General features: G+C 36.8%; 1 long non-coding RNA gene across 3 annotated transcripts; it reads left to right on the top strand.

Moving 5' to 3' along the window:
- Nucleotides 1-472: 472 nt before the first annotated feature.
- Nucleotides 473-35828, top strand: LOC139827297 (uncharacterized). 3 transcript variants are annotated; one of them, XR_011737781.1, is made up of 4 exons: nucleotides 473-623; nucleotides 28621-28732; nucleotides 30197-30394; nucleotides 33667-35828. It is a non-coding gene; the product is annotated as an uncharacterized lncRNA (long non-coding RNA). The 3 variants fall into 3 exon arrangements; XR_011737780.1 differs by lacking the exon at nucleotides 473-623 and having other exon boundaries at nucleotides 27308-28732; nucleotides 33667-34056; nucleotides 34201-35828; XR_011737779.1 differs by lacking the exon at nucleotides 473-623 and having other exon boundaries at nucleotides 27308-28732.
- The last annotated feature ends 25120 nt before the right edge of the window (nucleotides 35829-60948 follow it).

The raw sequence follows: 60948 nt of genomic DNA, 5'->3' as shown, positions 1-60948 counted from the left end.
AAATTATGGGTGTAGGTATTTAATCATCTGTGAAACTTTCTTCAAGTATTTTATTGCCAAAGGAATTCGAAGGGAATTTGAATGGAAAAGATTTTCAACTACTGAAATTCTGGTGACATTTTTTCAAAAGAAAAAAGTACAGGCTGCTCATTGCCTTGAAAGAAAAATTCTGACCCACTAAAATAGGATTGCAAGCATGTAGCAGCACTTTCTTGCACGCTGGGGTGGATTATTTAAACTCCACAGAGGCCATGAGATCTCTTTTCAGCATTTCTGTTGCCCACATCCAGGCAGTACCTTGCTCAGCTTCTTGTTTGTTTTGGGGGTACTGATCCTCCTAACACTTCCTATACCGTGCATTGGGAAGAATGTTCCAGAAATGGCAGGAAGTCTTAATGCTGGTCCAGACTCAGTCATAGACTGATGCTGACTTTCAGATATCTTTGTCCTTTACTAGATGTATCACTTAATGTTTGCTCTGTGTTATTCAGCTACAAAAAATCAAGAGTGTTTATTCTGTTCTGTCTGCAACACTCTGTCGTCAGTTTATAGATCCTATACTGTGAGTTGGTCTCCTAAGTCACTGCAGGTAAGGATGAGCTCCTGATGCATCATTTTAAAAGGTGAGATTTTTTTAAGAAACTAATAGTTTTCAGCTTATATTTCTTTACATTGTGGTTTCAAGACTCTGGATTTAATCCCTCTAGATATTTATCTCAGCTAGAAGGCTAGACATTTCTCTCTCACTTTCTTGCCTTTTATAAATTATCTTTTTTAATAGGGGCAGAGATATTTTGCTAAGCTAGAGGTGCAAGGAAAACATATTTTGTCCAAACACAAAGATCCTCTGATAACAGTGTTTGGTTATATATATATATGTATAAAAATTTGGGGAGTGTGTCTATACACTTACATTATGATATTGTATCTATTTTATATCTATATTTTCATTTGTCATATACATTTGAAAATTAGGAAGATCGAGGGTGTTACGTGCTAATTATTGCTCATCCAGAGAAAGTATCGCATGACTTTCTACATAGCTGTTAAGCCTCTATTGGAGTTTGGCAGCCTTTAGAGAACATAATGTGTTTGTTACACAACAGTATGCTTTATGTAATTTTTCCTTTGTCCCAGAGAGAAAACTAGGTTAAACTGAATATGATTTGTATGGAGATAGGTGTTAACAGATCACCACATTTCGAAACGGGATGTTGGGCAAGAGACCCTGAACTTCATTTGAAAGCAAAAAAACCTCTCACTCGGATAGCATTACACTCTGAGAACGTTAATTTCAACTTTTAAAAATTCTTTGTAAAGCAGAAGGAAAGTCAGATTCCTTCTTCCTTCCTGAATTAGAAACACAAAACACTGGCAATTCAGCTGGCTGGAGAAGTATAATGACATCAATTCATGAGTCATTCTGAACTGCTATTGCATATAGTAGCAGTCACTCCAGTTGTTATATGAGGATTACAACATTGCTTACAAGTAGCAACTACATCTTACACCACCTATCTTACACAGTGTAATACACACTAATATGAAGATGAGAAAAATGAAGCTCAAAATCAAAAGAACCCAAGTTTTTGAGCTCTTAGAAATCTTAACAATAAGTATCAGTTCTTGCCTTTCTATACTGGTGAAGTAACTGTTATTCTTGAATTATCTTCTAGCAAGATATAGGTGGAAAAAATCGGTCTGATTATCAAAAATATTCAAAATTGTTATTGCAGAAAACAAATGAATCCACCACAGAAAATGTACAGCACTGTCTTTCATTGTGAATTTATCCTCTCCAGAAGGACCTAAAGACTTGTCATTTTTTGATCCCCATTCAGATTACATTAGTCCACCTTTCAATGTAAAAACTAAAGACAGAAAGAGTTTATTCTTTATACCATTAATGGAGTAACTACTTTCTGAAAGATCGCTTAACTTCACCATCCCCAAAGCTAAAGAGGCAACCTAAAAATGGAAAGTAAAATGGTGTAAAAGTTGTCATTATATAGTTAATATCTAAAGAGTTCTATATTATTGATGCTCTGCATTGTTCTGCTGTGGTATATCAAATAATATTGTCATGCATCTCCCTTATTATCAGGAAACTTCAAGTCACATCTCACTTACTAGCAAGAGTTCCAGATGCAGCTTGAGTTAATAAAATGCTTGCATAAAATTATAATTGAAAAATTAATATTATCTGATTTGATCACTGACTATAGAGACTGAAAATCCATAAATTCAAAGTAATGACATATCAACATTTCACACAGGGAGGAGGCAGACAACTGGGGGATACCTAAATTATTGTTTGATCTGCTACAGCTGAAGCCTTTAACAACTGAGTAAGACAAAGAGAATATTAAATCCTTAAAAGGAATATTCTTTCCACTAACTGACTGCACATCCTTTATCATCAGTCCCACCATACTAGGAAAGCACAAACTAACTTAGTTTTGATTTTAAAAAAAAAAAAAAAAAAAAAAAAAAGAAAGAAAAGTCCATTCTCTATCAGTTAGTGAAATGAGTGACTATTTGGTGACTTAACAGGACGGGCTAGCCAAGAACTGTTTAGTAGGATTTTAAAGATAGCTTAAGGAAGACTACATGTGGCTAAAAATTACTACCAAGATTATTATTATGCTTCTGAACACATCAGCAGTCAAAAGTACATTGACAAATCAGAATATATTTGGGCAAGGCCCTAACAATTTAAATTCACTGGAATGGCTCCAAATGTAACTTGATCAGATGGTGACTAATGATATCTTAAACATCTACAAGTATTTGTAGGTTATAAGTAGAACCATTTATAGGTAGCTTAAGGAGTGAATTAATGAAACATGAGTTCAGAAAAACATAGGTATAACATAAAGAATCCAGTGTTAGGGGTATCCTTACCTCAGTGTAACGAGGTCTTTTACATTATTAAGTATACTATAGGGGAAAATACAAAGTTTAGAGTACATGGGCCTGATACTGCTTTCTACCAAAAAGCAATAGACTACCTTAAAAGGAAATGTGGTATCCCTGGCAGTCAGGGGCAAATGTCTTTTGTACAATAGAAATGCACACTTTTAGTGGAGAATTGAAAGGTTACTTTTGTAAAACAGACTACATTATTGTAATGCAAAACCCGAGTTATACTTAGTCAAAAACAGCTGTAGCTTGGTTTTGGTCTTGTATTCCCTGAGTTTTGTGAATAATAAAAATATCTCACGCAGATCATTGGATTACCTGCTTGGCTGCTGCAGCCAGTTTAACCCTCCTTATGAAGAAAAATGACCCATACAAATCACCACAAGGAGTCACTGACTGAACCTCTATGGTAGATGCTACATGTTGAATATGATGTTATAAGGTCCAGGATAAGTTTGGACCACTGTCCTTTTCTCTTTTCTGACAAAGACATGAAGATGGCATGTTATTACTTAGTTAAAGAAAATACAACCTAAATGACACATGGCAAGGACAAATGAGACCTACTGAGAAGCAAATATTCTTTCAGCTTCTTTCATGACAGGTCACTATGGTTGACCCTGGGTGTTGTAGAGCCGCTTTAACTATTGCTGTCCCTCTCCTGTCTGGTCTCTGACAGAGTGCTCAGTGGAGAGGAGTCTGGCATGCAGAGGAGTCTGTCATGCCTGAAACTAAAGCCTCTCCTCCAGACTCCTGCCCACCTGTGCCCACCTATGCCTTTACAGTCCACGTCTAATGCCTGTAGTTGGCACATGTAATAAGTTCCCTTGTGCTTCATTTTGTTTTTATAATAGCTAATTTCCCATCAGAGAAAGATGTATTCCCTGTCTTCTTTGTTTGTAATCATCCTGAGAAGTTTCTGATCTCATGTTCTGCTATTCCAAGGTTTTTTCCTACCAATACAAACAACAATATTTCAATAGTCACTCTTTCAGCTCTCCCTACCAAAGAGGAGGATTGGCATCCTTAGCCCTTGTCCACTGGGGAATACAGTGGAATGCGATAAGGACAGCTATAGAATGCACTTCCTTCATGTCATGCTTGCTGAAGGGTACTTCTTGTTGGTGTGAAGGGATTTTTTTATTCTTGCTTTTGGAATGGGACACATGAAGATGGCAGTCATGCTGTCATATATTGGTGCACTCAAGCCTATGAGCTAAGCCATACAGTAGGACCTTACTAGCTTGGCCACAGTTCTCGAATGATGTAGCTATACGGTACCAGGTATGGTGCTGGCAACCTTAGAATAGAAGAGCAAGCTCACTCATACAAACCAGTAGTCTGGTTGTAAAACAGTGTATAGACATAGTCATTTTAGAAAAAAAAAAAAAAAAAAGCAATGTAAAAGTCCAGCATACCAGTGACAATTACAAAATAAGCACTGCCTAAACATCATGGCTATTTCAATCAGAAGTTCATTTGGGAATCAGTTAGTTGCCATCCTCCCTGTATAATCTAAATTTTAAGATAGTCATTTTGAATTATTATCAGCTCACAAATCTTGAAGAAATAAGGAAAGGGAAGGGTGGCACTACACTTCCCTTTCTCCTCTGCTGTGGTTAAAAGGAGGAGGAAACCCAGTAGTTTGTACACCACCCTTATTCCCTGTGAATAGGAATCAAATTACAGAATTTGAAGGAAGCAGCTTTAGGAGCCTTACTTGTATTACCTATGTAAAATTACAGTCAAACGTGTTTTAATCATAGTATAGGAATCTTTTTTTTTTTTCTTTTTTAATGGAGACCTTTAATTCAACCCACTTTATGGTGAGCAGAGTTCAGTTGCTATCATGCGAGTCTACATTTTTCCATTAGCATTTCATTATTCATTCAAGCTCAGTCACAGTGAATGTTCACTGGGCATTTCCCTGGGGCCAGTATAACTACCTAAGTGAATTGCATATGCAAACACTGGACATAATGAAGTGCATATTGAAAATAGTAGCCACAAACCAGGAATCCATTTTGAAGAATCTGGCCCATAAAGGTATAAGGGGAGTCATCTACGTTGACAATTGTATGAGCTGGAAAAAAGATTGCCACAAAAGCAACAACCTAGCTTAATATTACATCATTTTTCACTTCATGCTAACCTTGTTTTCCATGCTCTTTATATCTTTTTGTCATGTGTTAACACCATGTGAGATTTTACTGCAAGAATATGGGCATCATAGTATTTTTTTAAAGTGTGTCTTAGCAGCAGACAAATAAATTATGGCCAAGGGAAAAGTAATGGAGTCAGGCTACAGAGGAATAAATTTTGCTTTAAGGCCTATTAGCTTTTTCCTCTGGGAAAGAGAAAAAAAATTCCCATCCAACTAAATGTTGTTAGAAAACAACAATTATCAATATTTTATGCCTGAATCAGGAATATGGGCATCATACCAACACTCTGGTGACATTAGAGTAGCAAAATCTTATATTTTGTGTTTGGCTTTGGTATTTGTCTTACATTAGCAGTGCATGAGCTGAACTCCTTAGCTCTGAAGCTTGAGAACATGTCACCTGCCTTAGCAGAAAATGAGCAGGGCAGTATTTTGAGTCAGAAACATCATAATTGCTCATCTTTTGAAAAGTACTTTTTAGCTCAAAATCTTACGACATGTTACAGAAGTAATGACTCCTATTTCCTCCATACGGGTGGGAAGATAAAGAATGCACAGTGGTGAGTGACGAGCCGAAGTCATTTAGCAAACTAATGTTGAAATTGAGATCATAAATTCCTCATGGGTGGTACTTTGAGCGCTGACAGAACTCAAATGACTTACAAGGATTTCTGATGCCTGCAGATATGTGTTTGTGTTGAATAGCTTGGAGGATACAGTTTATAAATTTCTATTGAGCTAAAAAAAATTGCTTGTTCTGGGTTTATGCTGTAGTACAGTCTCCTTCCTAGAATGTATCAGTACTTCTCCTTATTGTCTGCTAATGCTCATCCATTAGCAAATAACTGATAAAGCTCCACAGTTCATGACTCATTTCTGTTTATCATGAGGGCATATGTGTGAATTATGACACAGCTATTCCTTCACACACACCTTTGGGCAAAAGAATCAGATCTCCATTTGCTATGACAATGAAATAATTGGACAACAGAGTAGTCATAGATATTTCAGTCATCAGATCATTAAAACAAGATGCAAGTTAAGGGTTGTATTCTGCTGAGCCAACCTGAGCTGTCTACAACTTATCTAAACTTAATTAGTCCTCTGTGCTCTTCTTAAGTCACTGGAAAGAGATAGGCAGCTGCTGAGAACGATCTTTGACTCCTATCTTATACACCTTTTTTAATGTGCAAATAAACATTTTCCAGACGTACCTGTCTTTCCTGACAATAGAGGACATATAGGCAACTAATTTAGAAAATATGTAAAATACATAAATGTACATGGTTAAAATTTGTCCTACACTAGTTAAAATATTCCATCAGCTAGACTGTTCAGGTGTCACTCATACAGAATTCTACATTGTCAGATAAATCCTACTTGCAGTAGTCTGAGATCCCACCTTAAATAAATAATTGTGTCTTATTTTATTTTTCTACCTTGTTTGTTATTATCTTCCCCCTGCTTTCTGCTGTCTCTTGATCAATTATAAGACCGTAATCTTTCTGAAGGCTATGACCATACTGCCATATCATCTCTTCAAGAACCCTGTGCCAAAACTACGAGTATTTCTGCAAAACCACAAAACACAAAGACAATGAAAAACACAGTATCATATCATGTTATTAATTATGAAAACTATAATCAATATTAATTTCAATATTACTTCACTTTATTATATTATTACTTGTATTACAATAACAAAATATTCTACAATGGCTTAACAGTGACAGATTCTGAGCCAGTATGGCAAATCTCTAATGCATGTTCTCAATTCAAAGTATGGAAAACAAGTGTTAAAATGTCTTGCTGAATCAATGCTTCAAATTATGGGCAGTTCCTAGCCCAATAAAGGCTGATAATATAATAACTTGATTTTACAGGGGTATTTTGAAAATTCCTTCATAATCTATATTAAACACTGATGTGCCTACACAACATTTATGCTCAAAATTGTGTGCTACACTTACTATTAGAAATACTAACAAATAAGTTTATATCGATAATAAAAAAAATCTGCTTGAATATTTGCAAACACGAGAAAGGCTAGGGAGATTTTGCATATAAGCAGAATAATACGTTTTTTTTCTTTTTCTCTGAACACTGAAGTGGAAACAAAACCAAACCTATTAATCAGGAGTAAACAGTTTGCACAAGAGGTTCCACAGTCTGTCTGGGACTAAGAAACAAACTGCAAATTGTCAGCTCAGTCATTGTAATTCAGTGTCTTTTTAACTTTGCATTTTTAAGGATTTTTTTTAGGTCAATCCAGAGTGCTGAAGTAAATTAAACAAACTGTGAATGAATTTTGTGTTGGCAGATCTAAATTGGTAGCTAAGTACAAAATCCATGTGATAGCCAATGGAAGATATTGATCTCTATTTTTTTTCCTCCTTTAAATAAATTCGAGTGGGTGACTTTTTTAAAGAGTTTGTCTTGTTCCTAACAGCATTGTAACTTGGGTATAATTGGAGACTGTATGTGTCTTAATTCCACCAGTCAATACTATGCACTGTTCCACTGCCTGTTATTACGCACAGTAACACTTTGAACTTTCACATGCCTGTATTTATTCAACAGATGGCAGAGCTTGTGAGAGGATCAAACATCTTCCTGACAAGAGAGCAGTTCATTTTGTGCAAGGAAACCACCAGATATCTTTACTGGATGGTAAACAAACTGATGGCCTGCTTCTTTTCCCAGGAGGAATTAGCTGCATGCAGCAGCCATAAAGAGGGCAGAAAGGCATGAGCTACTGAATCTTGCAAGCCTTATTTCAGTGTCTGGTAAGGAGACACTGAAGGAACCTTGCAGCAGGGTGCAAATTTATGTCAAGATCAAAAGTTCACCGTAGAACTCTTTTATCTGAATAATAAACACTCGTGGAAACACTGTCTTAAATGTAATAGAGAATGAGAATCTTTCTACAGTTTCCTATAAGAGTCTATATATTAAGAGTCTTCGTTAAAATAGTTCCTTAAACAACTTCATCATGGCTTTATGGTGTTATCAGAACATGAATGCTAAATAATGAGAACTACAACAGTCCTCTGAATTCAAAATATCTGCTTTAAGATAGCCAAGAAGCACCATTGAAAACTGGTTTTGGAACTATATGATTTTAATTGTACAGTATTTTTTATAGAAGCTTCTTTCCATTAGAGCATATTGTTTTCGTTTCTGACAGCTTCTCTGGGACTCTTCATAACAGACGAAGCCCCAGCATGAACTTCTCACCAAAATTTTCAAAAGACAGCAGACCTAGCTCTGTAGTTCCTTGTTCCAACTTTAAAGCAGGGTAGCACACAATTCACTGATTTACACCTCCTAAGAAAAGATTTCAAGTCTAGTGAAATAAAGCTGAAAATAGAAGAATATGAATTACTGGAACCAGCATGAGTTGGTGGAACACAGAAGCAGCAGAAAGTCCAGTAGGAAGTCCTTTATAACAGCAGCAGAGTCTCTCTTCTGAAGTGCCTTTGGAAAAAGAAATATGTGCGCTGTTGCCCAGGTGACAAAATCCATGTACATGGTGCCTACTGTGAACAAAACAACTGATAGTGCCTGTTCATTGTAGAGTGGCTAATATTAGTGACTCCAAGAGCTATCACTTTAAGTGAACATAAGAAAATAAAAGCCTATTTTTGTGGATATGTGTTAATCATTTTCTGGACTAGGCAGTTATAAAGGTACAGTTTCTTCAATGGAGACGTTTTTAAACAGGACTCAACTTACTGTCTACAAAAACATATGTTAGTTCCATTATTTCTTTCTCCTATTTTTTGCAATGCCAAAGAAAATACATAAGGAATTTCTCAGGTTAGACCTTATTTTAACTTGGTGATGAGGTCCCTGAAATTGTTCAAATGGAATTTGTTCTCTTAAACTGTCTCTTGGTTTTGTTAAAAACAAGACCAGTTTCTCTTTTAGTGAATTTTCCTTTCAGCCAAGTTCTTCTAAGTAACTGCACTTTTCTGAATTTGGCTGCATGTTTTTGCAGACAGGAGTTGATAAACAGAAGCAATGGTATGCAAGGTCACTGATAAAATTTCACACGTCCCACAAGTGAGGGGGTGTATTTGCAAGAAGTGGAGAACAGGTGACTAAAATTGACCAACTAAGTATTCCATCCCATCCACATCACACACCCTATAAAAGTGGGAGATCAGGAGGGTCTCCCTCTCTTTGACCATGGCCAGCATCTAAAGAGGACCCTGCCTGTCATCCCTGCAATCTGAGACCTGGTTCCAGATCCTGCATCCCTGAATCCAGTTCGCTGTGGAGTCCAGCCCAGGACTTTGGGGAGCTGGCCCTGCAGCCTCTGGAGGCTCTGGCTCCTCTGCTGAGCTGCGCCGGGAAATTCAAGATTGGTTTTGTATATTTTGTATTATTTCTCTATTTTATTAGTAGCATTAGTAAAACATTTTTAACTTTCTTCCAACTTGCAAGTCTCTCACTCTTTTCCTCCTATTCCCTTTCCTTAGTGGTGAGACTGTGTGCGTGTCGGGGAGGTGGGGGGATGTTAACGGAGAGCATCTGTTATGGTTTATTGTCGCCCTGCAGTAAACGGTGACAAACTGATTTTTAATTTCTCTGGTTCTTTAAGACTCTTACACTGCACTTAAAACATCATAGATGCATTGTACGGTTCTTCAAAAACACATAAAACTGACACCTTAAAGGTGAATTGTTTTCTCCTTCTTCTCCTTCTCCTTCTCCTTCTATTCATATGTCCTAACTTATTCTGCAAAGTATTTTTCCCAATTAAATCTTCATTAAAATCTGCTTGGCAATTGAGAACTAATATTTCCCTTTGGTATTCTCATGGAGTTGCTAGACACTTACCTCTCTTGCTGAAATGTTCAACCCTAGCTAGTTGGTTTGCATTTTCACTTTAGTTAACAGCCAACTTGGCTGCTAGTTACTATTTCTCTGACTTTGTTCTCTATGGGTCATACCCATAACTCATTGTCTAGCATGAAAGAGGAAAATGACAAGAGAAACAAAAAGCAAATTCACAAAGTGCCATATCTTCTGTCCTTGTTCAGGCTTTAAGAGGTACAAAGCTCCCACATCACACTCTCTCATGATCATATCTGCTCTTTTTATAGAGATATGTGCTCTATGAAAAGAAGTAAAAACAGATCAAAACTGGTGATAATGTTTATCTGCAATCCCCACTTATCTGAACAGAAGATACTAGTAGAAGAGTCGATGATACTGCATAGATCTATTTCATATCTCTCCACAATAGCTATCTCATACAAACAAAACAAAACACAACAAAACTATTTAAGTGGTTTTCTCTCTCATATAAGTCCAGAGTCTACTGCATTCACCACCATTGACTTTCTCTGCTTTTCATGTTCTTTAAAATCACAGGTATGATTCAAACAGCAACTACAGATAAAGACAGAACTAGAGAACAGAAGAGAGTCAATAAGATTTGTTTCGGCTTGTTGTGTTTGGGGTTGGTTTGTTTGTTTGTTTGTTTTTTCATAGGTGATTACAACTTTAATGGAGCACAGGTCGTGTGTTTTGTTGCACACAGCTCTGAGAAATACTTTTTCTTTTTTTTTATACAGAAAATTTTCACTGAAGCTGGAAAATGTGTGTCTCTTGTCTTTCAAGAAAAAAATGCAACTGGAAGACAGGGAAAAATTCAGTTTTGCTGCAATAGCTTGATATTCCACCTGGAAAGCTAAAATAAATACTTAGGGAGGGTCAACTCTCATTCACAGCTAAATGAAAATGTGAAATCCTAGCCTGTTGCTTCCATAGATGAGGTCTTGAAAATTAGGACACACCAAAATTTTGTTCAGGAAAAGATGGTAGGTAAAAGTTCAGGGAAGGTATAGAGAAAGGAATATATTTGATTGTTCCCACTCAGCTCCTTGGAGGACCTTTTTTTTTCCTCTTCTCATCTGTATTTACTTGAATGTCACAGCCTAAAGTTGTATAGATGATTCACAGTTGCTCATGTTATAATAATGTAGAAAAGTATAGCTTTCTTCCACGTATTAGAATAAAATTTTCTTTCACTTTTGAGAGGAAATGATTCACCTTCTATGGGAAGTGTAATTCAGTGAATACAGACATGCATTTGTTTAGATATTCTACTTAACTGCACTGGTTCTTTTTCGCTGTTCACCAGAGGCTTACTAATGCAATTGACTTCTTGACTAATACCAGAGAGGTGAGGGGCTGCTCAGTTGAAGATGCACACATATAGGTATCAATGAATAACAGCTGGATCACTTTACTTACAGTAGTCCCTGGGACTACAAAAAAGCAAAATAACAATTCAGAACAATGTGACAGAGTACACTCCATACACTTTATTTTGTAGTTTACACCTGAGAGTAGCCTCGTGTTTTCTTGGAGCGGTTGTCCAGTATGAACCTGAATTGTCTCCTCATAACTGTGTGATCTAAAGCCTAAAGAATAAAATAACTGTTTGCCTTAGAAAATATTTTAATGGTGGCAACCACAGAGGTAATATTTTTCATCTCAAGATTTGAATTAAATTTTTTGAGAAAAGAGTTCTCACCCCATTTTCAAAAGGCCTTTCCTTTTAAGCCATCTCGTTTAGTTGTTGATATGCAATTGTCTGAACTATAAAGATACCTGAAATTAGAAATCCCTCATTAGCATCTAGGATAATTGTGAGACCTCCATCACTGACATTGTTGAAAACTGGTTTACCAAACATCTGTCAGGAACAGTTGAGGTAAAGTCAGTCTTGTCTTCAGGAAGCAGGGTTACCAGGCTGACCACCTGCCTTCCCTCCTTCCTTCCTTCCTTCCTTCCTTCCTTCCTTCCTTCCTTCCTTCCTTCCTTCCTTCCTCCCTTCCTCCCTTCCTCCCTTCCTCCCTTCCTCCCTTCCTCCCTTCCTCCCTTCCTCCCTTCCTCCCTCCCTCCCTCCCTCCCTTCCTCCCTCCCTTCCTCCCTTCCTCCCTTCCTCCCTTCCTCCCTTCCTCCCTTCCTCCCTTCCTATGACTATATTACTGAGACAAAGATGAAAATACTTTTTTAGTCAATTTACTTTAAAAGGCTTTAAGAATTTAATTACAATGGTAAACAGCATCTTCCAGTTTCACAGCTTAAGACAGCCTTTATGTCTGCAAGAAAGCTTAAATACCTCAATCATAAACACAATCCATGGGTCATCAAAAATTATTTTTAAAAAAATCCTATAACTTGTATTAACCTACCAATAGAATGTAGTATTTCAAACCTCAAAATGCTTAGGACAGAGATAATTTACCAGCACTGTTACCATCTTTGGGACAGCTATCACAGCTGAATATAGAAAAATAGAGCTTTGGGCCAAGATGGAACTCGGCTATATACCCACCTACCAGATAGAGCGAATAAGTATTGGTGGCAGCAGTGATAAGAAAGTTGTGAAGATTGCTGCAGAAAGTTCAGTGGACATTCACACTATTAGAAGAGGCTGTTAAACAGGAAAACAGTGTAAGTCACAAAGCATCACACCCAGAGCAGATGATGTCCTAAATTGGCTGGGATTATTGACAGTTTGTATAGAATATAAAGTTATCTTGAGGATGAGACTAAATAAAAAGTCAAATACATTTGAATCAATGACATTCTTTTAATCATCTCTTCTTTTGCAAACACAGTAGACACATATACATTTCCAGATGTTTTTAACAGGAAGTTCAGTGTCTGAAATTCCAAGCAATAGTAGTTTTCTAAGAAATTTATTCTGGACCATATAGAATTAGGATAGCCATGATCATATTGTCTGACCTCTGTTATAACACAGGCAATAGGACACCAGAGGATGGAAAGAGAATATCAGATGGAACGTGGAGGCACCACAGTCCTTCATCCTGCCCTGAAAATCCCTAAACCACTTTTAAGATGTGTTTATATAACCTGTACTTATAAACCACTGCTAATAGTGTTTCTCATACCTTTTGGCTCCATTTATTTCCATGTTATAAAGCTTCTCCTGAGTCTTTATTGCTACACTTTAAACCAGCTAGTTTCTGTCCTCACAGATGCAGTGAAAGTTTGTTTTCTACCTTTCTATTGCATTTACATTTCACATTTGAAGCTTGTTAGCCTGCTTCCTTTCAGTATTTTTACTTTCACAACTGAAAACTTACTTTTACTAAATCCACATTTAAATAAAGAGTTCAGTCTTGGTTAGTTACTCCAGTAGTTCTTTATTCTTCTAGTGAAAAATTGTCGTATTTCCTATAATCAGATGTAGAAAGCTTTTAAGCTCTCTCAGCTTCCAGTTGTGGTTATATTACAGACAGTAATTCTGATTTTCACACACCCTTCTAAGGATGAGCCTATTGAGAAAATAAACTCTTCAGCAGGGCAGAAAATGATGTTAGAATAGGTCTCTGGACATCCTTGTGATGCAAACTTTAACAACAGCATTCCCTTTTAACCCGGGCTGGGATGAACAAACACTGAACAGCTCCCAGCCATTAAGATGCTGTCATCAGTCACCAGGTATCATGCTGGTAACAGGCAGAATCTCAGTTGCTGCAAACCAGTATAACTCTTATTAGACATCACACTCAGCAGCTTTCACCCTTTTTATGAAATTATGCTTTCTGACTACCATAGGCTTTTATCAGCAGCATGCTTTGCTTTATGTGTCTGAGATCTGTAAAGGCACATTGAGCAATACAATAGGTATCTTGTAAGGCTATCTGATCTTTTAAGGTCTGGACTGAGTTGTAACATCCCTGAAGCATTCAAGCTCTTTTAATTAGTGAGTCATTTCTGTCTTAGTTACCTACTGAAAGACATATACCTAGCTCTCCCTTTCTCAAGCTCCTTCCTGTTTTCGCTTATCTGTTATCATAATAAAGATTCATCTCAGTTATTGGAGACACAGTCTTCTCATTAAGAAACTCATAAGAACAGTACCCATCTCACACTCAGTGGAAGCATACACCCAAAAACTCTGTATAACCTCTGGAAACCTCCATGTTGTTCCTGTTGTTCCAGTAAACAGTTCTGCAGTAGAGGATGCCATACTTCAGTATGAATATGTGCTTAAAATTAGTTACATTTAATGTTCTTATTTTACACGTGCAGGTAGTCCATGGACTTCAGTGGGAAATTTGAGTGTTCAAGAAATACCATTTGGAGTAGACATGGCTTTTATTGCTTCTAAAAGATGTCTGCTCTTGTGTTCATATAAAATGTGGGGATACTATATGCACATGTTGTGTTAAAGGTTCTGTTCTTGCTTCATTTTAGACAATGACTGGGCAACACTCCAAATTGTTCCTTATGAAAATGTATTAAATGTAAGGGTTTTGAAAGAAAGGTATTGCATAGGGTCTGATAAATGTAAAACAGTTCCACTGGGTACCAGAGCAGTAGGAATAAAGTGTGAATTAATTTTTCTTTGGCAGCTAATGCTATTCCGTGCAAAATTTGCTCAGGGTTTGTTGCACAGCTTAAATATTTGAGCTTTTGAGGATTCAGATGAAATATATGTTTGTTTTTTTCTAAAGTTGTCAGGGGCATATAAGTGTCAGTTTTCATTAAGAATAATTTCCCTCAGGATCTTTGGCTTAAGTTACCCTTCAGACCTCCACTGACCCCTTCCAAATCATCAGGGTTTCTTTCTGTGTGTTGTTCTATGGAAAAATGTACCTGCCAAAACCTAAGTGCTTTCAGAGGATGATGTTGACTGAATGTCTGAGCAGTTCTCAAATCTAAGAAATGTGCCCTGCAAACTACAGCAGGAAATCCTCCTCCTTTTCCCTGAAATGATCCATTTCCCCAGTACTAATAAAACAAATACTTAGGTAAGTGTATATAGTAGAGACATTTCGAAATTAGTGTCCTCTAAATTAAAGCTTCTTTCTGGAATACCTACATTGTGCTGTATATATCTAAGCCCAATTCCAACCACGAAATTTATGCCTGCAAACTAACAATAAAGCACAGCCCCGGCAATTCCAGTTAGCTGACAGAACATTATAACAGTAATACACAGCTAAGGTAGCTCTTCTGGACAAAATGCTGCTTTTTCACTGGTCAGAAGGACTTCACAAAGACTATAAGCCCTGATGGTGCAGCAGTCAGGACACACACCCAAGTCCTGTTCCATTCTTTGCTAATGGTATAGGCCACCCATTTTTTTAAGAGTTAAATTTGTTCCCTGTTCAAATGTAGCAAATAATTTCGGAGTTAGGTCACTGTTGGCAAGCAGAGGAAGGCTGTTGAAAGCAAGGAAGTTTCCAGAGAAAAGTAGAGACTGAAATATTATTCAAGGATCCCTCTGCCTAAAAATCATGAGGTTATTGTAACATAGCGTTCTGGTTCACACGATCCACTGATGTTAGTAAGTAAGGAATGCTGAAATGTTTTGATTTGAAGGCTGTGTTGGAAATGAATAATTCACTTCAGTTCTGCACCCATGAGTTGAGAAATACATTTGCAATATGCATTTCTCTTACAGAATGTTTTAATGAAAGACTTATTTTCTTTCCCTTAGATTAAATCCCATGATTAGTTCTTTGTAAGTAGCTATCAAAAAGTGCTTTTCCTGCAGGACCAGGGCAAGGGATTAGCTCAATGATTTGAAATAAACCACAATAGTAACTGATTTTTTTAATGGCTAACGGTTAGCAATATGAAACCTAAAAATAGATTTTTTTAATACATATCACTCGTAGTGAAGTTTATCTATTTAGACTCCAAAGGTATTACTATGTAATAAAACATTTTTCATTTGTGCATTTACTAGTTGCAGAACCTACTGAAAGTGTAAACTAAGTTATATACATTGAACTTTGTGTTAGGTTATTGGAAAAAAAAAAAAATCCGAGTCTGTATGTATTCAGTGCTATATGTTTCTCTCTCCCCAACTCCATTTGCCTTTGGATAGCCTGGATAGACTGCAACACACAGGTGGGTGAAATCTGGCACTTAATACTCAGTTTCCACACCAGGGATAAGCTGAAACCATTCTTAGGAGGATACTGTTTCTCTTAACCATTATTTACTCTTAAATTTGCCATATTGGTGATGTTGCAGCTTCTGCCTTTATCCGTGTTTCAAAGGCTCTGTATACCATGTAGTGTGATGTGGCAACAGCCAGACCAGAGCCAAACGAACTCCCTCAGGAACACGAACAGGTCTAGTCATGACAGCAAAATGCGCCATGGTAATTACATATATTACTGAGTTTAAATGAAGACTCTGTCTTAGATGTGTTCAAAGTAAAAACCATGTTCATGAAAGTTCTATACAAATGGTCTAAAACTGACTACCCACTCAGCCTTGGTCTGCCAGTTACCGATTTGTATATAGGGTGACCTTGTCTGGAAAAACTCGTAAGGGAAAGAATAGAGAACATCTATGTCATTAGAAGATGGATGTAATTCCCTTGCTCTGTCCATGGCTTGGGGTCATTCCAGATACTGTTCCACCAGGCTCAGGGCCAGATCTTCCTTGCGTACCTTGTCCAAAAGAGATTTCAGACAGATCTCAGTTCTCCAATATTCACCCTGCTTCCCTGATTTCATATATGTCTGTCACATGGACCTCATTAGAAATTCAGGAACAAGATCAGTGACTTCAAATAAACCTTTACATAAGTATTGAAAAATAATGGCCCTCAGTACAGTATTCTGGACTCCATTTCCCAGTCACCACGGATTTCTGTGAAGCATTGTCTATTAAATAGCCAGGCAGTTTCCTCTGAAGCAATTTTATTAGAGTCATTGCAAAATTACTTGGAGCTCTCTTTAGCTGAAATTTGGCTCTGAACTAACAGTTAACCTCAAAAATAATCTCTCCCTTCTGGAAGAATTCAAAATGAGACCAATGAGCACTGTTTGGTGCTAGTTTTTTTCTCCAGCTGTTGCTAATTATTGCATAGCATCTATTTTTAACTTGCAATCCCCTGTCTACACCTCTCCTCACACCTTTACTGGTCATTATTTTTCATATTATAGGATTCTCTCAGCCTAATGTTGTAAAATGTATCATCTGATATAGGTTAGCTGCCAAGGCTCCTTACAGAGTGAATGAAGACAATCAAATATCTCCATAAATTTATACATTACTCCTATATTATTTAGCTGTCTCTGTCTCCTGGAGAAGACTATCTTCATCAACTTTAAGGGAAATTCAGACTATCAGCCTAGGTTAGACACCTGACTTTCAGGTGGCTAAAATCCATTAATATAAATCCCACTCTTTGTGTCCAGAGAAGGCACTGTATAATAACGATCATAACCTAAAACTACGGAGATACATTTTTTCAGAATCCACCTATGAAAGTAAACTAAATTTCACCCTAATTCAGCTTGTCTAAAATGATCAAATATGTTTAGCATTGTATTATCTATCATTAAGCATTACTTGCAGGTGTTCAGTGCTACGAATGTTAATCTATGTCTGGTAATATGAGGGGGAACTGTGAGTGCTCCTCATCTGAAATGATGTTTATTTTGTCTTGAGTTTAATATGCACAAGATTTCACCAGGGTCTTTTTGTATCGTTTGCTGGGCCAGTCATACCCTGTTAAATGTAACCGAAGTCATAATGGAAAAAGCATCACAGGTCTCCTAAATTCAGGGAGTTTGGCTCAGAGGGATTGGACTGCAATACTTGAAAGGATTTCAAATTGTGATGAATGGTGACTAAATGAATAACTACTCCCTAAACAAAAACCTCAGCTTCACTCAGTCCTTTTGGAGTATTGCCCTTAGCATAATCTGCAGAGGACTATGAGGAAGTGTCCTACTTCCTTGCTGTGAGAACAGAGGTGTGTGAAACAAAATGACACTGGTTCATGACATGTATCAGGTGTCCCAGGAGCACATGTGCTTCACTGGTCCCCACTCTCCCTTCAGCTTCATTCACCTGATTTTTCATTTGGCACCCACACCACACTTTCAAATAATGAAGGTATTTTCCTTAGCCACACTAAGGAGTCTCCTTCCAAGATTTCCAGAGAGGCCTTACTGTTTTAGGACCTTAATTCAATGAGAATTGAGCAGCTATCTCTTCAGAGAGGATGCTCTTAGGGGTGCTACACCAGGCTGGGAATACCCTAATTTTAACCAGGATTATTTGATAGCTTCACAAATAAATTATTCTCAGAACCTTTAGGTGTCTGAACAAATGGAAACTGCTAACAATCTGTCTTCATATGCAAATCTGGCATGTTAGATATGGCTTAGCTGATTTGTACTCTTACACACTCAATAGGTGAGTAGAAGTATACCAAACTTTTTATGTGTGGATTGGATTCTAATTGAAGTGCCTCAGCAGCTTAATGCTGTCCAGAAAAGTGCTTCAAGAGAAATATAGAATGTAACAACCAATCTTATTTCACACTATTCTGGTTTAATGGGCAACTGCAGATTGCAGGGTGAGCCATGGGACTGCATTTGCAAGTTTGTTTACAGATACAGTATTGATTTCCTTGCTCACTAAGAGCATTTCTATACTGCCACTGCTTGCAATAACCAACCCTGCAAGAGCCTTCATGGTTGTGAACCCATATGCATTATTTAACAGGAGCTAATCAATATAAAACAAGCATTGCCTTTGTTACAGGAGTGCTATTGACAGAATGTTTCTCCCTTTTAATTTTTTATTATTTTGCATTGATTGCTGAAGCCCTGCATAGTCTTCAATAACATATACCGAGCCAGGTCTGGCCATAAATTTCACTTATTATATAAAAACAGATTGCCCCATTTTAGCACAGAATTAATTCGGAAGAACATCCAGCGTTCTAAGAAATCAATTTCAGTATAGCTTCAGTATTAACTTCAATGGCTGAAAAGTCAGGCTTTTGATCACATATAAAAATCAGTCCATTTAACTATATCTGAAATAAAAGATCAATGCCAAAAACAAACAAACAAACAAACAAACAAACAACAAAAAAAACCACAAACAATCTTCTTCCTGTTCCCAAATAAGTCCTTAATTTAAGACTTCACCTGGAAAGAATGCATGGAATTTGGATTTCTCAGCTAATTGAAGAGAAAGAATTTTGCCATCTCTAATTTAAAAAATAATATTCTCTGCTCTGTGTTTCAGATTTTACTTGCAATTCTACTAATGCCATGCCTGTAATACAATTCCAATAACAATATAGAAGTGCAAGACAAAGTTTTTAAATCTGCCTTGCACACATCTCATTTGTCCTCTCTTAAAAATCTTCAGTTGGTTCAGGTGGGAACAAGAGTGAATCAGGCAAAGAGGAACTTATTTGAAAATTCCGCTTCCATTTCTTGGACCTTAAATCATAGGAATATGTTTAATTAGTGAAGTGTTAGGATCTTCAAAATGAAACTCATATGCATTAATTGTCAGCTACTACTTTCCAGGCTCATACTTTCAACTAGCATTTACTGCCAATATGACGTTTAGAGAATCAGATGGTATGCCATACAAAGGTCTAAAAGATCCTAAACTAATTTGTTTGAGTATGTTTCATTTCAATCTTCAAATAGAAGATACAAGGATTTTTCTTCTAGCCTGAAGCTAAAACTTTACACTAACAACTGAACTCTAAAACTAACATATTCTGATTATTTTGACCCTTCATATGTATACTTCAGTGAGGGTTTTCAATATTACTTCAAGCTGGATAATAACTAATGTGTCATTCAAAACTGAAAATCTTTATGAGGAAATGTTATGTTTGACATTTTGGAAACTGATGAAAATTGTAAGTAAAATAAATATGAAACATATCATGGCAAGTCCAAAGTATGAAGCAGGCAGTTTTTTATCTCTTGCTCAGGGAAGATATTTCCCTATTCTCTGGAATTTATTTCAAAAAAAGATAGAATACACTGGGTGAAGGTATGTTTTGCAGTTAGAAAGGAGATATTGTGGGATGCTGCAATGGAGAAGATAGGAGCACAGCATTTCATACTGATTTTTACTATAAAATAGCCACTAGCCACTGCTGAATGGAGAATGTTTAATGATCTCAGGATGTCCCTTTCAAGTCACAGTTAAAGAAATCTTTACAAATTATAAATATCAAAGGTGGTTATCTAAACAGATTACAAATATTTCCTAATTGTTTAGAAGTATTCTATGTTAAACCATTATATTAGCAGACCAAAAACAAGGAGGTGAGAAAAGGAGGTATTTTGCAGAAACTCTAAGTTCATTGCTTCATAGAGCTTCATAGCTCATAGCAATGATCAGAGTGAAGACCATAGCTTGCCAAAGGCATTTCCTTTGCAATCTAGAAGACCATCTGTACAGTGTCATGAAATAATACAGCAAGCAGAAGCTTTCATACTGGTATCTGTGCCTATGTTGCTTATACACACCTCCTGCAAAAACTAAGTTGTCTTCTGCCCAGTGTACTGAGGGGAGAAGGCATCACTGGTGCTCACTTTATAAATTATGCACTAGATATTAGTCATGCAAAATTTAAAATGTGTCTCAGTCATCATCCTTCAATGTTCAGAAGTCTGCTTGTGTGGATGTACAGCCTGGCCACACCAAAGTTTCCGAATTCATGACAGTGACTTTTTGACAAATTGAGGGTTGTTTAGGAGGCACCAAGATTTGTCTCATGAGTACATGTGCGAAGTGATAAAGAGTATTTAACTAGGATTCTGGTCCCTGTCCAGTTTTAGTCACATTGTTGGGATTACAAGTGTTTTGGTTAGTGATGGAGACATCCTCTGGGGTCTGCAGACCAGAATGCTAGAAGCGTTGAGTGGGCTTAGGGGGTTTACATTATGGAGTGGAAAATTCAGTTGTTTCACCTCAGAGTTAAAGAATAGACATAACGCTGCGCAGCTCTTGAGAGGTGCAATATCACCTCTCTCAAGAAGGAGAAAGAAGAGATCACCTAGAGTTTGTGAAGCAGGATGGTAAACCCATAAAGGCTGGTTGCTCCTATAAGAGACAGGCACTTTGTAAGTGGCTGTACCTGGCAAGACTGAAGGGCAAAAGATACATAGTAAAACAAACCTCAGAGCTGCTAAAGCACTGAAACTCTGACAAGGAAACACTGCAATAACTTAAATACCTGCTGATGGCTTTAGAAAGGGAATTGACCTGCCTGAACAAGTTAATCTCAGCTAGAGATTTAATACAAAGCTTGTTTCACTTGTGCCAGCTTTGCCATTGCAAGATTCTGTCTTATCATGAACTAAAACAACTTCTTTTTTCATGGAGTCAGAAATTATGTACATATGTAAATTATTGATTTATTTATACTCTTTTCTATTTCTAAGAAAATTGATATTATTCTGGCAGGATTCTATACATTTTTTTTCCTTTGCTTACTGTAGGAGCCATTCAGTAAGGACTGTCGATACCACTATATATCTGAAAAGATAAACACTCGACAACTTGGCAACACTTAAGCATTCTTCATCCCTATTCTTTTATGTATCACAATGATCTGCTCAGAACACCCACATGCACGAAAAAACATCGTGTCATTCACGCATAATACACTCCTTTTTCCAACCACAGTTTTTCCTTTCCCAACAGTTCCAACTATAATTCACTGGCAGAGCAAACTCTTGGAATGAGCATTTTATTTATCACTGCACAAAGACAGGCCTTTACTTCTCCTCAACTCTCAAGGCCAAGGTAGAACTGGCTGCTTCTCCCTTGTTACAAAGTTTCCATAGATTAGTTATTTTATATCTGGGTATGTGGACTGTGACAGGCTGGAGCTTACTGCAGTGTTTTTTTCCACATTTTAGTCAGGACAGGGACAAAATTCACAGTTCTAAAGCTTCATTTTCACTGCTGAGCAAGTCTGATTTTATCCTGCCTGCAAGAACCAGTACTCTGGTTCAGAAGAACTCCCTGGGGTGCTCAAGCCAAGTAATTCAAGTAATTACAGTAACTTACCTAACATCCCTCATCAAGAAAATACATTTTTGCAGCAAGAAGAGGACTCTTGTTCCACTCACAGAGGAGACTAAGAAAAGAAAAATGTCAGTCTCCAGTACTAAACTGCCTGTAATCCATTTTACCTTACCAGCAACAACTAAGGGCATCAAAACACGTAAAAAAAAAAAGAAAAAAAAAAAAAAAGACACTATTAACACTATTATTTTTGTCTCAGTATGATGGAAACGAGTTTTCAGGAAGAGTTTACATAAGGATTGGTTAATGGCCGCTGAACAGCAGAGCTCCCTTACAAGCTATCTCACAGTTCCTCACTGCCAAATTCACAGGCTACCACCCAAGGAGGAATTGTGCCTGAGGCTTGCTCTTCTATTCTACAATTGCTTGGTACATGTAGATGCCTGTATAGGTTAGAAAAGCTGTTAAGTTTGTGCAAGTTGCTCCCTTTCTTCTGCCTCATCTCAGTCCTGATGCCTCAGATGGGGACACATCCATGACACTCTCTAAATGACACTCACCACTCACCGATCCATGAACAGCCCATGAAGTCCAACAAGGACCATTGGTGGACTCCAAGGGACCAAGCCTCTCAGGATGCCAGGCTAGAGTCAAAAAGAAGGATACAATGATATAAGTTCTTATTTATATGATGGGAGAATACTTAGTAAAACAGGAGTTATATCTCATGTAAGTTGAGACTGCTTTAACAGTTAAACAAACAAACAAACAAACAAACAAACAAATAAATATACTAAAACCATTCTTCCCCAGGCTATTTATTGGAAGGCAGAGTCAAGGGTTCTCCACTGGTGGAGGAGAGCTTTGTTCCTCCACCCCTTGGGCGAGTTCCCCAACTACTGGATTACTGGCTGCAAGATGGACTGCATTATCTACTGATTTTATGAATGATGTGCAAGTTTGGCATGCCATTTCTCTGGCTTTAGTTTTAGTGGAAATGTTAATATGTAAAATGAAAATACTGTATTTCATACACACACACACAAAAATAAAACAACCAACCTCATTTTGCCCAAGAAAACCACACTACTAACCAATATAATTTGTTTTCCAGGGCCAAATACTAGGACATGTTCAAGCCAAATTTATTTCCATTTTTTAAAGATCATTGGCATTTTAAAAGATAAAATATACCATACTGTGATCTTACTCCTATACAGTTCCTTTCTCTTTATGCTACAAGGCTTAATACATTAAAAACATTGACATTTTTACTGGAGTCCTTACATTTCCAGACCATTTCTTTTACCTGTGATGAGAAAGCTTATTCTTATGTATCTGATCTCTGTATTTGTAGTTCCAATTTTCAAGATGTATGCTTTCCTCCCTAGAAACTAACTGGGTTTGTTCCCCTCCCATTTTAATCTTTTTTCCTCAAGCTCAAGAATGCCAAGGTTGTGCTTAGTGCATAAGGCATTTGATTTTTTGAAAAAATAAAAATAAATTCCTTTCTTTTCTTGCTGAAGTGTACATTTAAGACTGAATAGACCATTTTAAAATTTCAACAACAGCACTTAGCCAAGAATGCAGAGATTGGTAGTTTCTCAAAAAATTAAGATTATTTTAGGACATATCTGGTTGACAAAATATCTCAGTTTTCCCACCCAGCCTCAGCAGTTGGCTCTTACTGTACTAACCACTGCTGTTAAATTATATAGTGCACACTATACTTATGATGGACATGGTTATAATGGACAATTGGTTATAGCGGACAAAAACAGATCTCCCAAACCAAACATATTACGTTCAAGACATTCCTCTCTAGTTATAACAGACAAAGTTGGCCGCAATGCCGATTTCTGGGCTTATTTTTCTGAACCCCATAAGTGGACTGAATAGAAATGGGAGCTGGTGAGGAAAGTTACAGGAATACTATGCTTCTAAAACAGATTGTGCCTTAAACCAAAGACTGATCAAGATGGTCATAGAGGCTATACCAGACTGGTCCTTTCTGTCAGCCTGATTGACCACTGCGTACCACATGAACCCAGAATTTTCTGTAATCTGCTCACTTCTGCTCTAACAGCCACCTCACTGGATGCATCACTGTGTAGATGTAAAAGGACTCTGATTCACCACTGCTTCGCAGGGCTCTTTATCAGATGACACAGCCTGTCCTGCCCATGCACAAAACCAGAAAATCCAGGGTAATCCAACCGACCTAATAATTTTCAAGGTAGCCTTTTATATCCTGTTTATATCAATATTTTCCAAGGGTACAAGGAGGTTTGGCGGGTGAGTTAAAATATACCCATTTCAAATAGAAAGAGGAGCCTGTGAGCTGTCAAGAAATGTGAAATATTTATGATCCGCAGCTCATGAACGGATTACATGTTAGGCTGAATCAAAACTTTTGCGAGATTTTCACAACATTCACCTAACCTCAACAGCTATTACAGATTAAAAAAAAAAAAAAAACAAAAAAAAAACAAACATTTAAGTGAGCATTCAGGTCCACTTCTTGCTTTTTCTGGTTGAATTTCAAAAACTAAACTACCAATGGTGGGTATAGACGGGAGAGTTATTTTTCAGGTCTGCTTGTGAAACAAACCCATCTACCTTGTTCTTAATTTCTATTAAAGTAAACACTTTGAATTTAAAACTTTTGTTCTGATGAAGAGTAACATAAGCAAGGTATCCTTGTCTCAAGTGTGGGCAAACTGCTCATTAGAGTTCCTCATTGCCTTAGTAGTCATGTACTTGTTATTAGGGACCCTGTGGCAGAACTTTCCTAGCCAGCATCTGTGCCACTAGCAGAGATAGCTCTACTGGATCCTTGCCTGCCTGAAGCTCATGAACTCCTACCCTGCTTTACCTCTTCAAGCAGTGAAACCAAATAGGACACAATTCAGGCTTACCCGTCCACAAGCATTCACTCACACTTACAAAACAGCCCTGGAAGAAACAGAGAGGCTTTGTATTTGCATGACTAAGGTCTTGCAAGAGGGCACCCCATCAAGTGATGCTAATGGAGCAGAAGAAACATATGTAATTCTGTATTTGAAAAAAAGCTTCATGTTATTCTATATGTTATTTGGGCTCGAAGTGTGTCAAGGAGCCATCTTGGCTTCCTGATGTCTAAAAGTATAAATGAACATCTACTACATTTGGTAATACAAACAACTAAAGTCAACAAATAACATTGTCCTGCAAAATAGAAATGAACATCCAAAGTCAGCACAAAGTATGTTCTCTAACTTAATGCCTACAAAGAAGCCCAACCACACATCTAAAAATAAATTATGGCTTTCTCAGAAATATGATGATAAAATATCTGTGATCCACAGTAGTCTTGTGTGACACCACACAAGTTTGAAAAGACTAGGGAGCTCACATAATGATTTTCCAGGCAGTGGAGTTCTGTTTCCACACGTCTCTTCCCTTCTTGTCATACAATAAGGTTATCACAACATTTTGTAATTTTCCAAAGATTGTTTCATTTCAACAGTAAAACAGGTGCCTCAACTCTCTTCCATACTGGAGGAAGTTTACTAACAAAATGTGATCAGTGAATGATCATTACGGCAAGTCCTGTGACTGGAAATCGTATAGGGAATATATACTGACAATTGTCATCTAGAGTTATAATTAAAAGTCTTTGCAAGGTGTATTCAAATGTACTACATTTTCCAAAACAGTAGAAAATATCTCTATTTAATTAGTTGATTCATTCACAGGATTTGGGATTTTGATTTCTTATTTTGTTCAGAGTTTCGGTATTTTAAGGTCTATTTTCCAGGTATTAGGTAGATGCTACTTGTACTCAGGCAGTGCTAATGCACAGAATTAGACAGACAACATGAAGTATCATCAAGAGATGTCGTTATCATACAGTTTTCTGTGCATTTAAACTATCATCTTTCTGCACAGCTTCATGTAACCACCAGACTTTCTCTTCAATGACTAACACCACAAGAATAAAATATAGATTTGTGAAAAATATATCAATTCCCTAGAGAGTGTCTCAAAAAATTTGGGGTGCATGTTGATCTCTTCTGTTTATCTATCTTCATTTCCTTGGTTAAAGATATAATACTCAACTGGAAAAAAAAAAATGAAAGTGCATTAAGATTACGTTTGGCATTTGAATACAACAAAAGGTACCTATAGTGCTGCTTTATTGTACAGCCTAGTAAATCCAACTGTCAACCCTGTAATCACTTCTTCAATAGGCAAAAAAGACTCAGTTCTAACCTGGCTACATGTTGCTTCTCACAAGGATAAGAACTGATATTTTCTTCATTATGAATTGCATTTACAGTTATTCTTTGGTTTTCAAGGAAAACTTTGAAAGAAAAAATGTGACTAGACTTCCTAAGTGAGAGGTTTGGTGGGTTTTTTTTGTTAAATAAAAAAGCTATATATCTGTTTTTATTAGAGCTGATATAAAACCTTTTGCCTGAGATGAAAACTTCTACAGGATGACTTGCAAAATCTTGTGGTCTTGTTAGTATTCTCCTATAATGTTCACATTAAAGAGCCCAAAATATGCTAAATATGACCTGTGCCTGGAGAGAGAGCAATGACTGCCTACATGGAGTCAGAGAAAATGCATTGCTGAAACTTTGATCACTTCTTTAAACGTGTCAGTAAGGAAAGAAATCCTGGCCTTGTTGAAGTGAATGGGAGTTTTGTCATTCACTTAGGCTGGACCAAGGCTTCAGTAGCTGTCTTCTGATAGGAATTTATAGATTTACTTTGAAATTTTGTTCCAGATCCGCACTTCAGAGGAAGAACAAGTGTAACTGAACAACAGAATTGGTTTAAAATGCTGAACAATATTTTTCTGAAAACTTTTTTAGAATCTTCTGCTTTAAATTTTCTGAAGAAAATTATGAAATCAGACTTCATTTTGAAAATCTTTTTCAGTCTTACTTGAAATGTTTGCTATTGTGTATTTTTTCTTCTGCCTTCTCCCTTTTTCTTCATTAATTTCTGTCTTTACTTCCCTTTCTTCTGAAATCTAAAGAATACAAAAGATTTTAAAAGGGAGAAGCAGGTGGGAGTGGGAAGAAAGAGGAGAAGAATTACAATTATTTGGGAAGAGAGATTACCTCTTTCCGTATTCCATTTCTTGCATTCAAAGTCAAAGACAACACAGAGACAAAGGACACAGTTTCAAAACTACAAAATTCCTTTTTTCCCAGAATGGTTTTCTACGTTGTTTTCAAAAGAATCCACTGTATTTAGAAAGCTAACTGCATATTGTATGTTGTTTATTTTATTAAATTATCTTCTTAATTTCTGAGTCCATTCTATTAACCAATCTGTCAGAAACTTATAAAAAAATGCCATTCCAGGTTGCTACATCATGTAGATAGGCAAAACAGCAGTCTGTGTAAGGCTCAGCAGCATATGGCCTTAAGCAAAAATTGGTCCTAAATAATTTCAAAAAAGTTATTTACAGTGTAATTTTACATTTGACAACCTATATTCCAGCAAATCAAAACATCAACAAATACTCAGTAAACAACACATTTTCAGCAAAATGCTCATCCAGCTGGCTGAATGCTTTGTTTTCAGTTCTGATCTCAGTCAGTTAACTAGTCTTTTTCAGTCTTCTCCAAAATCATCAACCTCAAGAGTTCATAAAATTGTCTCAATTTATTTTGTCATAATTTCTTTATCAATCAATAGTCTATGTGTTCATATGAAAATACTTTTTTTCAAATGTCTGAAATGTCTGAAGTGAAGGTTTGCTTTTGAAAATCCTTTCATCTGGCGTATCTGTTAAACACCTGTAAATATCTACAAACACCTGCCTACCTCCAGAGGACTCAGTACCCCACAGGTCTTCCCTCTTCTCTCCTAAGCTTCATCTAGCAGGGAACTGCGGCTATAGGCTCTTAGTTAAATGCTTAACTATTTAAATGACAAGCTCAAAGCATGATGTGAGATTTCTAAATCAGTTTTTTTGCTTCAACAGGAGCATTCTGGTTGCTTTATGATCCTTTTGAACCATTTTAATGTAAAAATGTACCAATGGAATAAAGAAATATGAGGAGTGGTGTTCCACAGAGGTTTTCTGTCCAAAATCCTCTATGTAATATAAAATAAACAAAACAAAAGAAAAAAAAATCCTACTAAATTGCATGGTAGATATATGAAGTTACTTATTCCCATTGTCAGCAATAGGTTGTCAACAGAAATTTGTAAAAAGAAACCACATAAGTATGAAGTGTTTTCTGAGAAAAAATTGTTTCCATTTTATCTAATACAAATTTAATCTTTTCAACTGTATGCTTGCTCTGTGTACACACTCCATCAATGAGGAGAGCAAGCTTCAAGTTCTCACACTTCATTATTCATGTCATACATTATCTGTATGACATAGAAAGACATACTGTTTGATATAGTGGGACAGAAAGTTTACCACAGATCCTACTAGAGTCCTGGCAAAAAGTATTTTGATAAGTTCACAAAGTTTCTGACAATGTAATCAGTAAGAATGGCATGGTAAAATGTTTGAAGAATTTGAGTTTAACATAGGTACCTGAGGATATTCTGTGTTAATCAGAAGTGAAGGTTTACTTTTGAAAATCCTTTCATCTGGCATATCTGTTAAACACCTGTAAATATCTACAAACACCTGCCTACCTCCAGAGGACTCAGTACCCCACAGGTCTTCCCTCTTCTCTCCTAAGCTTCATCTAGCAGGGAACTGCGGCTATACTTGACATCCAGAAGCATTCCCAGTTAAGAAACATAGCTATGTAACTTCTTCCAGAGTGAGTGAAAGAGTCCTAACAATTCCAGGTAAGATGGAAAAAATTCCTGTAACATGAGGTGTTTGTAAGGTGATGATAAAAATCTCATCAGAATTGATTACAAAGCCAAGTACATTAATTATACTGTGTTATGGAATGGTCAAGCCAGTTCAAGCCTTGCTGCAAACATTTACTTCCCTATCATTCCTCACCATAACATACCATACACTCCTTTCTTTACCCTTATTCATAGGCAACTGCCTATGAAAAAAATGAATTATTTCTTGAGTTGTTTACACCTAACTACCTCTTTAAAATGGCAAATCCAAAAAAACAGTGTCCCAGTTATTCATTCACTCACCATGCTGTTTGTGATATCAAGAACAACACTGCAGCAGGTATACTGAATATGGCTTTTACCCACCGGGATTGCTGTTACTGCACAGAACCTTCATATTCTCCAAAGTACTCCAAGAACCACAGCAATCTAAAGTTTTAAAACAAATCGGTTTTAATACCTGTCTCCTTACATCCCTTCCCTTCTAGAACTGAATTCCTTTCATTGGGTTTGTTTTATAAACACTCACAGAAAAAACCCTTCTATAAATAACTTACAGGCTGATGTTTGAAACAATGGGTGAAGTGAAAGCTATAATAATGTGCTGTGGTAATTCAACTCAATTTAAAAAAATAGATAGATGATAGATAGATAGATAGATAGATAGATAGATAGATAGATAGATAGATAGATAGAATAAAATGAACCACATTATATTGGTACTGAAGAACATATCAGAATGGAAACCAGAATATACGTGGGTAGCTGCACATGCAGATATGTTATGCTATTCCAAAGGATGGAAAATATTGCAGAAAAATTATAACCCTAGGTTTCAAAACTTCAGTGAACTGAATGTTTTGAATTACATTTTTCATTATTTCATATTAATATAAATATTTAAGAATACTCTAAATACATAACATGAATTTGAGTAACCAAGTAAAAGTAAATATCTATTTTGCCTAGGCACTTTCAAAACATCTCTTCAGGCAACCAAGATGTTTGAGCAATAGAAACAGTTATGGAAAATATTCTAAACAGACCCTTTAATATCCATAAGTACCATATTAAAATGTATTATACAGGTCAGCCACCGAAAGATGTCCAGACAGATATCCTGCTGGTGGAGATTTCCATGACCATGAATGCACTCTGTCACATTCTGCTGTTCAGAGTGCTTTTGTCTTTAATGCAGCTAGAAAGATTTAACAATTCAGGTTATCCTTAGTAGAGAAATATTGATGGTATTCTTACTGACGGTACTTTTACTACAGAGGTAAGAATTACTTATACTTTAGTAATACACAGAGTTTATGACCTTTTTTGGACAGATAGCAGCAAAACTAGCAATTTTAATTTTTTTTTTTTTTTTAAATGACATTTTAGTTCGATGCTGACTGTTCGAATATCAACACCATTTTGCACTCACTATTCCTGTTTGCTCCCCTCCAGGTGGGGAGAGAAAGCAGCCTTTCTGCAAAAAGGACACAGAACCTTCACATTTCTGTCACTGGTGTGTTCCAAGTCCATGCAGGAAACCACAGCCCATTTGGCAGGAATCTACCATTTTATTGGCTGGAGTAACAATCTCTCTATTTCTGGACTTCCTGCAATCACATGCTGACTCCCAGCAAAACAGTTTCTGCACAGGTACATTTCTCCATTTAATTAGTGTGTTATAAGAAATTCATTGTGCCCCCTGCTTTCAAACAGCTCTGTGGTGTTGGGGTTGCATACCAGCACCTCAGTGGGGACCCCAGCATCTCGGGGAGGACTGAGAGAGGGCCAGCACTTAGTTGGTGGGAGATCAAGACATCAATCCTGCTATAACATGGGTTCCCCAGCCACAGGAAGAACAGGTCCAGACACTGCCTGGAGTCACAGGAGGGAAAGAAGGGAACCAGCACCAAGAAGCTGGTGAACTGCTCTACACAACGAGATGCATGTGCTAAACCAGGGCCTGATCATGGCATGGAGGTGCTGGAACTGCACATCATCCAAGCCACCTGCAAACACGCATGCTTCTAGTGCCACACTGGTGGTGTCCTGCTGCCCTTAGTTTCTGCAGTAATTCAGCCCACAATAGATTAAAGCTGCTTGCTCTGTGTTCCCAAGTGAGGATCAAGCAAGTCCTTAAAAGTGGTATTTGGAGATTTTTTTCCCCTCTGTCTTTTGCTTAGATCAATACTTAGACCAAAGCATACATTTTCAATGGGATTTATTCAGTATAATTGGTGTTCAGTTATACTGAGGAGCCTCTACAAACCTATCCTCTAGATTTATGAAATTCTATTTTTTAAATACATCTGATAAAAATACCTACAGTCTAAATAAAGTAAGTTAAACAAAATCCCTTCAATATACATCTCTGAGTAGTAAACACTGGACATTCAGTTTCACGGCTGCAGCTCTGCAATTCATGCAGCCACTTCAGATAACAGAAAGCTTGCCTTTCTTTTGTCCTTTCTTCCTTCTTGCTGTGAAATCAGTACTCAGAAAACAGCAATATTCAGTCATCCCAGTTAGACGGTCTTGGCAAATACAATTGTTGCACACATACGGCTTGTGCAATTGCTCCATGTGAGGTCTGAAACTAAGGGAAATAATGGAACCATCTCCAAAATAAGGGAGATTGGTTTAAATCCAAAACAATTCACTGGGAAGTAGTTTTAGCTATAAAATCTCTGAAAGACTTATTCAGGTAGGTAGGATCAAGCTCTTCTCTTTGTTATAACTTTTGCCAAATAAAACTGAAATGTTTTACGTACCCGTTCTTTCATTATAGCAAATTACCTTTCTTTTAAAGGTTCTAGATCACCGCCAGACTTATACAGAGTTCATCTTCTGCTGTCCTGCCATTGTTTGGTTCCTCAGTCCCTCAGTTCTTGTATCAATGTCCGTGCATTGACACATCCAAAGAAATATAATGAAAGCTTCTTCATTTCTCAATATGATTACAGTAATCTACAATTTCTAAGACAGACTTTTTTTTTTTTTTTTAACATCTGAAATGGATTATTTTCAATTGAAAGCTGATTTATATCATTTTAATTCCAAAGTAGTTTCCTGTCGGTGGAATCAGAGCCAGCTTTGAATTTGCTCTAGTGTTTAAATAATGTTCATGGTTAAAATCATGTTCATGGTATTGAAAGTTACATCATTGAGAATATATGACAATACTCGCTGTCTCCTCAGACTGTTTTATGCAGCCATGACAGCTGTATCAGCCCATGAAGCCAAGAAGGGTTTGAAAACAAAAACCCAAAACGAGAGGATGAAGCCTTATTTACTTGCTGGATTTTAGCTTGATTGGTTGGTTGGTTGGTTGTTTTCTTTTTTTGTCTCATATACACTTGTTTTGGTTGAAAAGTGTTTCAATCAGTATAAATTATTTCTTATATTAACTGGTACTTAAGACCGGTATAATGTACTCAAGTACCTTCTAAATTCTTTTTAAGCAATTTATAAAGCCTTTAACAAGTAAAACTAAGATTAATTTTAATTTGAATCTCAGCCAAATCAGAATAGTATTTAGGAGGTTACTGCAAACTGTCCAAGTTGTGGAAGGAATAATTTTCACTATTCATTTGAGATAAGAATGAATATAATACCTCCTATGTGTTAAGAAGTAGAGAACTAAAATAAATTCTAGAATATTACATCATTATCTAATTTAAGACCGTGAAGCCCTCACAACTAATAGAATGGAAACTCCTATACGCAATATTCCTCATGTGATATCTCTCAGCTTTCAACAATATTTTGCTTTTTTACAAAATCAGTGTATTTTTTTAGAGGAAGTTAGCTAGAAGATATTAAGGCATTTCTGTGTGCTGAAATTATAGTGAGTGAGCAGGTGTTTAAGAATTAATACATCACACTGGAAATATGTCTTTTTATTTTTCCTGCTTTACTCTAATGTGTATTCAGTTCAGTCACATTTATGAGCAGAAAAACATCATCAATCTTTTTATAACTATACAGTAGCAACTTTTTTTAAAGAACTCTTACAGAAATGTGTTAGGCAGTTGTTAACTCATCCTTAATGTTTTTGTTATTAAGGATCTTAAAGAGTTTTAACTGATTGGTATTTACCTAATGTCCAAAGTCAGTTCTCATAGCTAAAAAAAAATAAAATAATTCCAACTTCAATCAGTATAAGTTGTGATTAAAGCGAGTCCTTAGAAATACTAAATGTGCCAAGCTGAAAAAAAATCTCTTCTGAAATTCTGATGTTATTTTATTCGACAATAAAAAAAAGGCAATTGAAAACTTATATTATGCAATATATTAGCAATCAAATAGCAATCTAATATATTGCAGCTTCTTATGTATTATGTACTTAGCTCTTGGCAAATACTCATTTTCATTTTACCTCCAAAAACAAAGATGATTCTCCTGAAATTACTGTTTACATTTTCAGCAGCAACATGTTATATCGAGTAATATAAAAACTGTTTATATGCGCAAATATTTTTACACAATTATACTGAAATCTTTAAAGTCCAGTACAGCTCAGTCTTTTTAGGTTGTGTAATAAGAAACACAAATCTTCCTATTATTTGAGTTATTAGTAATTGTGAAAGAGTACTTCTTTCACAGTCAATTTTCTCAAATAAAAGTGAGGTAATAAGTTGTTGCAAATGTGTGAAGTTTTGGTCCTGTAACAATAAATGTAGTTCTTCTGCATTTTAGTGGTGGCTGATTTTGATTTCATATTTCAGTTCACAAAGAAATGTAAATTCTTTGTTATTTTAGAAACAATCCTTAAGTGTAAGCAATCATTTTCTGGTCTTACTGTAGGTAGATCTCAGTCTTTAAACATTAGCATCATTTCAGGATAGAAGGGATTCCTTGATGAGGTTTACAGTCTCGTATGAAACCTCCATCCAGTGTAATTTCTCTTTCTTACACCTTCATAGCTCTGAAGTCCTTCCACCATCTCCTCAGCACCTTGGACCGACACAGTACCACACAACACTGAAGTCTCGTGCAGACAGAGATATCCTGCTCTGTTTATAGACTTTTCCACCTGGAGAACTATTTGCAGAGAACTCTGAGAATACCTCTACCTGTAATCTGCCAGGAGGAATTTGCTTGCAAATACATTTCAAAGCCCTGTCCAGAACTTTTGCAATAAAATATATCAGCATTTAGAGGCAGCAGATGCTTTCAGAATAATGAATGAAAAGTTCAGAATATGTTCATTTTTTCATCACATTACCCAATCTGGGTTGCAAACTCATGGTACAATAACTTATTTGCATGAAGAAAGTATAAAGCATTGAGACTCACACCTGTCACTTTACCAGGTGAGTACTTCACCTTAGATTAAGAACAGCACCAAATAAAGTTTTTCTTCAACAGTGTTTGATATTTTAAAATCTATTTTTATTCTGAAAACAGATTTAAATTAAAGTGACATTACTTAGTGTTGCTACGCTTCTCTTATTTAGGAAGGAGCTGCATGAACTACAAAACATGCCCTATGATCAATGCAGACAGGCATTATAGAGGACAAATCCAACAAATGAACCACAGCATATTCTCTCCTCTATGAAGACATTTCATTTTGTGTACCCATTATATTTTCTTTTTTTCTTGCCTAAATCTTATTCTGTGCCATGCAAATTAATTTCAGCAATTTTATGGATGTCATCACTATCTCAGAAAAGGCTGAGAAAATAAATTTGACATCCCAAATTTATAGACTCCAGTCTTATCATCAAGTCTTCTCTTACTTTCCATCAAAAACTATGCACACAGATGCACAGAAACCCAGAAGAAGTACATCTTTCAGCTTTCTTCCCAAGAACAGCTCCTTCTTTCCAACATCACTACCTCCTTCCATCTCCTCTAAACTCTTTGTCCAGCTTCTGTCTTCCAGTTCTGCTCAACTTGCAGGTCTGTGCTTTCTTCTATTCATTGGCAGTTTTGTTTCCAATAAGTATTTAGCTCACTTTCTTCTTCATTAAACCATGAATCGAAATGCAAGCAATCTGATGTAGAAGTTATTCCAACACCGAGTTATTCTGTAGGCATATTCCAGAGTGAGGGTCAGAGCCATAAAAACACTTGAGATTGGCAGAATTTGGGAAATTGAAGTCAAACTTGTGGCCCTTAAAATCCATAAGCAACTCTTCACTAATGATCAGAGCTCCTAAACTGTCTGAAGCTCTTTTGGCACCTGGAGAAATGTCTGAAAAGGCTCGCAGACCTGTGCTTTGAAGAATAGTTTTGGCTATACCTCCACTTATTAAAAATAGCTCATCTGTCCTCAGGGAAGCACTGGAAGCCAAGAAACTGAACTGAGAGAGAGAGACACCTCTTCCAGGCTGTAGGTTAGACACCTAAATCCAAGGGGCATGACCAAACCAGTCCTTTGCCCTCAGCAGCAGCTCTGGACTCAGTGTGTTGACTGCCCTTAAGCCTGTGATGACTCTTCCGCTTTGCACACACGGTGACCATGAGCATCCCTGCAGGGCCAAAGGCTGCAGGATGGGGGCTGTGCCACTGCTCTGCCTTCCTTGGTGGCTTCAGCAGTGAATCTTATCTGGAATCATGTGACTATAACTTAATGTATCTCTGTGTCAAACATTCCCTGATTCTTTCTAAAGTACCTTGACAGTGTTGTCCAGAGTTAGAAAACAAAGAATTTAAGCCTAGGATTTATCCAGACAGTCCAACTCTGACCAAAAACATCTCTGCAGATGTTTTTTAAGGGGTTAGAAATGGCATCATTGACACTTCTTACAGACTTCAGCTGGCACATAGCTCACTGAGCATTCCAATTTGCTATGTGATGTTTTTGTTTCTCCACTCTCTTATCAAAATTAATATTTTAATTTTTATATTTTGGTTCTGCTGAACACTTGAAGGCTCTATTGTTTTGTAGTCCCTAGGGCATCAGGCAAAACAAACAGAATTTCAAATTCTCACAACATAGCACTGCAACAACATTGTCAGTTTATCCTCATATTTTGAAGACTGTCTCAAATCATCAGGATTGACATCATGTGGTACACTTTTGTTTTACAAGATTTATTCACTGGCAAATTCTGTGTAGCTGAATGTTACCCAAAGTCCCCCAAACTGCAGATTATCATCTGTTTATAGCTCTTCATTATGTCTTTTGACTGAAAAATTTATTTACCTGATGAAAGGGATCTTAGTAGAAGAGTCAGGGTTTCCAGACAAGGTAAACAGTGAAGATACTTGCAAAAGCAACAGGAGATTGAGTATTAGCAATAGTGCTAGTATTAGTGTGGCTGCTTGTATTGACATTAAACAAACTGATTACCTTCGGAAACTTTTAGTTATTTCTGTCTCCAGCTTTATCACCTGGATTTTTTGCTCTATCCTCAAACAGCCTTCACTACGTGTCTGTCTTCTTATATTCCAGTTCTTGGGTGCTAGAATTGTTCTTTCTCTTGCATTTGGAAAGTTCCCAGGCCATTTTACACATACCCACAACATAAATAATTTTTATCCAGACTGCTGGAATGCCTACTCAGTGTGTTAGCTGCATGACTGCACGTTCAGTCACCTCTTGTTCTTTTCCAAGGATTGTCCCATATTTCCTGCAGTTTACTGCTAGCATCAGGGGAGCAATCAGATACCCAGTTTCAGAAAAGAAGATATTTCCCCCTTGTTTGTTTTTTGTGGGTTTTGTTGTTGTTGTTGTTGTTTTTTCCCCAGAAAATTAGTTAATGACCGTTCTAATGAACTTATTAAATGGGGGGAGCATCTACACAGAATACACCAGCAACGAGGTTGCGTGCATTACTCAGCAAGACACACTGCAAACACAAGTACAATAAGCTCTGCTGGAGGAGCCAGCCTGGTGAGCCTGTGGTGCAGCTGTGGAGGGCTGAGTTGCTGGCCAAGTGACCCCAATCGCAGAACAGTCACAGAATCCAGAAAGCTGAGCTCATAACAGTTATATGTTCATAGTCCAGGATAAAGAGTCAGAAAAGCAAATATTTCTTCTTGTTTTAACATGTGGGATTTAAAGTACAAGACCTGGGTTTAAATCACTGACCAGGTTCTCCAGCTCTCCAATGCACAAACTGCTTTGTGTTGGCATAAGTATTGCTCTACAAAGGTCAATGGGAGTTCCAGCTGACCTCCATGAAAGATCTGTTGAATAAAACACATCTAAGAATTGGATTCCGTGAACAATCATCTCTTCCTCAAGTTTCCCTGCTGTAAAGGAACAGATAATGTTCTTCAGTCTGTTGCATAAAGCTCTTTAAGAACTTCAACAGTAAAGCAAGACATTAATTCAGTGAGAAATTTTGGCATTTCTGCAGAACACGTACACCTCTAATTAAAGCAGAATTATTCCATTTGCAGTACTGTATATATGACTACATTATGTTCCTTGTGAATTAAAAGGTATGTAACTCATAATAATTAATTCATAATCAGATTAAGTTTGTATTTTTTATTTGAGAGATATGTAGACCATCTCTTGGAAAGCAAAATCTATTATTAGAACTTTCACAAAATGTGTGAAACTGTACATTTTGCACACTCCATAGATGAACCCACTCATTAATCTAATATTTACTAAGCAAATTTATCTACGAAAGTAATATGTATAAAATCTAAATAATGCTAATCTGAAAAAATAACAAATAATTATGAATTGTACATTTACACCTATCCAGATTATAATAATCACTAAGAATCTATTCTCATATATAACAGTAAAATTAATTTTGGACCACTCTCTGCTAATGTAGCTACATGAACAATTTCACCATTGTTTTACTGTCTGTCATTTTGTATTTAAAGATACCTTCCTATATAATGCAGGAGTAGTACAGTGCAGATATATACAGTATGTACAGATAGTGAGCCATCCAGCCATTCAACAATCATGCTAAATTTATGACTGTAAAGACACAGAGCAGAAATTGACTCTCTCTTTTTGTGACCCGTGTTTAGGTTGTGTTATCCACAGATCATTGTCAGATTTCTTCAAATTTCTGCAAATTAATACTTTTTTTGATAGCGTAGAGAACTTTCAGTTTCTCTCTGTTTTACTTCTTTGGCATGTCAGCTAGATTTCCGTGGCCCAAATTCACATCAAAAGTTCGTAGGATTTGCCTACAGTAAATAAATAAGCACCATTATCACCCTTGTAAGTATTGTGGAGGTGAAGAGATTTTGAAGTAAAATAATTAGAGAAGATATACATTTGCCTGTGTAGGTTACTGTATCAGGTTGCTCAATAAAGAACATTTTTAAGCATGTCTATGTTAGGTAATGGAATAATTGAGTTTTCTTGCACAATTCACCTCAGTAAAACACATGCATTATGAGACAATCTTTAATTGAGTTATTATATCCTACAAATCCTGTACTACATTTTATGACATACACAACAGACTTTTTTCTAGAAGTCAATCAAAATTGTTTAGAGCTGTCTGAAGAAGCCCCTCTTACACATATCCATATGACAACAGTATTAACTATAGCTATCTAAAACTAAATAGAGACAACGCTTATCAATATTTTCCATCAAGAAGGTTCACAAAGGTGTACCTCAGTATTTGTAATCTAGTTTGCAAATTGATTACATGGAAGAACAGCAAAGTCTTCATCTGCACTTTGAAGAATGTTCTGCATTTTTTTTAATGAACAGAGAAAAGTAATGGAGCTTAACTTTCTCCCTTTCTTGAAACCACTTAAAATTAGGGACTACATGGGTCACGATGAACTTTTAGCATTGCTTTCTAAAGTTTTATACAGGTATGTATTAAAAGCGTATGTCTTATTGCACTCTTTAGATGTGGAAAGGGTTCTACCTGTATTTACATATTTTGATTCAAAATCTCCTTTATTCTCTGTTGGGAACAGAAAAGCATTTGTTATCCTCAACCAGTCCCACTAACATTTCAGCTCTGCATTCATCAGATGCAGATCACACCAGCATTTATCCCCACTAATCACCACTCCCTCTGGCACTGACATTATCCTGGGGAGTTTCCCATTCACCTGACATCAATTACCCTAGACCCTGCTGATACCTAATTCATATCATCATACTTAATTAAACATTAACCCCTTCACTTCAGTCAGTGTTCTGTAATTGGTGTTCACAGCATCTGCAAAACATTAAGAATATTTGACTGTACATTCATCATGAGCTCTTCTACTAGAGCAAGAGGTACAGGCTACAGACTTCAGCCATGTTTCAAGAGGACATCAACCAAATATATTAACACTAGGAAAAATTAGCATTCCTGATCCAGCAGTTCCATAAATCTAGCAGCTGTACATCTACCATTCAGTTCTCTTCAAAGCCATTTAATAAAATCCTGTTCTCACAGGGACACCAAGAGACCTGCCTAATCACTTAGCCAGGAAAGATGCTCACGGAAATAAACAGAGTTTATTGAGGAGCTAAACATTTCAAAATATTTAAATAAAAAAGACTGACAGATTTAAAATAGAAGTGCAATTCAAAATTCAACTGTTGTCAGCTCATTTGAGAAATAAGACTTTTCTCCTGATAATGATACTGATAGAGCTTGGTGGCCAAAATACCTGAGCAAACACCTGAGATGAAACTACAGATAGCTATGCACCTCTGAGAATGTTTATATTGTCTAGATTATATTGTAAAGGTGCTATTTTCTTTATATAGAGTCTAGAATCCTACTGAGCTGCAAAAATTCACTTGCCCAGTCTGATATTCTACCTTTTCTTGTCATTGGAGACCTTTAGGAGTTTTTGGTGTAGGACTTTAAACATACAGTGAGAAATGCAAGGAAACTGAGGAATAAAACAAGCAGTGGGAATGGCCCATTTCAGGGAGCAACGACCTACTCAGAATATAAGCAAATTATCCATTATTAGCAGTGGATTGAATTATTAGAATTAAATCCCGCGATTCTTTGTTATACCTCATAACCTCTTTTCATGTCTATATTTTAATAAGAAGTTTGAACAGAAGGTTTATGAATTTACATTTACCTGAAACAAAAGAGCCAAAAAGTTTGTATAGAAGGTATATCAGTGGATCTCAAGTTAGCAGCAAACATGGAGGTCCACATTCTACACTTTCTCTACTCAAAGACAAATAGCACATCACTGATGAGATGTTTCCCAGGTCTTTATATTCTGCTTTTATTTTGTTTTTCTTTTAGCTTAACAGAAGAGAAATATTTAAAGAGCAGAATATCTAACAAGTCTCATTTCACAGGCATCAAGAAAGAGGTTAATGAGGTTTCCAAATAGGGTTAAGTGGTACCACCGTCACAGGAGTTGTGAATGTTTGTAGAAGATGCACATGAAAGAAGACCCATTTTAATAGTATGGAAGATTCTCACTTTCATTTCTTCTTCTAGCAGAGTAAAGTCAGAGAGATTTTTAAATTTTTATTAGAAGTGTAAGATAAAATAGAACAAAGCCACATTTACTGGTCTCATATCTTCACTAATCAGGTTGTGGAGATCAAATAATACAAAAATAAAAATTTAACTATTTTTCAATATGTATTTCTCTTCAAAATATCTCTAGCAAATACATCAAAGTTACACATCAGTCCATGTCAGACTGAAATCAAATGGTTTTTCCTTGTGGCCAGGAAGAATACAATCATATCTGTAGATCAGTGCCTATTACTTCACTTTGAAAATGAAGTAAAACAAATATAATCAAGCATTCTATTCCTTCCAGTTCCACATAATTGATGGTATCACCCTTTAACTTCTTACACAGACCTATGGATCCCCGTGGTATGCCAAAATCTTAGTGCTGCAAAATCACCTTAAAGGCACCAGTGGCTAATTCCAGACCTGGTTGTAATGGTTGATGTCCTTCCCATTTGCCTTCAGGCTAACTGAAAAAACTAATTCAGTTCATTTATGAAATCCAGTATAATGAAAAATATAATGTTTCGCAAACAAATTGTCCTAATGGTAAAAGTGATCAAAGCCAGGCTCCAGACTCTAGGAGTTTTTCTTGTGACTGGTTGTATATACACCTCATGGAGGAGGTTTCATGGCAAGGACTGGGTGTGCAAACATGTACAGAGAAGTACTCATGAGGGAACAAGAGGAAAAGGCCTTTGTGGCATAGAAGAGGATTGAAAAACAGGCTTACAAACTGTGATCAAGAGAACTGCTGTGCTACAGCTTTTTCAGCTGTATCTGTTCTGCATTTGGCTAGGACCAGCATTTTTCCTCTTGTCAGAGAAAAATCTCTGATACTCATTAATTGTTCAGAACAAAGAATAAATTTATAAACTTTTATGTATACGTGTGTGTGTTTACTTATTTTTTTAATTTCTCTGAGATATTAAAAGCACTTACATAAATTTAATAAAAGTATAGTATTTGTATTTAGTTTATTTGTTTGATACCACTACCTGCACTTGATTCCTAAATAATATCTTAGTTGGAGAATGTATTTTTGAATGCTACTAGTCTCTGTAATATACCAAATGAGTGCCTACCACTCCGTTTCATGGATCATATTAATTCTGTTTGTCTTTACTGTACATAAGACGTCATCATCCTTACTTAAGTGCACTGTAACTCATTATGAGTCCTCATGTTCTCATAATAAAAAATTAAGATTACAAAAGTAATAACTTGTTGTATTACAGTGCATTAATAACTTCTGATTTAACACATAATCTGTTTGACAGGAGATATATGCTGTCATTTCTAACAAGAAAGCAAAATATGACAGGTCAATTGGGTGATGACAGAGGCTCTAACGCCTCCTCCCTTTAGCACTGCCTAGTTCACAGCTCAGTGCAGACTCACACAGTTATTGCATCCAGCCTGGATTGCGATATGGCCATCTGCTTGAACCGTTCCTCCTCCAAAAATAGGTGCCCACGCTGATGAACAACAGTTCTTCCCAACCAGCATGCTTGTCATCAGCTTAACATACTCACTTCATCTACTAGCAAACCACCGGCTATTCCTCTTCTACAAATTCCTCTGAAAAACATTTCTTGACCCCACTGTCACCTTTGGTTTGATTCTTTGTGGCCAAACCACAGATACACATATACAGTGTCTAGTGGGGACCCAGGAAATGGTCAAGAAGGAGTGGAAAGCAGCTTCTATTTCTATACAAATAAAATTTGTCCTTGAGGGAACAAAAGGTTGCTGCCAACTTTGTACAATTCTCAAGACTGCCGTAATAAGACACATCTCTGCCCCAGGGAAAGTGAAATCTAGTGATTTCCCTTTAGAAAATGCTTTTTTAAAAAATCAGTCAGAATAGTTCTAAGAACTGCTGTGAATCTTATTGTCTCTTTCTCCATCCAAAATACTCTTATAATCTCAGCCTCAATATAATCTCAGTAATATAGAGGATTAACTTTAGAATTGAAATAAAATTATACCTTCCTTGTCTCTACATTCTTCTTACTGTGCTCAAATTAAGATCAGTAACTTTTTTTTCTATGCATATTTATACTTTTCTTGCTAAGCTACCTTGATCATGACAGTCCAAAATGCAGACATTTTCTAGAAACTTTAGGATATTTTAATTGCTGTCTTTGCTATTCCTGTGGCTGACTGAGAAGCACTCTTTCTGGGTAGGTCTCTGAAACAGACTGAAAAATCCATCTAGATAAAGAAAGCCTTTGCTGGAGGGATTGCTTGAAAAGCAGATGGACTAGCATGGTCTTTCAGCTATTATTGTTGTGACAGTTGACAGTAAGTACAAACTAAGAGATAAAAATTTTCAAGTAGCTTTTGCTTACCAGTTGAGCAGAAAATAGCAGGCTGGTACAGAATAGAAATAGTAAATGGGAGGCATATGTGGGTTTGGAACTGCAAAGTGCCCCTGATAGGATTGGGCAAGCAGTTTCATTCTGAGTCCAAACAATCTGAACTCCAACTATATAATTATGTTTGGATTTGTTTGGTTTTTTTTTTTTTTCCTACTCGTAATATTTTGTTTGGCTTCTGGACTGTTTGGAAGTTAGAATTTCTTCTTTCGTCTATTTGCTCATGACATTCAGTGCTGGCAGGGCTGATGCATTTCTGAACTGTGGAACTTTCTAAATTCTCAAGGATACTTGAAAACCATCATTGTCAGTAATAAAGTTTAGGTATTGTGGGTAATTAGAGCAATTTCAGTAATGAGAGGCTCACAATACATCAGTCTTGTGACTTGACTTTGCTTGGGAGCTAAGGAGTGGGTCAGCAAGTATGTGATATGAACTAACAAGTATTCATGCTAATTATTATTGAGGTGCAGTAGTGTCACTAATAAAAGTGATTCACTTTACTAGCTGGATGTGACCTAAAATTCAGGTTTCTCAATTGCAGGAAATGCTGGTTTACTTGGTATTTGGTTGCAAATTCAAATGTATCATAAAACTTACATACTCATATGTCTTTTCAGTCAAATATACTCTACTTTGTTTACTGTCACTTGGTGAACAAACAAATAAACCGAACTCCCCCAGAATTTTAAGAACTCTAAATTCACTTACACAGAGTGCCCTTAAAAGAAACTTCTTACTCATAAATACCCTGAGATGGAGTGTGAAAAGGAAAAACTGTATTAGAGGTGTTGTGGCTCAGTCAATCAGGTTTTTAAAATAAGCATTTTAAAATAAGCATTTCGCCTTTTAAGTAGCTTTGCAGTGATCCAGTCATTCCCTGCCATTCTAAGGATATGTACCTAACCTGGCATGTCTGAGCTGCTCTCTACAGATGGGCTGTACAAAGACTTTCACAATCTAATAATACACCCTGAATTGCACCTCATGCAACCCATCCCAGAGGGCATACCCACATCCTCCAGGACCAATCCACACAGGTATTTTGGCCCCTACCTGCTGCAATAAATGGAATCAAATCTCACCTTTATAGATCTGACCTTTCACATAAAATTTGCTACGTTTAGTAAACCCAGTAGTTTTTTTTGAGTTTCAGGAACTTAAATCTTCCCATTCACTAATAATAACCTTAAGTATGTGTATATGTTGCTTATGGAAAAACATTTCTTTATTTTGTCTTTAGCCCAGCTGCTTACCTCTGTGTACTTTCTGAGGAATGTGCCTTTTGTAAATAGAGTACCACTGCCTAATTTTCAGTTTGAAGACCTGAACGTTAGCAAGGTATTGTTAATGTTATTAAGTAAATCCTTACTTTAAAATGCAGGTCTGCAGAGGACTCCTTGCATACCACACCTTTTAAAAGCTTTAGTAATGTCTAAAGTATGTTTAGGCCTGCCAGTACCCAGGTCCAGATTTTGCAAAATTGCCTAATGTCTAGGAACAAGGTTTAAATATACCAAGAAAATATTACACGCAGACCTCTAGTAATATTTTTAAGTATCCATTTTTCCAAGGAAAAAGTGATTAAATTGTATAAGCTGCCCCTCTTCCATTTTATTGTAAGAATTCCCTGATGCTGTTAGTTCATTCAAAGCCAGAAGTATCACTTTACACAGTTTTTCATTGTACTCAGGGGAACTATATGGAAATTTTACAGCAATAAGCTACAAATGGGGACCTGGACTACAGCCAGTCAGCATCCTTCTCATGCCCTTACAGCATTTTCCTGAACACTCAGTGTTCTCCACAATGTATAGAATCCTGCAAGGCTATCATATTTGTTTCAGAGATGCAAAATGTAGTAAATAGGCTTTTAACAATGACGTCTAAGCAGCAAAGCTGACATTTTATTTTCTTTTTGTTTCAAGAAAACTTCAGGAGTGGAGTTTTTGAACCTTTAAAATCAGGCATTTCCATAATGGGCAGCTCTTGCATTTCAGTTTATTCTTTTGCAAGTGTTTTCTGGTGTTACACAACTCAATTATCATTGCATCTATTGCACAAATTGTTAGCATAGGCAATATGAAGGTGCAAGCTGGCCTGTCTCAGGACCTCATACATTTTTTCTTTGTACCTTTGTCAGTGAAAAGAGGATATAGCAACTGCTAGGGGAATATAAGACACTATGTTATTAATGTATCCAAGAACTGATGTATTTAAGCCCATAACAAAGTTGCTGCTTCAGACTTCTCATGGTACAATGAAGCATCCATCGATAACATACATGTAATGTTTTAATAGCAGACTAACATATTTCATCTTTTGTATACTGAGTATGTACACAGCCATTGTAGGCACCACATTCTCTCCTCAGAGAGTGGTTACTCCATAGGAGATAGAATATTGCAAATGAAACGATCATATATTCCATAGAAACAGATGATTGATGATTGATGATTCGTTCATTTTTTGGTAACGTGTTCTAGGAAAAAGCCTCAGCTCCCTATCTTTTCAGTAAAGGGGCAGTGCTCTATTTCTCACAGCTTCTGTAAGGTTAGAGTGACAGTCCTCATTGCAAAGACTCTGTAATGGCTTATTGTACAGCTTCATAGTATCTAACACAAAGACAGCTCAGCTGTGAGTTAGGATATATAAAAATGTGCAAGAACCATACTTAACCTATGTCTGTTTCTCACTGTTAACATACATACATATATATGATTAAGCTGTTAGAAATACTGTATTTTACATAAATTTATATCTACAACACTATTGCTACTACATATTCACTGCTATTGCGGTGTCTGCAGATGATTTCTTAATTTAGAGGCTAACAGCAAGCATATTTAAGAGTGAGAATTCATGCTCGTGGCTCTGTGTTTCTTTTACAACATTTGATTGGTAACACCCAAAATTATACTGGGAGCTATATTTCCTGCAACTTTTATGGTCTTAGGGCTATCATCACCACCAGAGGGGACACAAAGATTTTTGTGTAACTACTAGATTAACAGGTAGGGAAGGGAGGAACTGATTTTCAATTACGTATATAAAATAATACTTTTTATATTCCATCTTTATTTTTAAAACGACAGAAACATTCTGAAAATGGCACAAGATTTTCACCAGGTTACAGTCTAATAGTGCTGTACAATACATAAAGTGTTTTACCACAACAGTCTGTATGTACTCATTTTTCATGATGATTCTTCAGGAAGATGTGAACTTTTGACCTCCCACTTTCCCAACACAGGTTCTATTCATTAAAAAAAAAAAAAAAAAAAAAAGCTTAAACACATGTATGTGTAATATATATCTTGGTTGCAAAAAGCACTTGGTGTACTAGTTGCTCAAGGTAACCTCAGAAACAAAAAGCCTTTCAATTGATTAACATGGAAGTTTTATTACAGTTCTTCTTTAAAAATGAATCTGTCTTAGAGGTGCAAAATAAACCATTCAATGTGACATTTCATACTTCTGTACATCATCAGTTCAGTTCTTAACGTTACTGGTTTATGCAAAGAATAAAAAACAAACGGACAGCTGTTTGACCGGGGACCAGTCATTTTTGAAAGGTTTTTCTTTTTGCTTCACTTGAAACAGGACTCTTTTTTTGTATGTGGACGGAATCACCATATAGTTCTGGGGGAAAAAAAAAATAAATATATATATATTAAAAAAAGTCAGATTTTTTATATTTTACACAAAAGTCCTCAGAAAAACATGGGTCTTTGACTTGCATTGACTTTAAGAGATTGATTACTAAATTTACTCAAAACCAGTTGAGACTGTAAGATTAGAAAGAAGCATAATTTGTTAGAGCAAGGCACCAGTATCTTAGCTAGCAGAGCTACAAGTAAATTATGAACTTTGCACACATGAATTCCATTTCTATCAATGAAAAGACTATAGGTTGCCACACAATAACTTTATGAAGAAATGTTATGCCTATTAAGAAGGAAAATATCACAGTTTTTCATGTGTGACATGAATTCTTGGATTGCATGTATAATCTTCAACCCCTTCATTCTACCGTGTACCCGAATGTAAAGTGAAAAATAAAATGGATTGAGAACTAAAAATAAGTTTCATTCTTCTAGCCTCCTGACATTGACTCACTCACCCTTATATGAACACCAAGAAATGTCAGTACACTGAAATTACATCTCAGCTGGATTAATAATCACCAAGACATCTGTTGCTCAACCAAGTTATCACTTCCTCCTGAGAAATGTGTTGTCTTTTCAACAAATATCTGATATTTTGATCCATCCCTACATTTTAGGTTTAGCACAATCTTATAATCCAGATAATCCTAATAATGAAGTACCTTTAGTCAAAGCCACTTAAAACAGGGAAATAAAATGCTGCATTAGCTTCTATTATTTTCACAACTTTGAAACAGCTTGAAATATCTTGAGTATAAATTAAAAAAAAAAAAAAAAGTGGATGTGTTTTATTAAATACATAGTCTGGTACCTTTTCATTGTTAATGGGCCAGCCAAAACTTGCTGATTTACACAACATGAACAAAAAGCTGAAGCCACATTTGCATTTCATAAATCAGATGACAGACCTGTAGATGGCAAACTGCAGAAATCTGCAGATACTAGTCACTGTGCCGGAGTTTCTTAAAGAACTCAACTCTAAAAAATAAATAAATTTACATTTACTGTAACAATTAATATGAAGTTGTATTTCATTTTTAAACAGGTTGTTTCTCAGAGGTTGTAAAAATATCCACGGACAACCATCTTTTTAGTTTCCTTTCTGTTGTACTCTGCTAAAGAATGGTGCTCTGTCTGGGAATACCACACTGTAAGTGATTGCTCCAACTACTGATATTTTTACCTCATCTTCTCTCAGTGTGTAAATTTACAAAATAAGCACCTAACTTCAAGACAGGGCAAAACTCATAAATCCCAATAAGTCATAGCTATTACTCTCTGATATGGAGTTGAACACTAATGTTACAGCTCTACAGCAATGGCTCTAATTGATTAGTGTAAGGTACTCTAGGCTCAGTGTACTGATCAGTTTCATTAGCGCAGAGAAGTCAGCACAAAGTGAGCTAAGAGACGTGAAGCCAGTCCATGCTGATGCCCCATCTACCACTCCTCTTGTACACATGTTGCCCTGTGCAACTGCAGTACATCAATGTAGCACTTTAGATTATCAGCAAACTTATATCTAAGTAGTTCTTAGGTTTACTGAACAGAGAATCCTGAGAATTACAACCTTTAGCTTCCCCTAGAACCAAAAATAATGGATCATCCATATCTGGGAATCAATCCACCAAAATACATCCAGAAAGTTTCTTGCACCTCCCTTACATATGATCTGGGACACATAAATGTTGCTCACCATCAATGGGTCAAGAGTGACCTCCCTGACTTTTAGAAAGTCCTACCTAGAAATCTGTCCTCGTAGCAGTCAGAGTATTCTGTTCCCATATAGGCAACTAGCTACCTAGGCATTCTATATATTAGCTCAGTCAATGTCGCCTCAGGGTGAAAACTCCCACTGGAAAACTACAAACACACATTGAGATTCTGAAACTTCTCAGTCTTGAATTGCTCAAGTCACTATGTAGAGTTGGACTGGAAACTTTATCCATTATCAGCTTCCTGTGGGTTTCACTTTTCTGAATGCTATAAATTATTGAGGTTTTTTCACAGTTGTTGGTTTTTGAAATACTGCACAGAAGCAGAAGGGGAAAAAAAATTTAAAAAAAAAAAAAATGGACAACCACTGCTATCAAACACAAGCTGCATGTGATGTGATTAACCTTGGTTATAATCCATTATCTAATTTGTTGCCCATTACATGTCAGATCTGAGAACTCATAAGCCAACAGTTAGGCCTGATGAATAGGTAGGCATTTAAAGGTGAGCACAGATGGCTCTTTAAGTGTGGTCTCTGGTATCAGAGACACCAAAGGTCAATTAGAAATGTGACTGGAGAGCCAAGATAGTGATGATGTGAAGAGAAGTTATTACCTTCTTAGGACATGAGGGAGCCTTTCCTGCTACAGCACAGTAATCTATATAGACAGGATGGTCTATGTCTGAACAAAGGTAAAGTAGTGCCTTGAAGCCTCAGGACATCATTTCCCTTGTTCTCAAACTCAGTACTAAGCACTTGAGGCAAGGTTGAAATGTTAATGCAGGGGGTAAAGAGGGTCTCCCTCATTCTCTGGCTTGTCTTTCAAGGGATCTTCTCCTAGATTTCCATTTGAATTCTGGGGAGGAGATACATCAATACAGTCTTTCAAAAATAAATGAGGCCACAGGCACCCACTGACTGCACTCTATTTAAACCTCTTGTAATACTTTGGTTCAGCCAGTCTATAGGTTCTTGTACTGTACAAAATCCCTACTGAGTAAGGCAGTGCTGCTTAAGAGAGGTGCCAAATCAGAACTGCAGGGATCCCCCAGTCATTGCAGACCAGCGGGTGACTACAGACTGCCAGTAATGATCCATTGGATACATGCAGATGTAGAAACAGATAATACAGAAATAAATAAGATAGAGGTAGAGATACAGAGTATAGAGATGATAGAGACTGTGATAGAGATGAGACAGAGAGAGATATAGATGGAGGTATAGATGATAGAGAGATATTAATGGTGACACTGACAGCAGAGGAAGGAGAATCAGAGAAATCAGAGCAAATATTTAAATAAATATGCCTGAGATATTCATCTAGTGAGACACAGCAGAGTCAATTGTTCAGACACTGTTTTACAGGAACCCTGAGATTAAAATCTTGCCATAGTAAGCAAATGGGTAGTAAAAGCAAAAGCAAATCTAAGATCCCCCTCAGTGCTACAGGGTTTAGGAGTCCTAGGCTCAAATCTTTTCTCCGAATTAGAAGAATTAGAAAATTTCTTTGAATACAAGCTTTGTGCATGAAGCTCGAATGCTGACCAAGAAATAAACAGCATATCCCCTGGCCATTTGATGTACAATTTAGGTCTGTGCTCACAGGTATTCTTTTCTATCTCAAAGAGCAGATTGCTACCTAAATGTCCATAGGACTTTGTGCTGAATTAACAGCTCTGGGGCTCCAAACTCTAACTGATCAAATAATCTTTCTACAACCATTGCAGATAATGCTGAGTCCTTGAGTTAGGCATTGCTGGAGGCACCACTGTGCTGCATGTTTCTTCACATTTGCACCACTATGAAGTAAAGCAGCATGGGGAATTCTTTCAGAACGGCTGAAATATTTTTGAGCTCATAACAAAAATTCTTGTCATTTTCTAGGAAAGGGTTTTTTGCATCACATTAACAGTGTGATTTATGGAGTTATGGTGAAATATATGAACCAGGCAGCCATGGTTTAATAGAGTACTTTCTTCCTTCATATATATTTTACAGCTCTAGATTTAATTCAAAGAGTCTCCAACTCCTCTGCAAATGAATCTGATGATGTGAAATAGGTCTGAGGTTTTCGGGAAAAAAAAAAAGTGTTGATTTTTGGGATCTAGACACAATTTGGGATTGTCAGAACTGAACATGAGTTTTCTTTCAAGGAAAGAAAAGACTTTCTTTCCTGCATGCATGCACAGTGAAAAAGATTACCACTGCAGTGCTAATTGCAGGCAATGTGGGGTAAAAAGCAAAGTGTACTAACCAAAATAAAGTAAACTCAGATAAACTATAAAAGAGCATCTGAAAAATCTAACAATTAAAAAGGACCTGAGAAGAATAGGGTTTAGCCTTTGCACAGTTTCTGGGATTTTGAAGAGGAAGGTTCTAGAAGCAGAGGATGTTCACCATCAAGAGTTAAATCACTGAAGGGAGCATAGGAGACATTTCTGTTGGCAACATAAAAATAATGGTATTATTATAAGCTAAGTCTTTTCTAAAACTCAGTAGCTGGAATAAGTTCTATTAATGTGTTCAGAAGGAACCTGGCTAATATCACCTTCTAAGTCATAGGTGCTGGATAATTCCAATGTAAAAGTGATATATATTATTTAGTCTACAACAGCAAATAATTATAGTTTCACTCCCTTTTTTATTCTGGCAGCTAACATGCCAGGTCATCTCAAAGTTCAGTGTCAAGTGTAAACCTGTCATCCTTACTCAATGGAGAAAGATAGACACTGGAAAAAATTATTTATGCCATTTATAGGGTGATCCTCTAAAAGTAACTATCTCCCTAGCAGCTGAATTAATTAGCAAAGATTGTGAGTGCACTATAGGAATAAAATCCTACTCTTATCGGAAAGGAGTTAACATTTTTATTTTTCATTGGATGTTATTTTTTCTTTAAAAAGGTAAAACAGAACGAGAAGACTAATACCCATCTTCACAGGAGAGCCTGAGATCCCCCTCAGCAACAAAAAACGATGCCTGCCTGTAGGGGCAGGGGTGTAGGAAGAGGAATACTGTTTTCTGCCAGGGGTGACCCAGAGCAATACCCTGTAGAAACTGCTTTGCTGCTTCTCAAAGCAATATGAGTACACAAACCTCCTATGCCCAGGCAGAGTTCCTGGTTATGGCAACAGCTGCATGGCCAGCTGAGTGAGTCACCAGAGTCATCGTCCTGAAGACTACACACAGAAGGGAATATGGTGCTCTTGGCCCACTTTTAGTGTCCACCTTCATGAGAGATGCTGCTATGGATGCCACTCAGTGTCACTTGCTGGCTCAGATGATTGCCTGTGTTCTTGGCTCATCTCTCTGCCACAACAGCCTAGGAGGTGATGCAGTACCCTACAGATGCTCAAACCAGCTGTTGCCAGGTTCACAGTCCCATTGTCACTAAGGATGTATCTATCAAGAGAAAACTTTTTCTTCCATTTCCAGTCTCCTAGTGCTAAGATGAGCTGAATCACAAACACCTTGTCAGGTTTTTAAGCACTCTAGCTCCTCACATGAGAGGGATTTTCTCTGAACATATTTATGAGTCTTTTTGTCACATTCTAAAGAAAAGCAATTTACCAAATTTTAATTGTACAGTCCTTTGGCAAATTCACTATAAAAACACCTAGGAGGTATCTACTGCCAAATTTATTTATAGATATGAAAAGTATCAAAAGGTTATCATTTCTGTTTAGTAAACCCCATACATGTCTGGTAGACAGCAAAACAGAGCATGTGTACTGAATGGTTTCTCAGACGTCCTACTTATGAAGAGGTTGCCTGTTCTCACAGGATTGTGTGTTACTGACATTTGTCAGTCTCACTAATTTAGAAGGACTTATCACTTGCCTCTTTTAAAGCAATGGCAAATACTTTGTAGCAATATACAGTGTCACTCTGATTAGTCTCCTGCTAGTTAATTCAATTTTAATGGGTTCTTTTTTTTTTTTTACTAGAACAAAGTCTTGCAGCTAATTTCTAAGCTCAGATGAAAGTCATAATGACCTCATTTGAAAGTTCAGTTTCACTTTCTTATATGTCCCCATGTTTATGCGTCTCCAATCTTCATATACCTCCATGGCCACTCAGTGCTTTGCCAATTAATATTATAACATTCCTGAAGTGTTTCAGAGAACACACGGTGTAGACATTTGCTGAAAACTGTTTTGCAAAACCTTTCTCTTTTTTGATGGAGAAAATCTAATGGGACCTGAATGTTTTTTAGTTGGGTGGGATGTACTAGGGAATTTATTTTTGGGTTTGGAAACAAAATGAAGCTATCACCTCAATGCACAGACTCTGGCTTCTCCCATCCCCTGTTCTTGCCTTATTAACTCTTAATTCCCCATCACAGCATTTCTTTTTCTTTTTCTTTTTCTTTTTCTTTTTCTTTTTCTTTTTCTTTTTCTTTTTCTTTTTCTTTTTCTTTTTCTTTTTCTTTTTCTTTTTCTCTTTTTCTTCTTTGTCTTTTTTTTCCCACTTTTTCCATAGACTGCCTCTCTTTCCACTGTTTTCATTATCACATCCTTCTCATTATAATTTTTTTTTCCACCTTAAGGAATAGGGCTTCAAGCCTAATAATAGAGATTTTGCCAAGTACGGAAACAGTACTCTAAACCAACCACATATCTGGTAATACAACTTGAAAAGAATTTTCCTGTTTAACAAAACTGGGGTCTTTATTAGTATTTTTCTACGGATAACATATAATTCCATGATTTTTCATGTGCTTTGTTTGAAGCAGCTCACTACCTCTGTGATCATTCAAGTAGTTTAGATTTTGTTGTTGTTTTGTTAAATTAAATCTTAGTTTGAAAGGGGTTATTTTACTTCTGTTTGAATTCTGTGATATTTTCCAACCAAGCTTTCTAAAGGGATTCTTGCCAGGAGGTTGTATAATTCCCCTACAATTCAACATGCATTCCTCCATCTTTCCAGTCTACCTTTTAAGCTGTTTTTACAAGTTTTCTAGATGCTCCAAAGGGTCCATTATTTATCTATCAGTCCTTTTGAAGCATCCTCAATATTGTCCATTCTCATCTACTCTGTGCTTGGAATTTTGCAGATAACACAAAATTTTTTGGTTTTTAATGTCTCTGTCATGTATCATCTGTCATGTGTCATCTCTCCTACTCCTATCTCCAGACTTCTGTAACACAACAGATCAACTTACAAACCTTGTGTGCTTTACAACAAGAAGATATTGACACCAGTCAATTTTAAATACTATTCCAAGTTTCCACAGAGACTGGGCTGGCTGTCACAACCATGATGAGTGCTTCTATTGAATACTACATTTGTTCTAGCACGCTGGGAAATCTGAGTCTCCATTTTCTTTCCAAACTGGATATACTCAGACAAACTGTCACCGCACACTCTATGATGTGGGAACAAAGAATAAGCTACTGATCACAGTGAAATTAAAGTCCCCTTAGATATCCAGTCAGATTCTTCTTGTTCCCGTAGATGGCAAAGAGTGAAAGTTTTGTTTGACAACAGTTGCTGTTTTGGAGAGTAAAAAAAATAGGGACAGGGAAGTGATTAAATCAGCCCATACCAACTTTCCTTCTTTTGTGTATTTTTCTACTTGACAGCCAAAGCAAAGATCCATTAACCAACACAGTCCTACTTTAACATTCATTTTTTGAATTCTTGCAGACGGACTTCAAGTGCAAATCCAGGCAGACCAGATAGAGTGTGGTAACTTGTTCCTGCTTAAGAAAGCATTTTGCGGCTTCACTTACTTCTCTACTGTTTGCTTCACAGCAAATTGAAGCATCACTTTGAAATGAGGAGGCAAAGTAGAAGACTTACCGAGTAGGGACATGGGCTGGGAAATGGATGACATGATCGTAGATGATTTAGCCTGTCTTATTGATTGTAGACAAAAGCATGGTAGTGAATAGTTCTTATTAAGACTTTTCATTGTCTTCATTGTACTCCTTTCACTTCTAAGGTAAAGATGTGTCTTTCTTTAAAAGCTGTTCATGACACTACATACAATGTCTTTGAAGTTCAGATGTTGAAATTTTATTGTGGCTTTAAAAAAAAATAAATAAATCCTAGAAACAATGTTTGAAACCTGTATTGGCATGGTTCTACCCAGGACTAAATGGATGTGATTCATTATGTGGTTCTTATTCAGGAACACAGAATAACTCTACTGAGTAACTGAAGAATATTTTAGACATGGGAAAATATAGAGTCCCAGTTATCTGTCTAGAAGCTCATCTAAGTTGTCTCTTCAGATTCAAAGCATGAATAAGGAATTTATGATTCAACCCTGTGTCTGAGTTTTGATTCCAGTTCCCTCCAGAGTGGGTTTTTTCCCCACTGCTATCTGACTTTTCCTGGCAGGTATTCCCCCTGGGTTGAGACTCTCAGCAATCATCCTGTTTTTCACTGCTGGGAGAAAAAGGTGCAGGAGGAAGCTCTTAATTGCTCTTTTAACAGCACCAGCAGATTCTGCTAAAAGCATCAGGTCTTTAAATCCCACTGAAAAATTTTAAAGGAGTTTGCAAGAAGGGACTCAGAATGGCTTCATAATGCTAGGACAGAGAGAAAAATGAGAGAGGATACTTTGTCCGACTCTTCAGTGTTCTGTGGGTTCTAAATTAAGAATAAAAGAAACCCACAGTGGTAGAGAGCTGACTCTGTGGGAGGTCTGAGGGAAATAGCCCATAGCAGAAGGCAGAAGCCTCTCAGGAAATGTGCCATTCCATCTGCATTAACTCTTGCCTCTCTTGAATTATTGCTATTAAGCTCTCTAGATCTGGTCGCTGATAAAAATGTTCTTCTAAAAGGTTGTCTTGTCCAGGACCATTCCAGGAATGGCAATGCAAGCCGTTGAAGGCTTTTGTGCATACAATGGAGCTTCTGTGAAAAATAAATGGTATAACACTGATGGCATTTTAAAGTGCCGTTTAGAAACAGAGTAAAGGTTTACACAGTATACATAATATATAGCTCCGGTTGCTAAATGTCTGCTGCCAGTGCTTCCTGATGTCAACAATGGCTGCCATTGTTTAGTCAACTTAAAATCTTTAGAAATATAGCTGTGAAATTCTTTCCTCAGTTGCAAATTGAAGCGCCCTAATAAATACACTGAGCTTTCACTGACATATGAAATTCCCTTCAGGATTAGAGGAAGTTGAAGAGGTTTGTCAACATAGTACTCAGGACTATCCAGGGCTGGTGAGGTAGGACTATCAGCCTGGACTGAAAGTGTTCCTGCTGTAGTCAACTTCCCTTTCACCTTAATGGCCAGAACAGAAATTACTCAGAAATGCAAACTGAGGTGATGATCTGATGGAGAAAATCCTTGAGGGTTGCTCTATAAAACCAGCCAAGTTGTTCCTTTCACTTTAAACCCTCAAGGTTTTGTGGTTTTTTTTTTCACACCTCTCACTTTCCAGTACCATTTCTAGACAATCCTTTTAGCCAGAAAGCACCATTTTTGGGTTCTTTTATGCTGTAAAACCATATTAGAGCAGTGCCTTAAACTTTCCATTTGAAAGGATTCCTCTGACTTTTTCATTCAAACCTCTCCCACATCCATTTCTTGCTGCAGGCTTTTGATATTCAGCAAAGAGAATTCCCCTGGGTAGAAATTTTTTTTTTTTTTTTTTTAAGCCCCCTACACCCCTCCCAATTCCTTTACAATTTGGCCAAAATATAAAGTGAAAAAATGTGATTTGGGATCCCACTGTTGATTGGAGAGAGGATGGAAGACAGAGTGGAAAACAAAAGAAGAGGCAGCAGAGAGTGTCCCATTTGCAAGAACATGTGTTTTACCATTTTGCTTTACAATACAAAAAGAAAGCAATGAATTATACATTAACTAAGATATCGAAAGCACAGTATTAGTCTGCAAAAACAAGCTGAGGTTTACTATTGGTTTTATACTTCTTATTCTTTCTGCTTGTACAAAACCATTAAGTACAGTCCAAAATGATGATTTTGCTGGAAATTTCTGTTATGCAGGGGACAGAAGGAGGTTTACATACTAAACCTTCAGTCTGTCCCATTGTACATTTTTATGGGAACAGATTTCTACCTAAAAAGAACTCCTAAAATCTAGATTTTAAAATACTGCTTCTAAATAGGCTGACAGTATTACTCAGTAGTGTATCTTCCGTACTGGTTTTTCCCGTAGAATAGATACTGTTTTATTATCACTCCCGATCAAGACTAACTCCACTGTCACATAATAACAGAGTGGACTCCAGAGTTTAGGCTCTCAAAACTCAGTCATTTTATTCACAAATCTTAATTTTCCTTGGCTTTTGTGGCAGGTTTTGTATTCTGCCAGGGTTTTTTTCTTCTTTTTTTTCCAAAAAGTCATACTGCAACAGTGTACTTTCTGCAAACACAACAAGTAGAAAAGTGTACCAAGAATGTGCCGAAGAAGGACATAAAAGCACTCTGTTCTCAAAAGATTTCATCTTGGAGGTGAGGTCAGCTTCTTCACTGGTTTTATCTTCATTGCCACATACAACAGTCCCATATTTACTCCCCATGGCTGTCACTACCTGAAGTTGCAATTCCCTTTCAGTTAGCAATCCCAGTACTACACCCAGCAAAACTGGCGCAGACAAGCCGCACAGATAGCTAATAGATGTGCTTGGGTGATGCATGTGATGCAAAAAACCAAAACTGAGCAGCATGGAAAAGGATGTCTGAAGTTTAGCTTTTCATTGTTCTTGTATAGGTTTTTGGTAATAAATCTTCCCCAGAACATTGGGCTTTGTACAAAAGCACCATCTGCAGCTATCATGTGTGGAGCAATGCCCGTCATAGCACAGTAAATGAAAATCCTTAAGACACAGCTCAGCATTGGCAAGGTCTATGAATCCAGTGAGCCTCAGTGATGTTCTTGCACACAAATCCATGCTTCTGGCAGCGTTCTGCAGTGTTGGAGTAATCCCGTTCTAGTCTCACATCACTGAAAGCATAATTTATCTCATATTTCCACAGATCTAGGCAATAACATGTTTTAAATAGCATACTACATCATCTACAATTATTTCTAGTCAGAAAGTCTGGATCATTCCAAATGAACCTCAGTATACTATACTCTATAAAAGGAGGCTTTTATCAGTTAGGATTCCGTGCTTCAGGACCAGTGCTCACGCTTTGTATCTTCCCTTCTTCTTTCTTTGAAACAAAATAATTCAGTATATCCAAATTTGGATGTGTTTGCTACTGATGAAAGTAACAATAACAACACTAAGCAATAACATATGGTTTCTTTCAAGCTCAATCATATCTAAGTCATTAATTTCATTATTCATAGTCAATTTTTGATTCATTTTTACATATTTGGAACGTAAAATATTTGTGAGTTCATCTTAACTTAGTGGAAGCTGTTTCCTTAGTGGAAGCTGTTTATGAGTAACTTCAAAAAACCTGATTTATTTTTAGAGTCAATAATTCTTTGTTTAGCCCACTCTGAGTACTGTGACTGTGTTTCTGAATCACTACAGCTTGTCTCAGCATTAGCATTATAATCCTCTGCTTTTGAACTGGAGGGTTATAAAAAAGTGGGAATATGTATTCCAGAATAAAAGTTAGCAAACAAGTTCTTCTCTCACTAGGAACAAATATTTTTTTCTGTATATTTAAATGTGTGCCATGAAGTTTTTTGGCTAGAGTACCGTTGCACCTTGAATAGTTTCCTTAGGCGTGTAACTAGAGATAATTTGCAATAGTGAGGACTCCGATGGAGAAATTGCTTTGGAATTTTACAGAAGAGGAAGAGCTTCTTTTTAGAGCAGTTCCTTAATTAATATATGGATTTCTAGAAAAGAAGAAGATTTCCTTAACTTTCAAATGAAAGTACTGCATCCTTAATAGTCAAATAAATACATGGTCAGTAAAAGATGGAAAATCAGTTCCTCTGTTTGAAGGGGCAGGGGCTTATGTATACAAACAAAGCAGCTTATAGCTTTGGTGATAATATAAGAACTATTTCTTAAAAGCTGGAACAAGATAATGTTGGAACTGCCATCACTTTGAAAAGGAAACCGTTGGTTAGTGTAAGGAAACACTAGCGCTTCTAAAATGCTTAAAAACCATAAGCCCTTCTGCAATTTTGCCCATCAATGATAAGGAAAAAGGAAAAATAAACAGAACTAGCATCTTGTAGAACAACACCATTTTGGCTTACAGGAATTCTGTAACCTTTGACATGAAAACCATTTGTTTGAATTGTGCCTTGCTCAATATTAATTATTTAAGTTTACAATCACCTGATAGTTGTTTACAAGTTTATTTGTAATTAATAGACAGTTTATCTGATGGTAGAGTTCACAGCTGACAGATATGCATCACCCAAAACTACTATCTGGTTTTCCAGCTGGTAAGCAGCATTTCACAGACATGAGATAAAGTCCATATGTCTATTCAGCTTCATTTGTGCTCCTTGTTTGAAAGATGGGTAGCATAGGCAGGTGTTACTCTTCTGAATCTAGGGACACAGCCTGCACAGCAAACTTGCAGAGGAACTGCCCATTTTATAGAGGTAAAAAAATCAGGAGTCACTCAGCTACTAAGCCGAACACGCATTCTATGATAAGACAGCACTGTATGGAAATATCTATTTTATGTTAGTTTCTTTGAAAACCATTTTTTATAAATATTGTTTTAGGAACACAACTGCCGCTTATATGGCCCTCTTTTTTAATATTCTTGGAGTCATTAGGATTTTTTCAACATTATATAAAAAATTTCTCCTTTTTTTTTTGTTTTTTGTTTTTGTTTTTGTTTTTGTTTTTTTTAGGTTTTTTTGGCGTGTATTTTTGGTAGTTCAGAATTAGCCTAACAAAATACAAACTGATTTTTGTTTGCCTTGGTAGTTTTGCTAAGTTAAGAACTCGTGAAACTGGTGGTTAGCTGGATTATTTCTGTATGCTTTACTTTAGGAACAAAACCATTCATTCATGAAGTACTGGTTTTTTTGCTGATGGGGATCACAGTCCTTTAAAGGCTTATATATTAAACCTCCTACCTTCAAAAGTAGCTATACTTCTGTCCTTTTGGTTCATGTGGTTGTCACTTCAGTGTACATCTAAATGTTATCTGGTTATGGTGAAGGAAGTAACACCACAGAGAAGGGGAGTCTGAGCGATAGATAACAGAAATTGGCCACTAGCTGCAGCAGTTCATGAATGTTTATGTAGCTATCTCTGAACTTCTTTAGCCAGTAGGTGTGTGGTTTCATTAAATTCACCTGCAACAGATATGGAGTTGAATAATTTGACCTATTCAGCATATGAGTTTGTAGCAATAACACAGGGGAATACCACTTAGAAAGATCAACAATTCCTACGTCACTATGTGGGTGCATGTGATTACAGTCTTTACCATTTTACAAGCCCCATGTCTGTTTTCTTCTCTCATCAACAGTAAAAATCAGCCCATCATTAGGGATCTCTCATATACCTGAAGGGCCCAAAACCTCAACCATTTAGAGTATTTTTAGCTTGCTGAACTATTTAGAAGGACATTTTGTTACTGAAGAAAAGGTAAAATGGTAAGAAAGATCTCTCCTTCAAAATCTGCCTCAAGAACAGTTTTCATTGCTCATTATGTGGCTGCTTATTTCTCTTGGTTGCTTTTAGTTATCAGTGCCAGTTCCAACACTACAGGTGTAAAGAGAGAGCAGCAGACGTGTTTCTTGTAGTGTTCAGCCTAGGATATGGCTGTTCAGTCTGGTAAAACTTCCATACTGTGAAACTAGGTCCTTAAAGACAACACGTAACCCTTACAGTAAATACTTCTATTAACTAGACACAAACTGCGTTCTTGGGTGAATAAAATATGATGAGTCCTACAGAACTTATTCATTTCTTATATTTAAAGAACAAATAATATAGGTAGTGACAGACATAATAGAAATAACCCAAGGAAGGCAGACAATGATGAGCCACTTGTATTTTTAATGCTAACAGGAACAGAGAAATATTGAAGCAACCTTTTCATCAAATTCTTATGTTCCCTTATGCAGATCTAAAAGTCTCTGAGCCCTGATCAACTTCCAACAGTAATGCTGCAAGCAAAAACTCCAATGGAAATCTGACTTTACTCCCCAAGAGAAGTTACAGGATAGACTAATGAAGCAGATGCAAAGTCTTATTGGTCTTGACATTGTCTTGAAACAGCATCCAAAAAGAGAAGACAAAATATTCAGTACCCATGAGAAAGTCTAATTAAGTGGGAGAGAGAGGTGGCGGGGCAGAAAGGACACTTGCCGTGGGAAAAGTGCTCTGTCACTTCTGGGGTAGAATGAGTGCAAAAGTGCTGCTCTGTATGTCTCTGCAAGGGTACGAAGCCAATCTCACAGCAGGCTGCTGCATCGTTGCCAGCCATGTACTTCCCCAGTGTGGGATGCTACTGGGCATGTGTTGGGAGAGCAGGACAGTTTTCCTGCTGCAGGATGTGCATGGCACAGCTATCCATAGGGCAGCTCCTTTACCAGCAGCACTTGTCTCTCTTCTGAGTCACTCCAACAGAAAATAATGTGGTTTCTTTACTTCACCAGTGCTTTCTGCCTGTTTCCTCAGGGAAGTCAAGTTTCCATAGAAAATCTGGCTATGGGAAGCTGATTCTTCCAGAACACCAGATCCCCTCAGGCAGGAAAGCAGTTTAGTGTGTCCAGTGGGAAGAAGCAGATGGATAGAAAACCGATCTGCTTTACAAAACTGTTTAAATCTAAATACTTCTTTGCTATGGCTCTGTAAGGGCCATATGAAAATCAAGGAATATTTAATCAATAGGAGAAGTCATGATGGAAGAGTTTGGGCAAAAAAGTTATGCCAAAAAAAAAAAAAAGAAATAAAGTCCTTTGTAAGTGCAAATAGAAACCTGATAAAGAATGAGGTAAATCTGCATCTCACCCTTGAGAACTATGAAATAACACTGCCGAGTATGGTGTCCCAGGAAAAAACTAGAGGGATAATAGTAGACTTTTTGGTGCTGATCTTCACTTCTGGGTATGAATTTTGGCTTTTGCCATGGTAGCAGGATGGATTTCTAGTAGAGTTGTTCTTGATTCAACTTCTTA

This window comes from Patagioenas fasciata, chromosome 2, assembly GCF_037038585.1.
Source record: "Patagioenas fasciata isolate bPatFas1 chromosome 2, bPatFas1.hap1, whole genome shotgun sequence".
NCBI classification, from domain to species: Eukaryota; Metazoa; Chordata; class Aves; order Columbiformes; family Columbidae; genus Patagioenas; species Patagioenas fasciata.
Note: the sequence above shows the minus strand (reverse complement) of the source record. Positions and strands in the feature narration are given on the sequence as shown.